Consider the following 72089-nt stretch of genomic DNA (forward strand, 5'->3'; position numbering starts at 1 on the left):
TTTTTAAAATCAATTCAGCATGTTCTTTAGCATCAAAATTAACCTTCTCCGAAGATTGAACAGGCAACAAATCAATAGGTGCACGAGGTAGAAAACCATACACAATTTCAAAAGGGCACATCTTAGTAGTAGAATGCAATGAACGATTATAAGCAAATTCAATATGAGGCAAGCATTCTTCCCACATTTTCTTCTTATTCTTCAAAACAGCTCTAAGCATAGTAGACAATGTTCTATTGACTACTTCAGTTTGTCCATCAGTTTGGGGGTGACAAGTAGTACTAAAAAGCAGCTTAGTCCCCAACTTAGCCCATAAACATCTCCAAAAGTGGCGAAGAAATTTAGTATCACGATCTGAAACAATAGTATTTGGCACACCATGCAAGCGAATAATTTCACGAAAGAACTAATCAGCAACATTAACAGCATCATCGCTTTTATGACATGATATAAAGTGTGCCATTTTCGAGAACCTATCCACGACAAAAAATATGCTATCCCTCCCCTTCTTTGTTTGAGGTAAACCTAAAACAAAGTCCTTAGATATATCCTCCCAAGGAACACTAGGTACATGCAAAGGCATATATAAATTATGAGGATTGAGTCGTGACTTAGCTTTTTGACAAGTAGTGCAGCGAGCAACAAAACGCTCAACATCCCGTCTCATCTTTGGCCAAAAGAAATGTGTAGCAAGTATATCCTCCGTCTTCTTGATGCCAAAGTGTCCCATTAATCCTCCTCCATGCGCCTCCTGGAACAACAAAAGACGAACGGAGCTAGCTGGAATGCATAGCTTGTTAGCACGAAACACAAATCCATCGTTAAAAACGAACTTGTTCCAAGTTCTCCCTTCCTTACAATTCTGCAAAACATCTTTAAATTCAGCATCATGCACATATTGATCTTTGATGGTCTCCAAACCAAATATTTCAAAGTCAAGTTGTGAAAGCATAGTATAATGACGAGACAATGCATCAACAATAACATTTTCTTTACCCTTCTTGTGTTTAATGACATAAGGGAAAGTCCCAATGAATTCAACCCATTTAGCATGTCTACAGTTCAATTTTGCTTGACTTTTAATGTGTTTCAACGATTCATGATCAGAATGTATAACAAATTCCTTGGGCCATAAATAATGTTGCCATGTTTCTAAGGTCTGAACAACAGCATATAATTCTTTATCATAAGTAGAATAGTTCAGACTAGGCCCACTCAATTTTTCAGAAAAGTATGCAACAGGTTTACCATCTTGTAATAACACACATCCTAATCCAATTCCACTAGCATCACATTCAAGCTCAAAAGTCTTATTAAAATAAAGAAGTTGGAGTAAAGGAGCATGTGTCAACTTATCTTTCAATACCGTGAAGTCTTCTTCCTGTGCGGTACCCCAAATAAAAGGCACATCTTTCTTTGTAAGCTCGTTGAGAGGTGCAGCAATGGTGCTGAAATCTCTCACAAAACTTCTATAGAAACCAGCGAGGCCAAGGAAACTCCTCACTTGTGTGACCGTTTTGGGCTACAGCCAACTCTCAATAGCTTCAATCTTGGCTTTATCAACTTCAATTCCCTGTGGAGTAACAAGATAGCCAAGAAAAGATACTCGGTCGGTGCAAAAGGTGCACTTTCCAAGGTTACGAAACAAACGTGCATCACATAGAGCAATAAAAACAACACATAAATGTTCCAAATGTTCCTCCAAAGATTTACTATAAATCAGTATATCATCAAAATAGACTACCACAAATTGTCCAATGAAAGCACGTAAAACTTCGTTCATTAACCTCATGAAAGTACTAGGTGCATTAGTTAACCCAAAAGGCATGACTAACCACTCATATAATCCAAACTTAGTTTTAAATGTTGTTTTCCATTCATCTGCCAATTTCATATGAATTTGATGGTATCCACTACGCAAATCAACTTTGGAGAATATTATAGAGCCACTCAATTCATCAAGCATGTCGTCTAGTCTAGGAATAGGATGACGATAACGAATAGTAATATTATTAATTCCAATACAATCAACACACATACGCGACGTACCATCCTTTTTCGGCACTAAAATGATAGGTACAACACAAGGACTAAGGGATTCACGTATATAACCTTTGTCGAGCAGCTCCTGTACTTGACGCATAATCTCCTTCGTCTCCTCTAGATTGGTACGGTATGGCGCACGGTTGGGTAATGATACACCGGGAATTAAGTCAATTTGATGCTCAATCCATCGAATAGGTGGTAATCCCGGTGGCACGTCTAGTGGAAAGACGTCAGCGAACTCCTGCAAAATGTTAGTGACAGCAGGAGGCAAAGAGGAAGGCACGTCCTCAAATGAAAATAATGCCTCTTTGCACACAAAAGCATAGCAAACAGATTTGCTAAAATCTAGATCATCAATATCTGATTTTGTGGCAAGTAAACATGCACTTTTCAATTTAATTTCAGAAGCAACACTAGATGGTTTATTATTAGGCTTCATTTGTTGCTCAAATTATTTTGCCACAATCTGATTTTCACTCTTATTTTTCTCCTGTTTTGCTTTATTAGCTCTATTAATATCATCTTCCAAAATGGATTCAGGAGTCATAGGAAGCAAAGTAATATTTTTATCCTTATGAACAAGAGTATACTGATTGTTTCTACCATGGTGTACAGAATTTTTATCAAATTGCCATGGTCTACCAAGTAATAAGGAACATGCCTGCATGGGTACCACATCACAATCAACATAATCAGCATATGTAGAGATACTAAAATGCAGACGAATAGTACGTGTTACCTTAACCTTGCCGTTGTTGTAAGGATGTGGATATGGTCTTGTGGTGAGAGATAGCTTCTCCACCATCTCCATGCTAGCCAAGTTGTTGCAGGTCCCTCTATCTATGATGACGTGAATAGAACGTTCCTTCACAACTCCCTTTGTATGGAACAAATTATGCCTCGGATTTTGCTCAGCTTGTGTGACCTGCACACTCAAAACAGGTTGAGCAACTAAACATTCATACCTGTCAGCATCTTCAGGAGCCATGTATTGCGTTTCATGATCAGAAGCATCTCCACTGTGTTCTTCACGTATAATAAGAGCCAAAGTCTCCTCATCATAGTCACTAGCGAACTCATACCCACCATGCTTATTAGCAATCATCACACGCTGAGATTTGCATTCTCTCGTAAAATGTCCTCTTCCCTTACAACGACGAAAAATAATATCACTTGTGTGCCCTGTTGATGCCATGGAAGAAGAAGAGCTCTGCGTAGGCCCGAGAGGTGTGCTCTTGGCAGATAGTGGTGGTTGTGCCTGCTTTCTTGTATCACGGCTGGAGGTGGCACCTGATGGAGGTGCTAGTGTAGTGGAAGTAGAGGATGCACGTGGTGTCCATGATGAAGATCGACCTGCAGAAAAGTTAGTTCGCGCCAATGCCTGTCGATCCTGCACTTCACGTTCAGCTTTACAAGCAAAATGGAATAAACGAGTGATATTAGTATACTCCTTATACTCTAGAATGGTCTGAATATCTCTATTCAATCCACCCATAAAACGTGCAAGCATAGCTTCATTCTCCTCAACAATACCACATCTAATCATGCCAGTTTGTAATTCCTGATAATATTCTTCTACAAAAAATTTTCCTTGTCTTAAATGCTGCAATTTTTGAAGTAATTCACGTTGATAATATGGTGGAACCCAACGAGTACACATAGCAGTTTTCAAAGCAGCCCAAGTAGTTGGAATAGGATATAATTGACAATGTTCAGACCACCAAACACATGCAAAGCTAGTGAAAGCACAAACAATAGCAGGAACACGTCTCTCCTCAGGATATTGTAAACATGTAAATCATTATTCAGTTTCTAACTCCCAAGTAAGATATATATCAGGAACATATCTACCCTCAAATGGTGAAATATTCAATTTTAGTTTAGGAAGATGGTCATGTACCTCAGGTGGTGGTGCAGCCCTACCGTTGCGATGATATGCATGAGGACGACCTGGTGGTGGTGGTGTTGGTGGTTGCACGTAGTTCTGATTTTGGTCAACCTCATCCTCGTAATGGTCTTCCACCTCTGCAGTAGCAGTAGGAGCGACAGAAGCACCAAAAGTAGGTACAACAGCACCAGAAGTTTGACTAGGCTCAATGGGAACGCGTTGTGCTCGTCCCACTTGATTTGGAAGACGTTGTTGTTGTTGTTGTAGAGGTGCGACAGGTGCAACGGGCGGTGGAAGACGCACGAGAAATTCATTAAACTTGTGATCGAGATTTGTTTCGAACGCCTTCTCAATGCCATCTATCTTCTCCATGGCCTCTTCAAATCTATTTAGCACATCTTCCACCTGTCCACTCATCATTTGCTGAAACTTATCATGTAACTCTTTGTTTGTCATGTTCTCCCAGTCAGTCTCATCGGCTTGTGATCCTGCCATGGTTAGCAGCAATAGAAACACACAAGAATATGACCCTACAGATTACTAGTAAGTGGTGGACAATCACAAATCCGTCAAACAAATCTCAAATTCTTACCAGTTCTTACCCAGCAGCATGCGGTGATCGGCAACCGTCGTAGTCAAAACTCTCAAAGCTTGGATACAGTGATTACCAGGGAGAGTCAAACGCACGACGTAGATGTATGTGGAGCTAGGAAGGCTTATAATATGGTAGCAAAAAGGGTCAGCACTAATCAATTCAGAGATGCAAAGTTGAATAAACGCTCAACGACGGTACTGTGCTGGTCCTAGGCTAGACCGTGCTAGAGACGCGAGCCTAGAACACTAACAAAATCACGACGCTACACGTAAACAAGGGAGGAGCACGCGCTGAATTTTTTTCTTTTTTTTCACTTTTTTTGCACTTTATTTTTCCTCTTTTTTTTTGTTTTTTGCTCCGCAACAATTTTTTTCGAAAAAGTCTACAAATGGTCTAAAAACTGCCTAGCCAGAATTTTCCAGACTTAGTTTTTTTTAGTTTGGAACTATTTTTCTTCTGCGGGTAGAACGGAATCTCCGGAGTCCTACTCTGTCATGACTCGAAGTATCTCGTGATCTGGAACTCGAAAACAAAGCAAGAAATACTGGACTCGGACTGGTAGTGGAGATAAATCTGGTAGAACTCGGACTGGCGGCGGCGATGAATCTGGTGGAACTCTGACTAGTGGTTGTATATGGCGATGGTATATGTGGACTCGGATTGGTGATTGTATATTGATGTTGGATAGAACCCTAGTGGCTTGATATTTCACGAAAGGAGCGGATCCCGCGAAGAATGCGAAGAACACGAGGAGGGAAACAAGGGGAAAATCACGAGGGGAACACAAGAGAACACTCAAACCAACAAGAATGATCACACATGCGCTAGATCCATGAACACAAAGGGAGATACAAGATCCAAAGTCAACAACGGACGATACAAAGGGTAGCCGGTTCTTCTCCATGAGGAGGTCTTGAATCCACAAGGGGATCTTCCCGTAAAGGGGTCTTGAATCCAAGGTGGATCTTCTCCGAAGAGGGGCCGCGGTCTCTCTCAAGGAGTAGATCCGATATGGATGAGCGAAGCTCTATCTCACAAATGAGCTACCACAACGCTGACCCTAGAAAGGAGGAGGGAGAGGTCTATTTATAGTCTTAGTGCAAATGGGGGGGGGGTGAAGTGAAGGGGTACATGGGCCTCAGCCCGCAACTGGACACAGCCAGGGGTCGGACGTCCGGTGGGCGTCGGACGTCCGGAGACTCACGGGAGGCCGGACATTCGGTAGACGTCGGACGTCCGCTCGATTTGGCTCGGACGCAGGAGTGCCTGATTTCCGGAGGGGGCCGGTCGTCCGGTCGTCGGTCGTCCGCTGGCGTCGTACGTCTGCTCATTTGGCTCGGGTGCGGGATCGCCGGTCGTCCGGTCCGGGCCAGTCGTCTGGTGGATCTTCAGGCGCCGGAAGTCCGGACCCGACCAGTCCTCCGGTGGCTGGAGCTTCTTTGACAGCTCTTCTTCTTGCGTCTTCGTTGCCACGCTTCCCTCGCGGATGGTGTAGTTGTTCCTTGGCGCTTGCACTCCTCCTCATCATCCGTAGTGTTCCGACAATACCTATGCATGCACACGAGTGGAGTGTCAAGTAGTATACCATCCTCGAAGGGGTCAAGTGAGCACGTGTAAAGGAGATGATTCACCTTTATGTATGTGAAGTAGATGTCGCACGTGTCACTTGCCAAACGGACTCTTGACATGGTGATGTCCATAGGATGCTCCGCATCATCTCCCCTCCCTTGGGAAAGATCCGACCTCAGATCGAAATCCAAATCACCATGGGAAAGAGATGGGCCCTGTAGGAGTGGTCGATCACCAAGTTCTCGTCATCTTGAAGCTCGAAATGGGCACTCTCCAATGTTGCACCGTCTTGTGATTCCTTCAAAATGTCGTTAGCGTTAGTGCAAAACCAAGCATTCAAGAGGTTATTCACCAAACAAGTGTCGTCATCATGCAAAGCATATGGTTTGACAAAGGATTGTGACATGGCATATAAGCATACAAAGTGAGCACAATCAATGATATCATGGGGACAAGTATGTAAATGTGAGGTAGTGATGCAAATATGTGTGGCAAGAGAAGAAGCATCTACCTCAAGTTCATGGCAAACATGGGCAAAGCGCTCAATGAAAGGTCTATGGTAGGCATTGGAATTATTCACAACACCAAAGGAAATGAAGTGTCTAAACACATGGGTCAAGTGCAAGACAATCTAAGCATACCGTGCATAGGGTGTAGTGACGATAGTGTGGCACTCAACACAATAGAAAGAGCAATTGTTCATCATGTGTGAGGCAATCAATGCAAGCATGTAGAAATCAATGGGACATGGCATATGTGAAGTGATGACATTGTTGCAACCAAACATATGAGAGGAGCAAGGAATCCAAGAATTGGATGCGACACACAAGGCATAGATATCATGATGCATGGAATAGTGAAAATGACAAGTCGAAGCAAGATCTCTAACAAGTGTGCAATCAAGTGGTCCAAGTCTCATGGTGCAAGCAACACAAGTAGTATGATCAACAATATTCATGCTCATGGTTTTGGGATTCTCACAAGAGAAGGATATCACCTTGAAAGCATGTCCTTGTGCGTCCTTCACAATGCCGAAGTACAAGCAAGTGCGATGTAGAATCATCGTAGTAGGAGGTGGTTCGCTCTCAAGAGCTCAGATTGTCAACTCACGTGACGTGGAAGTTGACACAAAGTCCAAGTATCCTACACATGAACAGAACAAAAGAAAGAACGTATGTGCATGGTAGATAAACACATCATCCATCATGATGGTTCTCTTCTCTTGCACATAACCATTAGAAGCACAGAGCGTGAAGAATATGATGCAAAAATGGCAATATTCATGGCACTAGGTATATGGTGCAAAGAGGTAAGACAAGCATGCTTCATAAGGAATATGTCAAAATCTCCAAATATATGTGAGAATGCTACGGGGGCAAACTCATTATCAAGACTAAATGCATAATTGCACTCAATACATGGCAAATCATCTATCATGAGAGAGGCAACATATGGAGATATATGACGGCAAGCAATAACAATCATGTGCAAAGCATGTAGATGGTTGTCATCAACCGCATGAAGCGAGAAAGTTTGAGTCATCGGCGATGCAACAAGGCAGGGAAACATAGTAATCAAGTCATGCAAGCTAGTAGTGCGAAGATGCAACATACTAGAGTAAATCATGGTAATCATGTTATGAGAGCAAATAATAGGCATAGACAATGCACATGACATATCGCGAACACGAACACAAAGCAAGATGAAAGTATCATCATATGCATGGGGCACAAAGCAAACATTGCAATAACAAGCAATATCTCCACCAAGCTTGCAAATACACATACAAGTATGAGAATCTATCATCATGTGTAATGCAAAGCATGAGTCATGAATGCATGGCAAAAGCATAGTAATGAGCATAGCATGCAAAGTGAACATGGAAAGATCGGCATAGAATATGTAATGGACTATAATCCATAACCATGTCAGGGACATGTAGAATAAATGCACGAAGACTTCGCGTGAAGAGACCGGTGGGAAAGTCAATCCATGGGATCCCAAGTCATCGTTGCTCTCTAGAGCTCGTTTTGTCAACTCATGGGATTGCGAGGTTGACAAGAATTCATGGGTACCTACACAAGAGAGACACAAACGAAAGAGATTGTGCGTGTGGTACATGTACACATCATCCATCATGATGTGTATTTGCACGTGGAAGTTAGCACAAGATATGCATCGCTCAAAGAAATTAGATGCATGGTATAAGAACATGTCATCCATCATGAAAGAATAGTTATTGTGTATGACACGATGGGGATGCAAATTTAGCATACAAGTATAAGGATCATGCAATGGATGGGATGAATCAAAATCTCCTAAAATGTATGAGGAAACTATGGGGGTCTCCTCATGAGCAATATTGTAAACATCACATGGAGAAAATGGACAACATCCAAAACAATGCATATCCGAAGCTAGGTGGTCATGGCATGGAATATGAGATAAAGGATGCAAAGGGAGCATATCAATATCATCACAAGAAAAACAAATGCCAATAACCATGGGCTTGTCATCTATGCCATAAGTGCAAATTGGGTTAATCTTAATGGCATATGCATAGTCACTATGAAGAGATTGCAAATATGACATGTGGTCGATCTCATGCATAGCATATGACAAGTCAAGCGGATTGGCAAACATGATGTGACCTAAGGAATTGTCACAAGAAATCCTATGCAACATGGCATCACAACTAATAGACTTCACATGAGAATCATCATTCTCATTGTAAATGGGTAAATCATCACATGGGGAAGCCACACTAGCATGAAGCATGGAAATAGGTTGATCAACATCATGCAAGCAATCAATGTCATGATAGTCCACTAGTGGGACAAGAGCATCACCTTCACCTATGTTACCTTTGTCATTCCACTCACGTGGTGTTGGTGAGGTGGGTAAGACCGAATGGTGGTCAAGATCATCATTGTGATGTAACCATGTGGGGGTGCATCATATTCCACCATGGCCATCGTCTTGTCCAAAGGTAGGACGTAGTCGTCGCGAATCGGCGCATCATCATATATGGGACCTAGCACCAAATGAGAAGACACAATAGAGGTAGAGGTCAAGTCGTTAGTGTTGAAAGTGGCCTCACATGACCTATCAACTATCTCACTTTCTCTATGTGGTGGTTCACTCACTCCCTCAAAGTAGGTGCACTCAATCTCACGTATGGTGGAGTCACTCATCTCACTCAAGTGGTGGGGGTTGTGGCTCTCCTCACATGGGAATTGGGGTAACACATCATATATGGGGCTAGTGGTGAAGTCATTCTCACTCTCAATATGGTGGCAAAGGTCACTCAAGTTATCATATGTTGTCGTGGTCGAAGGGAAAATCCATGCTCAACCATCTGATCGCCGTTGCCATGGATGAAGGCCGAAGATGGCACATCATCACTCTCGCCTCCTAAGATGGAAATATCATCCTTGCTCACCACCTTGTCGCTCGCCTCCAAAGCTTGGTTCTTGAGGGTCTCCGTAGTCGTACTCGTTGCCGCACCGTCTTGAAAAAGAGTCATGGAGGACTCGGCATCATCAATGCCACAAAGAGGGATGGCGGTGAAGTCGAACTTGGGAGCATCGTCTTGGAGCTCGTCGGGCTTGGACATCTTTGTGGTACTAGCCTCATGCTTGTTCTCATGGAGCTTGGTCATCGCGAAGTGAGCTTGGGGTGGAGAAGCTTTGTCCTTCATGAGTTCTTGTTCCGCCTTGAGAGCACCAATGTAGTTGTCGTCGAGGGACTTGTAGTTCTCGAGGAAGATTGTCTTGGAGATGTCGTTGTGTAATCCCATCATGAAGTGGAACTTCATCGAAATGGGGTCGTCCATGCCGGCTCGTCGCAAGGAAATCTTCATCTCCTTGAAGTACTCATCGATGGATTTGGATCTATGGATGGTGTTCTCCAATTGGTGTAAAAGTTGTTCCATGTAGGTTCGAGGCACAAACTCTCGCCGCAAAGCTCTGTTCGTCTTGGGCCAACTCATGTTGTAGGTCTCCGAAGGTGCATGAAGCCACCATGTGGACGCGTAGTCGTCGAAGTTCCTTGTGGCGCACTTCAATTGATCTTCTGGAGGAACTTGATGTAGCTTGAGGTAGTCGCCCATCAAACGCTCCCACTCGAGATACTCCTCGGGTTCTTGAGTCCCATAAAAAGGAATTGCATGGTCAATGTCGAGGTCGTAGTAGCTCGTGGAATACGCGGACTTGAGCTTGTGGAGCTTGATGTGGAGCATCCTACGGGCATCACCATGTCAAGAGTCCATTTGATAAGTGACACGTGCGACATCTACTTCTCATACCTAAAGGTGAATCTTCCCCTTTACACGTGTTCACTTGACCCCTTTGAGGATGGTATACTGCTTGACACCCCTCTCGTGTGCATGCATATGTATTGTCGGAACTTCACGGATGACGAGGAGGAGTGCAAGTGCCAAGGAACACCTACACCACCCGCGAGGGAAGCATAGAAGAGAAGATGGAAGAAGAAGGAGCTGCAGAGTCTTCAGCGACCGGACGACCGTAAGCCACCGGACGTCCGACCCTCTACAGCCGCCGGACGACCGACAACACCGGACGTCCGACAAGTCCCATGCACTGGACGTCCGACGGTTATCGGAAATCCGGTGCCACCTGTCCCGAGAAGAATCAGCGGACGTCCAACGCGCGCCGAACGTCCGGTCCATCCTGAGCCACTGGACGTCCGACCCCCACCGGTCGTCCGGTACCTCCCTGTGTGCAGCCGCGGGCCTTTGGCCTTGTACCCCTCTCCCACTTACCCCTTCGTGGCAAAGACTATACATAGACCACCTCAACCTCCTTTCTAAGGTCAGCGTTAGTTTAGCTCATTTGAGAGATAGAGCTACGCTCATCCATATCGGATCTACTCCACGAGAGAGACCGCGACCTCTACGGAGAAGATCCACCTTGGATTCAAGACCTCCTTGCGGAGAAGATCATCAAGACCCCCTCTTGGGCGGCCCCCTCAAGACCTCCTCACGGAGAAGACCGTTACCTCTTGTATCGTCCATTGTTGACTTTGGATCTTGTATCTATCTTTGTGTTTCGAGGATCTAGCACATGTGTGACTCTTTCTTGTTGGTTGAGTGATTCTCTCGTGTTCCCCCTTGTGATTTCCCTCGTTTTCCCCCTCGTGTTCTTCGCGGGATCCGCTCCTTTCGTGAAAGATCGAGCGATTAGGGCTCTACCCTACATCATCTTGGTATCATGAGCCACGTTGATCACGATTTCGGAGCCTCCCCCACCGTTTTCTAGCCTTCTTTTGCTTGATTTCGTCCTAAATTCGAAATTCCCACCAAAAATAGCCCCAAGTTTTTTGTGATTTGTTGGTTTGATGATGCTTTGTTGATTTTGATCCATGGTTTTGCTTGGTTTCGAGTGGATCTAGCATCTCCCCAAGTTTTCCCATCTTTCATCCACGAAATCTCATCAATTTTGACCCCAAAATCCCCAAATTCCGCCCAAAATCGCGTCCCGAATCTCGGATCTGGAGTTGACCCCGATACACCGGACGTCCGGAGCCGCAGGAACCACCGGACGCCCGACCTTACCGGCTGACCGGAACCCCCTAACCCGAGCAGAATCAGCGGATTTCCGACCCGACCGGACGTCCGGCGACTGGACGACCGTTTTTTCCGGAGGTCCCCTACCTGTAGATATCAACTTCGGCTGATTTTTGTATCGGCCATAACTAATTCATCCGGAGTCCGATTTTTGCATTCTTTAGCTCATTGGAAATCTCTTGACATCCCCCTTCCCAAAAAATACTACCATCACCATTTGACTCCATCAAATTTTGAAAATTTTGGCATCTTTGCCTAGAGCTTCCACCACATCATCCGCTACACCACCACCGACTTCCGCAACCTAACCCATATTGATCCCCAGCGCATATGTGGTTGCTTGAGGAGTGATTTGAGTCTCCTAAGGTGTCTATGATACTTAGGGACGGTTGCTTCTTCATCAACCACCACCACCACTTCCGCATAGGCTTGACAACTATACACTTTCGCCACCCCAACTTAACCCAAATTTGGTTGTGTTGTGAGTTGTGTCTCCTAAGGTGTTTCGGCTACTTAGGGACCGTGCTTTCAACTCCGACACCGTGTATAGTCCACCACCATAACCTCCACTTCCGCATTGCCTAGTGCAACACCACCACTTCCCGCTACCACCATTTGACTTTCGAGATTTTGAGTTCGCAGTTTTTCCATTTCCTAAGGTGTTTCGGCTACTTAGGGACGAGTCTCCATCATCTTGGTATCTACATCAAGAACACCGCTACTCATCACCACCAAGGACGGTAACCTCCATATCATACTGGGATCGTGGTACCCCTCCATTGTACATTCCCCTTGCAGTTGCATTGTTAACCCCTAGCCCATTTTGCGTTACTTACCTATCGAGACTAGCCATTTGAGTATTGCCGGCAATGTTACTTGTGCACATTAGTGATCCATCCTTCCATTGCATACATACCATATCATATTGGTATCATCATATCATCCCTTGTGCCTCAAGATTGTTCCCGCATATACACAATTGCTATCTTGGTTTGTGCATTTTGCAAAGTGGCCATACAAAAAAAGAGAATAAGCTTTTAAGAAAAAGAGAAAGAGCAAAGAAGCTTGTAAGCAATAGCCATAGCATCCTCATTGCATAAGCTTGTCATACCCGATCATCTTGGATCAAACACCGGGAACCATACATACATAGCATACTTGGGATAGAAAGTTATCCATTTTGCATCTTATAGGTTGTGCACAAGTGTCGTATCCGCCTATTGAGCAATCGTGCTAGCGTCTCTCTTAAGTTGTGCAACACGAGCGTTTTCCGTGGATTCCACATTTTGTGCTCATCCTTGGTTGCACGACCCCATTTATCTATCCGTGTGTGTGTTTCCGTGTGCCACATATTGCTATTGGTCTACTTGTTACACTTGCGAATTTGTGAATCTATTTCAACATTATTGACTCTTGCTAACATTTTACATCAAATATTTGTGCCACTATCCTCACCAAGCTCCACCATAAGCCTTATTTGTGTAGGTGTGAGAAACCAACAAGACTTGGTACCAATTATGCTATTTCCTTGTCCACATTGGAGTGATCATTGATCCACTTTCAACTTCGGTCAAGGTACATTTGGTATTCGTTCTTCTCTTTCTCCACTCATATTGGCTCGAATCTTGTGATGGATAGGCAAGGCATTTCATCTCTGGTCTTCCACAACAACGACGGCGTGTACAACTACATCAAGAACAAGCTTTTCACACAAAAGGAGGAGCAAGATGCAAGGATTGATAGAGGCAAAGGTGTCCCGATGTTTCGATGAGACAGATATCGTTTTCTATGGGAGTCGAACTTGACGATCCGACTACGAACGTGCGAGATGTCACACCTTAGCAATCGCTGAACCAACTTCCGAGGGGTTATTGACCACGCCGGAGCACGATGAACCTGACCACGAGTGTCTGTTTCCTACGAGCAAACGAAGAACAAGCAAGAAACTGAGATTGCAATCTGGATATTGCGAATATAAGACGAAAGCTTTATTGATCAAGGTGGGGTTCTGTGACGTCTTGGTCTGGTCGTTGGACACAAACGAAGTACGAGAAGTTGCAGTATGGCAAACTTTTAATCTAAACAAAAGCCAAAGTCTAAACGATGCCCTAAGGGATGTATATATGGAGGAGAGAGGGGGAATTTCGTGGCCCTTGGTGGAGGGGTCCGAAACCAACCCTAACTCTTGTTTCCCCACACATACAGACTCTTAAAACAGCATATACTTAAGTACTTCGAAAATACATGGGCCTGGCCCAATAATAAGGTGATGCATCACCTAGAATAGCCTCTGGAGGAAATTTATGAAGTGGCATCTTGTATATTTCGTCCCATGCTTCATGCACTCATTATGGTGGCTTCAAAGTCCTAAAATCATCACTTGTAACTCCGTTCTTGTTCCCCTTGCGCATGCCATCATCTCCATGCTTGAACTTGCTCCAAGGTTCATCTTTCTTGTCCAAGCTAGGCCCTTCATTTGTAAGCAAAACAAATGTATCCAATTTAGGCAGCATCATATTCTCATGAACATTAGAATCGTTGATAATTCAATTGGCGTGCGCGAGCTCTAGTAATTGGTCCAGTATGTATAGCAGCAGGGGTTGTGGGTGTAACAATGGTATTGATGTCCTCATCATCCTCCCCTTCTTGAAATGAAGTCGTCCTCGATGAAAGTTCATCGTCCTCACCCAAATAAGGGTTCAAATCTGCAATGTTAAAAGTGGGACTAACCCCAAAATCTGCAGGCAGCTCAAGTTTATATGCATTATCATTTATTTTCTCTAACACCTTAAAAGGACCATCATCACGTGGCATTAGCTTTGATTTGCGCAAATTAGGAAATCTATCCTTACACAAATGTAACCAAACAAGATCTCCAGGTGCAAACACAACATGTTTTCTACCCTTATCTCCAGCAAGTTTATATTTAGCATTCATACGCTCAATGTTTTCCTCAGTTAACTCATGCATTTTTCAAATCAATTCAGCATGTTCTTTAGCATCAAAATTAACCTTCTCCGAAGTTGGAAGAGGCAACAAATCAATAGGTGCACGAGGTAGGAAACCATAGACAATTTCAAAAGGGAACATCTTGGTAGTAGAATGCAATGAACGATTATAAGCAAATTCAATATGAGGCAAGAATTCTTCCCACATTTTCTTGTTATTCTTCAAAACAGCCCTAAGCATAGTACACAATGTTATATTGACTACTTTAGTTTGTCCATCTGTTTGGGGTGACAAGTAGTACTAGAAAGCAGTTTAGTCCCCAACTTAGCCCATGAACATCTCCAAAAGTGGCTAAGAAATTTAGTATCACGATCTGAAACAATAGTATTTGGCACACAATGCAAGCGAATAATTTCACGAAAGAACAAATGAGCAACATTAACACCATCATCGCTTTTATGACATGGTATAAAGTGTGCCATTTTCGAGAACGTATCCACGACAACAAATATGCTATCCCTCCCCTTCTTTGTTCGAGGTCAACCTAAAACAAGGTCCACAGATATATCCTCCCAAGGAACACTAGGTACAGGCAAAGGCATATATAAACCATGAGGATTGAGTCGTGACTTAGCTTTTTGACATGTAGTACAGCGAGCAACAAAACGCTCAACATCCCGTCTCATCTTTGGCCAAAAGAAATGTGTAGCAAGTATGTCCTGCATCTTCTTCATGCCAAAGTATCCCATTAGTGCTCCTCCATGCGCCTCTTGCAACAACAAAAGACAAATGGAGCTAGCTGGAATGCATAGCTTGTTAGCGAGAAACACATATCCATCGTTAAGAACGGACTTGTTCCAAGTTCTCCCTTCCTTACAATTCTGCAATACATCTTTAAATTCAGCATCATGCACATATTGATCTTTGATGGTCTCCAAACCAAATATTTTAAAGTCAAGTTGTGAAAGCATAGTATAACGACGAGACAATGCATCAGCAATAACATTTTATTTACCCTTCTTGTGTTTAATGACATAAGAGAAAGTCTCAATGAATTCAACCCATTTAGCATGTCTACGGTTCAGTTTTGCTTGACTTTTAATGTGTTTCAAAGATTCATGATCAGAATGTATAACAAATTCCTTCGGCCATAAATAATGTTGCCATGTTTCTAAGGTCATAACAAGAGCATATAATTCTTTATCATAAGTAGAATAGTTCAGACTAGGCCCACTCAATTTTTCAAAAAAGTATGCAACAGGTTTACCATCTTGTAATAACACACCTCCTAATCCAATTCCACTAGCATCACATTCCAGCTCAAAATTCTTATTAAAATCAGGAAGTTGGAGTAAAGGAGCATGTGTCAACTTATCTTTCAATACCGTGAAGTCTTCTTCCTATGCGGTACCCCAAATAAAAGGCACATCCTTCTTTGTAAGCTCGTTGAGAGGTGCAACAATTGTGCTGAAATCTCTCACAAAACTTCTATAGAAACCAGCGAGGCTAAGGAAACTCCTCACTTGTGTGACCGTTTTGGGCTGCGGCCAACTCTCAATAGCTTCAATCTTGGCTTTATCAACTTCAATTCCCTGTGGAGTAACAACATAGCCAAGAAAAGATACTCGGTCGGTGCAAAAGGTGCACTTTCCAAGGTTACCAAACAAACGTGCATCACGTAGAGCAATAAAAACAACACGTAAATGTTCCAAATGTTCCTCCAAAGATTTGCTATAAATCAGTATATCATCAAAATAGATTACCACAAATCGTCCAATGAAAGCACGTAAAACTTCGTTCATTAACCTCATGAAAGTACTAGGTGCATTAGTTAACCCAAAAGGCATGACTAACCACTCATATAAACCAAACTTAGTTTTAAATGCCGTTTTCCATTCATCTCCCAATTTCATACGAATTTGATGGTATCCACTACGCAAATCAACTTTGGAGAATATTGTAGAGCCACTCAATTCATCAAGCATGTCGTCTAGCCTAGGAATAGGATGACGATAACGAATAGTAATATTATTAATTCATGTACAATCAACACACATACGCGACGTACCATCCTTTTTCGGCACTAAAATGATAGGAACAACACAAGGACTAAGGGATTCATGTATATAACCTTTGTCGAGCAGTTCTTGTACTTGACGCATAATCTCCTTCGTCTCCTCTGAATTGGTACAGTGTGGTGCACGGTTGGGTAATGATGCACCAGGAATTAAGTCAATTTGATGCTCAATCCCTCGAATAGGTGGTAATCCCGGTGGCACGTCTTGTGGAAAGGCGTCAGCAAACTCCTGCAAAATGTTAGTGACGACAGGATGCAAAGAGGAAGGCACGTCCTCGAATGAAAATAATGCCTCTTTGCACACAAAAGCATAGCAAACAGATTTGCTAAAATCTAAATCATCAATATCAGATTTTGTGGCAAGTAAACATGCACTTTTCAATTTAATTTCAGAAGCAACACTAGATGGTTTATTATTAGGCTGCATTTGTTGCTCAAAGTCTTTTGCCACAATATGATTTTCACTTTTATTTTTCTCCTGTTTTGCTTTATTAGCTCTATTAATATTGTCTTTCAAAATGGAATCAGGAGTCATAGGAAGCAAAGTAATATTTTTATCCTTATGAACAAGAGTATACTGATTGTTTCTACCATGGTGTACATAATTTTTATCAAATTGCCATGGTTTACCAAGTAATAAGGAGCATGCTTGCATAGGTACCACATCACAATCAACATAATCAACATATGTAGAGATACAAAAATGCACACGAACAGTACATGTTACCTTAACCTTGCCGCTGTTGTTGAACCATTGGATGTAGTAAGGATGTGGATGTGGTCTTGTGGTGGGAGATAGCTTCTCCACCATCTCCATGCTAGCCAACTTATTGCAGCTCCCTCCATCTATGATGACGCGAACATAACGTTCCTTCACAACTCCCTTTGTATGGAACAGATTATGCCTCTGATTTTGCTCAGCTTGTGCAACCTGCACACTCAAAACACGTTGAGCAACTAAACATCATACCTGTCAGCATCTTCAACAGCCATGTATTGCGTTTCATTATCAGAATCCTCTCCACCGTGTTTTTCATGTGTAATAAGTGCCAAAGTCTCCTCATCATAGTCACTAGCGGACTCATACCCACCATCCTCAGTAGCAATCATCACACACTGAGATTGGCATTCTCTCGCAAAATGTCCTCTTCCCTTACAACGACGACAAATAATATCACTTGTGTGCCCTGTTGATGCCATGGAAGAAGAAGAGCTCTGCGCAGGTCCGGCAGGTGTGCTCTTGGCAGATAGTGGTGGTTGTGCCTGCTTTCTTGTATCACGGCTGGAGGTGGCACCTGATGGAGGTGCTGGTGGAGTGGAAGTAGAGGATGCACGTGGTGTCCATGATGAAGATCGACCTGCAGAAAAGTTAGTTCGCGCCAATGCCTGTCGATCCTGCACTTCACGTTCAGCTTTACAAGCAAGATGGAATAAACGAGTGATATTAGTATACTCCTTATACTCTAGAATGGTCTGAATCTCTCTATTTAATCCACCCATAAAACGTGCAAGCATAGCTTCATTCTCCTCATCAATACCACATCTAATCATGCCAGTTTGTAATTCCTGATAATATTCTTCTACAGAATTTTTTCCTTGTCTTAAACGCTGCAATTTTTGAAGTAATTCACGTTGATAATATGGTGGAACCCAACGAGTACGCATAGTAGTTTTCAAAGCAGCCCAAGTAGCTGGAATAGGATATAATCTACAATGTTCAGACCACCAAACACATGCAAAGCTAGTGAAAGCACAAACAGCAGCAGGAACACGTCTCTCCTCAGGATATTGTAAACATGTAAATCGTTGTTCAGTTTCTAACTCCCAAGTAAGATATATATATCAGGAACATATCTACCATCAAATGGTGAAATATTCAATTTTAGTTTAGGAAGATGGTCATGTACCTCATGTGGTGGTGCAGCCCTACTGTTGCGAGGATATGCATGAGGACAACCTGGTGGTGGTGGTGCTGGTGGTTGCATGTAGTTTTGATTTTGGTCAACCTCATCCTCGTAATGGGACTCCACCTTTGCAGTAGTAGCAGGAGCGGCGGAAGCATCAACATCGGCACCAGAATTTTGCCCAGGGTCAATGGGAATGCGCTGTGCTCGTCCCACTTGATTTGGAAAGCGACGTTGTTGTTGTAGAGGTGCGTTAGGGGCAGCCGGTGGTGGTGGTGGAAGACGCGCGAGCAATTCATTAAACCTGTTATCGAGCTTTGTTTCGAACGTCTTCTCCATGCCATCTATCTTCTCCATGGCCTCTTCAAATCTGTTTAGCACATCTTGCACCTGTCCACTCATCATTTACTGAAATTTATCATGCAACTCCTTATTCGTAGGTTCTCCCAGTCAGTCTCGTCGGCTTGTGATCCTACCATGGTTAGCAGCAGTAGAAACACACGAGAATATGATCCTACAGACTGCAAACAAGAGGTGGTGGTGGATGTCACAAATCTGTCAAGCAAATCTCAAATTATTACCAGTTCTGACCCAACAGCAGGCGGTGATCGGCAACCATCATAGTCAAAACTCTCAAAGCTTGGATAGAGCGATTACCAGGGAGAGTCAAGCGCACGAGTAGATGTATGTGGAGCTGGGAAGGCTTATAATATGGTAGCAAAAAGGGTCAGCAATAATCAATTCAGAGATGCAAAGTTGAATAAATGCTCAACGACGGTACTGTGCTGGTCCTAGGCTAGACCGTGCTAGAGACGCGAGCCTAGAACACTAACAAAATCACAGCGCTTCATGTAAACAAGGGAAAAGCACACTCTCAAACTTTTTTTCGCTCTTTTTTTTGCGCTCCTCTTTTTTTTTGCGCTCCTTTTTTTTGCAAAAAATCACTATAATGGCGACTGTCTCAAAACTCTTCCCTCGTCAAACTAATAGGATGGGCACGAATTTTTTTTGACTTTTTTCGGAAATCAGGGCAGCGATGACGAAAAAGTGCGACAAAAAATCACTATGATGGCACGTGGCTCAAAAGACTCAGAAAAGCCTAAAAATAGGATAGGGAAAAAATTGCTTGTGAAAATTCTGGCCTAAAAACTGCCCGGGGGTCTCCAGACTTTTTTTTTCCGAGACCTACTCAGGCAAGGAAACACGAATCGGAAATTAGACGGACCTCGAAAACAAACCTAATATGAGAGGAACTCGAATTGGTAGTGGATATATGATGGTAGGATATGGCAGCGGTGGTGGTATATGGATACGGATTGGTGGTGGTATATGGATACGGATTAGTGATGGTATATGGAGACGGATTGGTGGTGGTATATGGATACGGATCGATGGCGGATAAGCGGTGGTGGTAGATGGCAGGAGCGATGATGATGGTGCAGCGGTGGCGTGACAACTTATGACCAGAACTCGAAACACTAAAAGACTAGACTCTAAGACCATCAACTAGACACGACGATGCAACCGCAAATTCAACAAAGCAAAATACTGAAAAGACTATGCAAAGGCTCAGATTTGTTCGGATATGATGAACTAACCCTAATTTTTTTTGGTTTTTTTCGTGGACTGTAGGTATGAAGAACAGACTCGATCTAAACTATGAAAAACTGGAAAATCTCACCGAGCAACCTGAAAATCTGATACCACTTGATAGAGGCAAAGGTGTCCCGATGTTTCGATGAGATAGATATCGTTTTCTGTGGGAGTCGACCTTGACGATCCGACTATGAACGTGCGAGACGTCGCGCCTTAGCAATCGCTAAACCAACTTCCGAGGGGTTATTGACCACGCCGGAGCACGATCAACCTGACCACGAGGGTCTGTTTCCTGCGAGCAAACAAAGAACAAGCAAGAAACTGAGATTGCAATCTGGATCTTGCGAATATAAGATGAAAGCTTTATTGATCAAGGTGGGGTTCTGTGACGTCTTGGTCTGGTCGTTGGACACAAACGAAGTACGAGAAGTTGCGGCTATGGCGAACTTTTAATCTAAACAAAAGCCAAAGTCTAAACGATGCCCTAAGGGCTGTATATATGGAGGAAGAGGGGGGGGGGGAATTTCGTGGCCCTTGAGGGTGGGGTCCGAAACCAACCCTAACTCTTGTTTCCCCACACATACGGACTCTAAAAATAGCCTATACTTAAGTATTTCAAAATTACATGGGCCTGGCCCATTAATAAGGTGACGCAGCACCTAGAATAGCCTATGGACGAATATTATGAAGTGGCATCTTGTATATTTCGTCCAAGGCTTCATGCACTCCTTATGGCGCCTTCAAAGTCCTGAAATCATCACTTGTAACTCCGTTCTTGATCCCCTTGCGCATGCCATCAACTCCATGCATGTTCTTGCTCCAATGTTCATCTTTCTTGTCCAAGCTAGGCCCTTCATTTGTAAGCAAAACAAATGTATCCAATTTAGGCAGCATCATATTCTCATGAACATTAGAATCGTTACCAAGAAACGAAAGTACCTAATAATTCAATTGGCGTGCACGAGCTCTAGTGATTGGTCCAGTATGTATAGCAGCAGGGGCTGTGGGTGTAACAATGGTATTGATGTCCTCATCAAGGATGGAGGAGATTTAGACCTTGTTGATCAACCGTTCTTCCCCTTCATCATCCTCAAGGCGGCGACGTTTAAGTCACAAGTCTTCGGAGCGCAAAAATGATGCAAGCGCAAGTCGTCCTCGTCCACATCTCCATGGCGACCACCATCACGTTTGTGATCCACCTAGTCATGAAGGGCAAGTCACCTCCAAGCAACATGTGCACGACGACGACGAATGACATCTACATCAGGCTCAAGCATGACAACGACAACATCATCATGAAGATGCTCGAGATGCACCTACCTACAAGTCGAAACAAGCCCTACTTCATGCCAAGTCCAAGCTTCATGACCACAAGAGAAGACCGCGAGACAAGCACCACCAAGACGGAGCTACGGCTGCACCAACCACTTTGGCATCTTCGCCAAGCGACTTCAAGGCATCTTCGCCTTTGGATGTATGGCATCTTCGCCAACAAGCACCTCAAGACTACGCTCAAGAGAAGCTCCCCAAGCTCATGTCCGCGACTTCCACGAGCTACTACGACCTCGTCATTAACCACACGATTCCTTTCTATGGGAATCAAGAACCCGAGGAGTATCTCGAGTGGGAGCGTTTGATGGACGAATACCTCAAGCTACATCAAGTCCCTTCCGAGGATCAAGTGAAGTGCGCCACAAGGAACTTCCACGACTACGCGTCCACATGGTGGCTTCACACACCTTCAGAGAGCTACGAAATGAGTTGGCCCAAGATGAAGAGAGCTTTGCGGCGAGAGTTTGTGCCTCCAACCTACACAGAACAACTTCAACGCCAATTGGAGAACACCATCCAAGGATCCAAGTCCATCGACGAGTACTTCAAGGAGATGAAGATTGCCTTGCGACGAGCCGACATAGACGACCCCATTTCGATGAAGTTCCACTTAATGATGGGTGTCGGTGTCAAAACCGGCGGATCTCGGGTAGGGGGTCCCGAACTGTGCGTCTAGGCGGATGGTAACAGGAGACAAGGGACACAATGTTTTACCCAGGTTCGGGCCCTCTTGATGGAGGTAAAACCCTACGTCCTGCTCGATTAATATTGATGATATGGGTAGTACAAGAGTATATCTACCACGAGATCAAGGAGGCCAAACCCTAGAAGCTAGCCTATGGTATGATTGTTGTATATGAAGTTGTCCTACAGACTAAAATCCCCCGGTTTATATAGACACCAGAGAGGGTTAGGGTTACACAAAGTCGGTTACAACGGTAGGAGATCTTGAATATCCGCATCGCCAAGCTTGCCTTCCACGCCAAGGAAAGTCCCATCCGGACACGGGACGAAGTCTTCAATCTTGTATCTTCATAGTCCTGGAGTCCGGCTGAAGGTATAGTACGGCTACCCAAACACCCCCTAATCCAGGACTCCCTCAGTAGCCCCTGAACTAGGCTTCAATGACGACGAGTCCGGCACGCAGATTGTCTTCGGCATTGCAAGGCGGGTTCCTCCTCCAAATTCTTCATAAAAGTTTGTAAACACCAAGAGTAGTGTCCGGCTCTGCAAAATAAGTTTCCACGTATTGCCACAGAGAGAATAATATTAACACAAATCTTAATCCGCTGACGTACTCTGCAGCGTGACATCACACTACGGCCAAGCCTTTATTCGAATCATTTTCACTTTTCCACCTCAGCGTGTTTTGTGAGGCCGTTTCCTTGGCATGTCTTGTCAAAGCAGAGATCGTGTCCCCTTTATTTATGGGATTCTCATCAATACGGACATGGGTAACCCAATCGTGCCCGTTAGCATGTCTTCTCGATTAAAAGCGAGTCCCAAACGGTTACGGGGAGGGCTCCTGGTATTCAACCTCTTATAAAGAGACCAGGGCCTTACTCCTTTTCCCCAATCTCAAAACAAGTTCGCCCGTCGCCTCGAGTTCCAACACCCTAGGCTCCAAATTCCAGGCGCTTCGGACCTTCAACAATGTCCGGTTCCGACCTTCAAGGCCGATGGATGCCTCCCTTCGTCGCGGAGGAGGACGTGCTAAAGTTGAGAGAGGCTAAGTTCTTGACCGCCGAAATTTCGCATAGGTTGCCTGCTCAAAGGTAGGCTATCCCCAGTCCCAAGCCCGGTGAGAGCGTAGTGTTCATGTCTCACTTCCTTCAGGGGTTAGGCTTCCCGATTGATCCCTTCGTGAGGGGGCTGATGTTCTATTATGGGTTGGAATTTCATGACATAGCTCCGGAGTCCATCCTCCACATTTCCTCATTCATCATTGTGTGTGAAGCGTTCCTCCGTGTTACTCCTCACTTCGGATTATGGCTCAAGACTTTTGGAGTGGAGCCGAAGATGATCGAGGGACGGCACGCAGAGTGCGGAGGCGCTGTCATAAGTAAGAATGTTGATGCTTCATGGCCCGAGGGCTCCTTTCAAGAGGAGCTCGGCTTGTGGCAACGAGAGTGGTTCTATATCACCGCTCCCAAGAGCGCCAAGTGGGCGGCGCCTCCTGCCTTTCGCTCGGGTCCCCCACCACGGCTAGCGTCATGGGTCAACAAAGGATTAGATTGGGGGTTATCCAAAGACGTGCCCTTGTTGCAGGGCCGCATCAGGGATCTCTTAGAAAGAGACCTCAACCTGGTCAAGGTGACGCAGGTCATGTTGATTCGCCGAACACTGCCCGGCAAACGTCGCTCCCTTCGTCTGTGGGAGTTTAATCCAGAGGGACCACGAGCTCTCCAGCATTTTATGGGTGCAACGCCCGCGGAGATGTATAAAATGTTCTTCGGATCACAAGCAATGTGTTCGGATTTGACCGAGGACGCAGGTTTAAGCTGCAATCGCCCGAATACTCAAGTAAGTAACCTTGTGCCCGGACTCGCTATCCGTAAAATTGTCATAAATTCGCCCCTAAAAGAGCTGTCCTTTTAAACAGGAGTGGATAGCGAAGGCAAAGCTGATCAGGTGTCCGGCTCCCCTTCCTGAGACCAGGCTGGATCCCGTGCTAGTCAGGATGTTGAAGATCGTGCCTTTGGAGGGAAGTGAGGGGGAGGACAAAGAATCCATGGCCTCCTTGAAGGAGGCTGCTCCGAAGGGAGGAACTGTCAATTCCTCTCCTAAGGGGAAGAAGAGGGCCGCCTCTGATGACCCGGAGACCACGGCCTCAAAGCGGGGGAAAAAGTCCTTGTCAGAGGGTCCGACGCCGGGGAGATCCTCGGCCGAGCTACGCCCTGAAAGGGATCATCCCTCCAGTGAGCCGTAAGTAGAGAAAGATTTTCCTTTAGAGGGATGAGAGAAATCCTTGCTTTTTATCTGAGAAGATTAACCGAAATTTCACTTTGTAGCTCGGACCTCAGCCCTTCTCAACAGAGCTCGTCTTCGGGGGGATCTTCTTCCGGAGATGATGGAGAGTGGAACGCCTCCCCCTGCCGTACCGCCTGGCGAGGCGGGCGACCCTGAGGTGTCGTCACAGAGGGTTTCTCCGAATCCGGCAGGGGTGGAAGGTAGCCATGTGCCCCCCAAGGTTCTCCACGTCCGGCCTTCGATGGAGGTCATAGGACGAGTCCGGCACCGTCCGGTGCGCGGTCGGAGGAGCTGATGATTCAGCTGGGGCGAGCTTCTATCTCAGAGGAGCACCGTGCATTGATGGGTTCGGTGATTGGAAGGATTTCGTCCGCGGGAAGCGGATTGCATGAGGTCGTCAGAAGTTTGCTGACGGGTTTTGAAGTACGTTTGATAATGTACTTCTTTGTCAGTTGCGCATAAACAAGATGCGCCCTGTGTAGATAATAGCCCCTGAGACTCTGTGCATTGTCAAAATTGACGGCGCGCAGAGGATCATAATCCCAGGTCTAAAATGTCTCCTTTGTATATAGGTGGCGAAGCGTCCGGAATCGAGCCGAACTGATGATTTTGCCGAACTAAAGCAGCAACTTGACGTGGCAGATGCCGACATCGCGCTCGTCAACGAGTGGCTTGATGAGGCTCAAGCTATGCAATTCCTCGGGCTGCATCTGGTAAGAGGAGCGTTATACCAGTATCTTACAATGTGTGTGCTTGACGCAGATGGTGCGGACGCCGTGGAGAGTCTCCGGGTGGAACTTGCCCGAGCTAAGCAACAAGCCAGGAAAAGTGATGCGGCTGCCGAGAAGGCCCTTGAAGAGCTGAGAGCCAAACAGGCTGCTCACTGCCGGAGTAGGAAGGAGGTGGCCGAGATGGCCGTGAAGTTAAAAAGTGCTGCTGACCATTGCAAGTTTCTTGAGAAAGAAGACCGGGCGAGACAAACGGACTTAGAGAAGGCCGTTGCTGATGCCAAGGATGCTCGGTCTGCGATGAGAGCTGCGAAGGAGGAGCTGTGTCAGGCCAGACAGATTGCGGCTGGAAAGCCCTTTATGCTGTGGAGGAAGTTTTGTAATCCGAAGTTTGCTCCGTTGGACCGGATGTGGAGTTCGGAGGACACCTATCTGGATTTGGCAGCGAGCGCTGCTGATGCGACCGAACACTTTTGAGATCAAGAAGATCGCGAAGTGGAAAGGCTTTTCTGGTCGCAGTTTCACAATCCAGAGCGTCCACTGGCAGTGGACGATCGTCTGGCTCAATGGGCCGAACTGAATAGATTGTCCGGACTCGCCATGAAGTACGTCATGGGTCATCTGTGGCCGGGCAGATCAGAGCCGAAGAGTTATTTCAGCTTGGTGCAGCAATTCCTTGGCGCGGTGCCACGTATCAATGCGATGAAGAGGTCAGCATGCATAGAGGGCGCACGGATGGCTCTTGCCCGTGTCAAAACATACTGGGCAGAGATGGAGACCACCGCTGTTGCATCCCGAGATTCAGACAAAAGCTGAGTACCCTCTGAGCACTATTTTCAGGAAGTCCTTAAAGGCGCTCGTGTAATAGAGGCGCAGTGCTCGAAGGATGCTATGTGCTGATAGCATATGTAATTATAAAGCAATATTTTGAAGAATTATAGTAGCCTTTTATACTTGTGCCTGCAAGTATTTGGGACACCTCCTGTGTGGCCGTTTTAAGATATATATACAAAATCTGAAAGATTGCAGTCGTTGGCTTCAGCCCCCACGCACATAGTGCAGGGGTGCTCGCAGAAGGCGCATTTTCACACTTAAAGCAACGTCTTGGTCCTACAAAGGAGGTGATAACGCAGCGAGCTAGGCAACCGGACTATAATGCTTTAACAATTTCACTTAGCCATAGGAGCTTGACAATGGGACTATTTAGGTAGCCCCTGGTGGCGACTGCGCTCGCCCGAATTCGGGGCGCATGTGTGCCTGGCTGGGAAATGGCCCTTCGTTAATGCGGAGGAATCCTACAGATTCCGGAGAGTCATCGAGTGGTTGACCAGTCTCACGCTATATCATGACAGTCGGTTTTCGACTTTCTCTACTGAGGTGCTCGCCTGGCCGAACCAGGGCACAATCGCAGTAGTTCTCCTGGTGCCGCCTTAGCCGATAGAGCGGAACGTAAGGCGGCCGAACACAGGAGCCGGGCAACCCAACATTTGACCAAAATCATGACTCGGAGCTGATGCATATAAGGCCAAACTCGCGACGCCGAACACTCCCTAAGGTATTCGGTCTTTATGAGAGCGGGCGAGGTAACGCCCTGAGGTATAAGCCCCTAGTGTCCAGGTACGCCAGCCTCCTCCTTGGTCATAGAACCAGGGGATGTGTATCAACAAGAGACAGTAAAAAAGGTTTACACAGGGTCTTAATCTGAAAAGAATCCTTGTAACGGGTCCCTACTGCACGTCTGTGCCTGTGTCTCCGTTGTGCCGTATCCTGGACGGGCGCGGCACGGCGTTCATCTGTAAAAAGAGAGCAACTAAGTTGAAAAAGGGGCGTGCCGAACAAAAAGTTATATGAAATAAACAAAGTGTAAAGTAAAATATGAAAAATTGAGCTTTATTGTCTCTTATTTTATACGTGTGAAGCCCCTAGTACAGGGGTATATGGCCACTAAGCCTTTATCAATGATACGTTTGTGCCGGACTCGTCTATCCGTGTCCGTGGTCTTAATGACCTGTTCCGATGTTCTGGCTGGTGAAGCCGTTGTGTTGTGGGGCCGTTAAAGCGGCCGTACAATCCTCCGCTTGGGGGAGGTGTTCTCACTGCTTCCCCTTTAAGGAGATGATGCCGCGTGGACCGGGCATCTTAAGCGTAAGAGATGCATAATGCGGTATTTCATTAAAGCGGGCGAAAGCTTCGCGTCCTAGTAGTGCTTGGTATCGACTTGAGAATGGGACGATGTGGAAAGTCAGCTTTTCGCGACGGAAGTTATCGGCAGAGCCGAAAATAACCTCGAGCCGGAGAAAGCCCATGCAATGGGTGTCCGGACCTGGCGTTACTCCTTGAAAGGAGGTTTTACTGTGGCAAATTCTTTTTGGGTCGATCCCCATGTGGCGGATTGAGTCCTGATATATCAGGTTGAGTCTGCTGCCACCGTCCATAAGGACATTTGAAAACTGGAGTCCGCCAATTATTGGATCGAGTACTAGGGCAGTCCAGCCTGGGTTCCTGATACTTCTAGAATAATCCAGATGATCGAAGATGATTGGATTTCACAACCAGTGGCGGGATTCCTTTGGGATAGGCCGTGGGGCGCGTACCTTTATGGCCGCCGCGTGTTTTGTTATGTGGAGTAAGTTTACTATTTTTACTTCTTGTGGAAAATTCTTTTGTTTCCTGGTACTTTGCTTTTGGGGTTCGTCCTCGTCTTCGCTTGGTGTGTCGAGCCCCTTGTGTTCGGTGTTGAGTCTGCCGGATTGTTTGAAAACCCAACAATCTCTGTGGGTATGGTTAGCAGGCTTTCCGAGGGTGCTGTGTATTTGACATATCCTATCCAAGATTTTGTTTAGGTTGGATAGGTCGTCCCTGTTATCTTGGAGGGGCGTCTTTTTCTGATTCTATCGCGAGCTTTTGAATCCGGCGTTGACTGTCGTGCTCTTCGGACTTTTTTCCTTGGTCCGGTGACGGTCCTTATTGCATCGCGGTTTTCCGTTTCCATCCCTAGTTTTGGATGTACTTGGGTCACTGGTGCTGCATCTTGCCAACCAGCTGTTCTCTCCTGCGCAAAAGCGGGTCATGAGGCTTGTTAGTGCGGCCATTGTTCTTGGCTTTTCTTGGCCGAGGTGTCTGGCAAGCCATTCGTCTCGGACATTATGCCTGAAAGCCGCTAAGGCTTCAGCGTCCGGACAGTCGACTATCTGATTCTTTTTAGTAAGAAATCTATTCCAGAATTGCCGAGCTGACTCTTCGGGCTGTTGAGTTATGTGACTAAGATCGTCTGCATCCGGAGGGCGGACATAGGTTCCTTGAAAATTTGCTTGGAAAGCGTCCTCGAGCTCTTCCCAGCTTCCGATTGTGTTTTAAGGAAGGCTTTTGAGCCAGTGCCGGGCTGGCCCTTTAAGCTTGACGGGTAAGTATTTTATGGCGTGGAGGTCGTCTCCTCTAGCCATATGTATGTGGAAGATATAATCCTCGATCCAGACTCCGGGGTCTGTTGTTCCATCATATGCCTCTATGTTTACGGGTTTGAATCATGCTGGAAATTCATAATCTAGGACCTCATCAGTGAAACATTGGGGGTGTGCGGCACCCCTGTATTTGGGTGTGCCGGATTCTGATAATTGCTTTATTGCATTGCTTACGAGAGCTTGCTTTCTTGGCCCGTAAATGGACCTGGCTGGGCCATGATGCGAATCTTTAAGCGGGTCGCATGCCGGCTTAAGTGTGGCGCTACTTGCCGCTTTATGCTAGCCATGGGGTCGTCTATCCGACCGTGTGGCTTTCTTACTTTTGGAATGCGAGGGCTCCGAGGCCTCCTCGTCGAATTCAGGCAGTAGCTTTCTCTTCGGATAGCTTTTAGTGTAGCGACTGTCGCCGTATTTGTCTGTGGTGTTGATTACTTTACTCCATCTGATCCTGAGTGCATCTTCCGCAGTTTTTAGCTTCCGCTTCTGCTCTTTCAGGCTGCATGCTGTTGCAACGAGCCGTTTGTGGAGGTTCTTCTACTTCGTGGGCTTGTCCGGCGTAGGGTCGTCCGGAATGCCATTTTCGCCGGGGGAGGGATGTTCGGTTTCTCTATCCGGGTTGTCCTGTTGGGACGGTTGCTCTAAGGCATGCTCGTTGTCTACCGGCTCTTCCTGCTCTATGGCTGGGTCTTTATCGAGGCGGGGCTTGGGTCGGCGTTTACGCCGACGCTTTGATTGTTTTTCGAGAGATCGATCCCTCTTTCCATACCCGTTTTCCTCGTTGTTGCTTCCTTTAGGGGTATCCACCATGTACACATCGTGAGATGAGGTGGTTGTCCGATGCCCTATAGGCGTTGGTTCTTGGTTGTCTCCTGCATCGTCGTCCATACCATCAATGTCTTCGGAGTCAAAGTCGAGCATGTTGGTTAAGTCGTCGACAGTGGCTACGAAGTGGGTGGTGGGTGGGTTTTGAACTTCTTCATCATTCGAATCCCATCCTTGCTGACCGTAGTCCGGCCGGGGCTCTCCTGATAAAGAGAGAGACTTTAGCGAATTCAGGATGTCGTCGAAGGGCGAGTTCTGAAAGATGTCCGCGGCGGTGAACTCCATTATCGGCGCCCAATCGGATTCGATCGGCAGGGGTGCGGGGGGCTCGGAGTTCGGAGAGGAATCCGGCTCCTCGGAGTCACGGGCCATGCGGAGTGCGGGGCTGGAGTTCGGCTCGATCGCCTCTGAGATCGCAGCCCCTGAGGCAGCGTTCAACCGCTGATCCTCGATCGGCGCGGTAGGTTCTGAATCAATGGTCGGAACTGATGCATGTGCGGCCTCCAAGGCGCTGTTCGGTAGCAGAGCTATATCATGCCCATCGAGACAGTGCGGCGCGCTTGGCTGTGGCTCGAATCCGTCGAAGATCAAGTCCCCACAGATGTCGGCCGTGTAGTTTAGGCTTCCAAACCTGACCTGATGGCCAGGGGCATAGCTATCGGTCTGCTCAAGGTGGCCAAGCGAATTGGCCCGCAGTGCGAAGCCGCTGAAGACGAAGATCTGTCCGGAGAGAAGGGTCTCACCCTGGACTGCATCGTTGTTGATGATCGAAGGAGCCATCGGGCCTAAAAGCGAAGACACAGAGGAACTCTCAATGAAAGCACCAATGTCGGTGTCAAAACCGGCGGATCTCGGGTAGGGGGTCCCGAACTGTGCGTCTAGGCGGATGGTAACAGGAGACAAGGGACACAATGTTTTACCCAGGTTTGGGCCCTCTTGATGGAGGTAAAACCCTACGTCCTGCTCGATTAATATTGATGATATGGGTAGTACAAGAGTAGATCTACCACGAGATAAAGGAGGCTAAACCCTAGAAGCTAGCCTATGGTATGATTGTTGTATATGAAGTTGTCCTATGGACTAAAATCCCCCGGTTTATATAGACACCGGAGAGGGTTAGGGTTACACAAAGTCGGTTACAACGGTAGGAGATCTTGAATATCCGCATCGCCAAGCTTGCCTTCCACGCCAAGGAAAGTCCCATCCGGACACGGGACGAAGTCTTCAATCTTGTATCTTCATAGTCCTGGAGTCCGGCTGAAGGTATAGTCCGGCTACCCGAACACCCCCTAATCCAGGACTCCCTCAATGGGATTGCACAACGACATCTCCAAGATGATCTTCCTCGAGAACTACAAGTCCCTCGACGACAACTACATTGGTGCTCTCAAGGCGGAACAAGAACTCATGAAGGCCAAACTTTCTCCACCCCAAGCTCACTTCGCAACGACCAAGCTCCATGAGAACGAGCATGAGGCTACTACCACCACGATGTCCAAGCCCGACGAGCTCCAAGACGATACTCCCAAGTTCGACGCCATCCCTCTTTGTGGCATTGACGATGCCGAGTCCTCCATGACTCTTTTTCAAGACGGGGCGACGACAAGTACGACTACGGAGACCCTCAAGGACCAAGCTTTGGAGGCGAGGGACATGGTGGCGATCAAGGATGATGCTTCCATCTTAGGAGGCGAGAGTGATGATGTGCCATCTTCGGCCTTCAACCATGGCGAGAGTGATGTTGTGCCATCTTCGGCCTTCATCCACGACGACGACTACAAGACGGTTGAGCATGGGATTTCACCACTAGCCCCATATATGATGTGTTTCCACTATTCCCATGTGAGGAGAGCCACAACCCCCACCTCTAGAGTGAGATGAGTGTCTCCACCATATGTGAGTTTGAGTGCACCTATTTTGAGGGAGTGAGTGAACCACCACATAAAGAGAGTGAGATAGTTGATAGGTCATGTGAGGCCACTTTTAACAGTAATGACTTGACCTCCACCTCTATTGTGTCTTCTCATTTGGTGCTAGGTCCCTTATATGATGATGCGCTGCTTCTCGATGACTTCGTCCTACCTTTGGACAAGACGATGGCCATGGTGGAATATGATGCACCCCCCACATGGTTCCATCACAATGATGATCTTGACCACCATTTGGTCTTTCCCACCTCACCTACACCACTTGAGTGGAATGAACAATGTAACATAGGTGAAGGTGATGCTCTAGTCCCACTAGTGGACATTCATGACATTGATTGCTTGCATGATGTTGATCCCCCTATTGACATGCTTCATGCTAGTATGATTTCCCCATGCGATGATTTACCCATTTATGATGAGTATGATGATTGGCATGTGGAGTCTTTTAGTTGTGATGCCATGTTACATAGGATTTCTTGTGCTAATTCTCTCGGTCACATCATGCTTGCCAATCCACTTGACTTGTCATATGCTATGCATGAGATCAATCATATGTCATATTTGCAATCTCTTCATATTGACTATGCATATGCTATTAAAATGAACCCAATTTGCACATATGGCATAGATGACAAGCCTATGGTTATTCGCATTTGTTTCTCTTGTGATGATATTGACATGCTACCTTTGCATCATTTATCTCATATGCCATGCCATAACCACCTAGCTTCGGATATGCATTGTTTTGGATGTTGTCCATTTTCTCCATATGATGTTCCCATTATTGCTCATGAGGAGACCCCCATAGTTTCCTCATACATGTTTGGAGATTTTGATCACTCCAATCCATTGCATGATCCCAATACTTATGTGCATAATATGCTTCCCATGAATAAACATGCTATTGATGTGCCATTTACTTGTATGCTCAATTTGCATCCCCATCATGTTATGCACAATAACTATTCTATCATGATGGATGACATGTTCTTATACCATGCATCAAATTTCTTTGACCGATGCTTATCTTGTGCTAACTCACACGTGCACATACACATCATGATGGATGATGTGTACATTTACCACACGCACAATTTCTTTGGTTTGTGCCTCTTTTGTGTAGGTACCCATGAATTCTTGTCAACCTCGCAATCCCACGAGTTGACAAAATGAGCTCTAGAGAGCAACGATGAGTTGTGATCCCATGGATTGCATTTTCCGCCGCTCTCTTCACGCGAAGTCTTCGTGCATTTATTCTACATGTCCCTCACATGGTTATGGATTATTGTCCATTACATATTCTATGCCCATCTTGCCATGTTCACTTTGCATGATATGCTCATTCCCATGACTTTGCCATGCATTTGTGAGCCATGCTTTGCATTACACATGATGATTGATTCTCATACTTGTATGTGTATTTGCAAGCTTGGTGGAGATATCACTTGTTATTGCCATATTTGCTTTGTGCCCCATGCCTATGATTACACTATGATCTTGCTTTGTGTTCGTGCTTGCGATATGTCATGTGCATTGTCTATGTCTATTATTTGCTCACATGACATGATTGCCATGATTTCCTCTAGTATGTTGCATCTTCGCACTACTAGCTTGCATGACTCGGTTACTATGCTTGACTTGATTGCCTCACACATGATGAACAATTGCTCTTTCTATTGTGTTGAGTGCCACACGATATTCACTACACCCAATTCACAATATGCTTGGATTGTCTTGCACTTGACACATGTGTTTAGACACTTCATTTTATTTTGTGTTGTGAATGATTCCTATGCCTACCATAGACCTTTCATTGAGCAATTTGTGAATGCTTGCTATGAACTTGAGGTAGATGCTTCTTCAGTTGTCCAACATATTTGCATCAATACCTCACATTTACATGCTTGTCCCCATGATATCCTTGATTATGCTCAATTTATGTGCTTACATGCCATGTCACAATCCTTTGTCACACCATATGCTATGCTTGATGACAACACTTGTTGGGTGAATCACCTCTTGAATGCTTGGTTTTGCACTAACGCTAACCGCATTTGTTTTTCCAAGTGTTTGTTCTCCTTGCTCCTTTTGAAGGAATCACGAGACGGTGCGACATTGGAGAGTGCCCACTTCGAGCTTCAAGATGACAAGAACTTGGTGATCGACCACTCCTACACGGCGACGCCATCTCTTTCCCATGGTGATTTGGATTTCGATTCGAGGTTTGATCTTTCCCAGGGGAGGGGAGATGATGCAGAGCATCCTACGGGCATCACCATGTCAAGAGTACATTTGGCAAGTGACACATGCGACATCTACTTCTCATACCTAAAGGTGAATCTTCCCCTTTGCACGTGTTCACTTGACCCCTTTGTGGATGGTATACTACTTGACACCCCTATCGTGTGCATGCGTATGTATTGTCGGAACTTAACAGATGACGAGGAGGAGTGCAAGCGCCAAGGAATACCTACACCACCCGCGAGGTAAGCCTAGAAGAGAAGACGGAAGAAGAAGGAGCTGCAGAGTCTTCAGCGACCGGACGACCGGAAGCCACCGGACGTCCGACCCTCTACAGCCGCCGGACGACCGACAACACCGGACGTCCGACAAGTCCCAGGCACCGGACGTGCGACGCTTACTGGAAATCCGGTGCCACCTGTCTCGAGAAGAATCAGCGGACGTCCGACGCGCGCCGAACGTCCGGTCCGTCCTGAGCCACCAGACGTCCGACCCCCACCGGTCGTCCGGTACCTGCCTGTGTGTAGCCGCGGGCCTTTGGCCTTGTACCTCGCTCCCACTTACCCCTTCGTGGCTAAGACTATACATAGACCAGCTCCACCTCCTTTCTAAGGACAACGTTAGTTTAGCTCATTTGAGAGATAGAGCTACGCTCATCCATATTGGATCTACTCCACGAGAGAGACCGCGGCCTCTACGGAGAAGATCCACCTTGGACTCAAGACCTCCTTGCGGAGAAGATAATCAAGACCCCGTCTTGGGCGGCCCCCTCAAGACCTCCTCACGAAGAAGACCGTTACCTCTTGTATCGTCCGTCGTTGACTTTGGATCTTGTATCTTTTTTTGTGTTTCGAGGATCTAGCACATGTGTGACTATTTCTTGTTGGTTGAGTGATTCTCTCGTGTTCCCCATCGTGATTTCCCTCGTTTTCCCCTTCGTGTTCCTCATGATCTTCGCGGGATCCGCTCCTTTCGTCAAAGATCGGGCGATTAGGGTTCTACCCTACATCAGAGCTTCTGTTGAGCATAGTCTTGAGGTGCTTGTTGGCGAAGATGCCGTATGTCCATAGGAAAAGATGCCTTGAAGTCGCTTGGCAAAGATGCCAAAGGAGGTGGTGAAGTCATTGAGCGGTTGTTGGTGTTGAGCTCTTGACCTTCACGTCCTTGTTGGTGATGGTGTCGATGCCGATGTGATCTTGCCGGAGATGGTAGCTCGGAGGCATGTGCTCTTGAGCATCTTCTCGAAGATGAGGAAGACCGCTTGTAGGAGTTGATGAGGGCCTTGATCTCCTCAATTTGAGCTTGCATCTTGGCATCGATGGAGTTGTTCACGGCATCGAACTCGTCGTTGTTGTTGTAAACCGAAGATGAAATGCCTTGCCTAACCATCACTCCAAGAGAAAAATGTGAGTGGTAGAAAGAGAAGAACGAATACCAAATGTACGTTGACCGAAGTTGAAAGTGGATCAATGATCACTCCAATGTGGACAAGGAAATAGCACAATTGGTACCAATTCTTATCGGTTTCTCACACCTACACAAGTAAGGCTTATGGTGGAGCTCGGTGAGGATAGTGGCACAAAAATTTGATGTAAAATGTTAGCAAGAGTCAATAATGTTGAAAGAGATTCACAAATTCGCAAGTGTAACAAGTAGACCAATAGCAATGTGTGGCACACGGAAGCACACACACGGATAGAGAAATGGGGTCGTGCAACCAAGGATGAGCACAAAATGTGGAATCCACGGAAAACACTCGTGTTGCACAACTCAAGAGAGACGCTTGCATGATTGCTCTATAGGCGGATACGGCACTTGTGCACAACCTATAAGATGCAAAATGGATAAACTTTCTATCCCAAGTATGCTATGTATGTATGGTTCCCGGTGTTTGATCCAACATGATCAGATATGAAAATCTTATGCAATGTGGTGGATGCTATGGCTATTGCTTACAACCTTCTTTGCTCTTTCTCTTTTGCTTAAAAGCCTATATTTTTTTATATATCCACTTTGCGAAATGCACAAACCAAGATAGTAATTGTGTATATTCGGAAACAAACTTGAGGCACACGAGATGATATGACACCAATATGATATGGTATGTATGCAATGTATGGTGTAGATCACTAACGTGCACAAGTAACGTTGCCGGCAATACTCGAATGGCTAGTCTCGATAGGCAAGTAACGCAAAATGGGCTAGGGGTTAACAATGCAATTGCAAGGGGAATGTACAATGGAGGGGTACCACATTACCAAGATGATATGGAGGTTACCGTCCTTGGCAATGATGAGTAGCGGTGTTCTTGATGTAGATACCAAGATGATGGAGACTCGTCCCTAAGTAGCCGAAACACCTTAGGAAATGGAAAAACCGCGAACTCAAAATCTCAAATGTCAAATGTCAAAATGGTGGCAGCGGGATGTGGTGGTGGTTGCGGAAGCTCAAAGGGATTATGGAAATGCAATGATGGGTTGTGGAGTACGCAATGCGGAAGTGGAGGTTATGGTGGTGTACTATACACAGTGTCGGAGTTGGAAGCATGGTCCCTAAGTAGCCGAAACACCTTAGGAGACACAACTCACAACACAAACAAAATTGGGTTAAGTTGAGGTGGCGGAAGTGTATGGTGGGCAAGGTTATGCGGAGGTGGTGGTGGTGGTTGATGAAGAAGCAACCATCCCTAAGTAGCCTAGACACCTTAGGAGACTCAAATCACTTCTCAAGCAACCACTAATGCGATGGGGAACAAAATTGGTTAGGTTGCGGAAGGCTATGGTGGTGTAGCGGATGATATGGTGGAGGGCCTAGGCAAACTTGCCAAATTCAGAAAATTTGATGGAGTCAAATGATGTTGGTGGTATTTTTGTGGTAAGGGGGATGTCAAGAGCTTCAAAACGAGCTAAAGAACGTCAAAAACGGAGTTCGGATGAATTAGTTATGGCCGAAACAAAAATCAGCCGAAGTTGATATCTACAGGTAGCGGATGTCCGGAAAAAACGGTCGTCCGGTCGCCGGACGTCCGGTCAGGTCGGAAATCCGCTGATTCTTCTCGGGTTAGGGGGTTCCGGTAAGGTCGGACGTCCGGTGGTTCCTGCGGCTCCGGACGTCCGGTAAGGTGACGGTCGTCCGGTGTATCGGGGTCAACTCCAGATCCGAGATTCGGGACGCGATTTTGGGCGGAATTTGGGGATTTTGGGGTCAAAATTGATGTGATTTCGTGGATGAAAGATGGAGAAACTTGGGGAGATGCTATATCCACTCGAAACCAAGCAAATCCATGGATCAAAATCAACAAAACATCATCAAACCAACAAATCACAAAAAAAAATTGGGGCTATTTTTGGTGGGGATTTTCGAATTTAGTACGAAATCAAGCAAAAGAAGGCTAGAAAACGGTGGGGGAGGCTCCGAATCGTGATCAACGTGGCTCATGATACCAAGATGGTGTAGGGTAGAACCCTAGTGGCCCGATCTTTCACGAAAGGAGCAGATCCCGCAAAGAACGCGAAGAACATGAGGAGGGAAACGAGGGGAAAATCACGAGGGGAACACAAGAGAACACTCAAACCAACAAGAATGATCACACATGCGCTAGATCCATGAACACAAAGGGAGATACAAGATCCAAAGTCAACAACGGACGATACAAAGGGTAGCCGGTTATTCTCCGTGAGGAGGTCTTGAATCCACAAGGGGATCTTCCCGTAAAGGGGTCTTGAATAGAAGGTGGATCTTCTCCGAAGAGGGGCCACGGTCTCTCTCAAGGAGTAGATCCAATATGGATGAGCGAAGCTCTATCTCACAAATGAGCTACCACAACGCTGACCCTAGAAAGGCGGAGGGAGAGGTCTATTTATAGTCTTAGTGTAAATACATGGGCCTCAGCCCGCAACTGGACACAGTCAGGGGTCAGACGTCCGGTGGGCATCGGACGTCCGGAGACTCACGGGCGGCCAGACGTCCGGTAGACGTCGGACGTCCGCTCGATTTGGCTCGGACGTAGGAGTGCCGGATTTCTGGAGGGGGCCGGTCGTCCGGTCGTCGGTCGTCCGCTGGCGTCGGACGTCCGCTCATTTGGCTCGGGTGCGGGATCGCCGGTTGTCCGGTCTGGGCTGGTCGTCCGGTCCGGGCCGGTCGTCCGGTGGATCTTTAGGCGCCGGACGTCCGGACCCGACCGGTCCTCCGGTGGCCGGAGCTTCTTCGACAACTCTTCTTCTTTCATCTTCGTTTCCACGCTTCCCTCGCGGATGGTGTAGTTGTTCCTTGGCGTTTGCACTCCTCCTCATCATCCGTAGTGTTCCGACAATACCTATGCATGCACACGAGTGGAGTGTCAAGTAGTATACCATCCTCGAAGGGGTCAAGTGAGCACGTGTAAAGGAGACAATTCACCTTTATGTATGTGAAGTAGATGTCGCACGTGTCACTTGCCAAACAGACTCTTAACATGGTGATGTCCATAGGATGCTCCGCATCATCTCCCCTCCCTTGGGAAAGATCCAACCCCGAATCAAAATCCAAATCACCATGAGAAAGAGATGGCGTCGCCGTGTAGGAGTGGTCGATCACCATGTTCTCATCATCTTGAATCTCGAAATGGGCACTCTCCAATGTCGCGCCGTCTAGTGATTCCTTCAAAATGAGCAAGGACAACAAACACTTAGAAAAACAAATGTCGTTACCGTTAGTGCAAAACCAAGCATTCAAGAGGTTATTCACCAAACAAGTGTCATCATCATGCAAAGCATATGGTTTGACAAAGGATTGTGACATGGCATATAAGCATATAAAGTGAGCACAATCAATGATATCATGGGGACAAGAATGTAAATGTGAGGTAGTGATGCAAATATGTGTGGCAAGAGAAGAAGCATCTACCTCAAGTTCATAGCAAACATGGGTAAAGCGCTCAATGAGAGGTCTATGGTAGGCATAGGAATTATTGACAACACCAAAAGAAATGAAGTGTCTAAACACATGGCTCAAGTGCAAGACAATCCAAGCATAACGTGCATAGGGTGTAGTGAAGATAGTGTGGCACTCAACACAATAGAAATAGCAATTTTTCATCATGTGTGAGGCAATCAAGGCAAGCATGTAGCAATTAATGGGACATGGCATATGTGAAGTGATGACATTGTTGCAACCAAACATATGAGAGGAGCAAGTAATCCAAGAATTGGATGCAACACACAAGGCATAGATATCATGATGCATGGAATAGTGAAAATGACAAGTCGAAGCAAGATCTCTAACAAGTGTGCAATCAAGTGGTCCAAGTCTCATGGTGCAAGCAACACAAGTAGTATGATCAACAATATTCATGCTCATGGTTTTGGGATTCTCAAAAGAGAAGGATATCACCTTGAAAGCATGTCCTTGTGCGTCCTTCACAATGCCGAAGTACAAGCAAGTGCGATGTAGAATCATCATAGTAGGAGGTGGTTCGCTCTCAAGAGCTCGGATTGTCAATTCACGTAACATGGAAGTTGACACGAAGTCCAAGTATCCTACACATGCACACAACAGAAGAAAGAACGTATGTGCATGGTTGATAAACACATCATCCATCATGATTGTTCTCTTCTCTAGCACATAACCATTAGAAGCACAAGTGCGTGAAGAATATGATGCAAAAATGGCAATATTCATGGCACTAGGTATATGGTGCAAAGAGGTAAGACAAGCATGCTTCATAAGGAATATGTCAAAATCTCCAAATATATGTGAGAATGCTATGGGGGCAAACTCATTATCAAGACTAAATGCATAATTGCACTCAATACATGGTAAATCATCTAGCATGAGAGAGGCAACATATGGAGATATATGACGGCAAGCAATAACAATCATGTGCAAAGCATGTAGATGGTTGTCATCAACCGCATGAAGCGAGAAAGTTTAAGTCATCGGTGATGCAACAAGGCAGGGAAACATAATAATCAAGTCGTGCAAGCTAGTAGTGCGAAGATGCAACATACTAGAGTAAATCATGGCAATCATGTCATGAGAGCAAATAATAGGCATAGACAATGCACATGACATATCGCAAACACGAACACAAAGCAAGATGAAAGTATCATCATATGCATGGGGCACAAAGCAAACATTGCAATAACAAGCAATATCTCCACCAAGCTTGCAAATACACATACAAGTATGAGAATCTATCATCATGTGTAATGCAAAGCAAGAGTCACAAATGCATGGCAAAAGCATAGTAATGAGGATAGCATGCAAAGTGAACATGGAAAGATCGGCATAGAATATGTAATGGACTATAATCCATAACCATGTGAGGGACATGTAGAATAAATGCACGAAGACTTCGCGTGAAGAGAGCGGTGGGAAAGTCAATCCATGGGATCCCAAATCATCGTTGCTCTCTAGAGCTCGTTTTGTCAACTCGTGGGATTGCGAGGTTGACAAGAATTCATGGGTACCTACACAAGAGAGACACAAACGAAAGAGATTATGCGTGTGGTGAATGTACACATCATCCATCATGATGTGTATTTGCACGTGGAAGTTAGAACAAGATAAGCATCGCTCAAAGAAATTAGATGCATGGTATAAAAACATGTCATCCATCATGAAAGAATAGTTATTGTGTATGACACGATGGGGATGCAAATTTAGCATACAAGTATAAGGATCATGCAATGGATGGGATGAATCAAAATCTCCTAAAATGTATGAGGAAACTATGGGGGTCTCCCCATGAGCAATGTTGTAAACATCACATGGAGAAAATGGACAACATCCAAAACAATGCATATCCGAAGCTAGGTGGTCATGGCATGGAATATGAGATAAAGGATGCAAAGGGAGCATATCAATATCATCACAAGAAAAACAAATGCCAATAACCACGGGCTTGTCATCTATGCCATAAGTGCAAATTGGGTTAATCTTAATGGCATATGCATGGTCACTATGAAGAGATTGCAAATATGACATGTGGTCGATCTCATGCATAGCATATGACAAGTCAAGCGGATTGGCAAACATGAGTGACCTAAGGAATTGTCACAAGAAATCCTATGCAACATGGCATCACAACTAATAGACTTCACATGAGAATCATCATACTCATCGTAAATGGGTAAATCATCGCATGGGGAAGTCACACTAGCATGAAGCATGGAAATAGGTTGATCAACATCATGCAAGCAATCAATGTCATGATAGTCCACTAGTGGGACAAGAGCATCACCTTCACCTATGTTACCTTTGTCATTCCACTCACGTGGGGTAGGTGAGGTGGGTAAGACCGAATGGTGGTCAAGATCATCATTTGATGGAACCATGTGGGGGGGTGCATCATATTCCACCATGGCCATCGTCTTGTCCAAAGGTAGGACGTAGTCGTCGCGAATCGGCGCATCATCACATATGGGACCTAGCACCAAATGAGAAGACACAATTGAGGTAGAGGTCAAGTCGTTAGTGTTGAAAGTGGCCTCACATGACCTATCAACTATCTCACTCTCTCTATGTGGTGGTTCACTCATTCCCTCAAAGTAGGTGCACTCAATCTCATGTATGGTGGAGTCACTCATCTCACTCAAGTGGTAGGGGTTGTGGCTCTCCTCACATGGGAATTGGGGTAACACATCATATATGGGGCTAGTGGTGAAGTCACTCTCACTCTCAATATGGTGGCAAAGGTCACTCAAGTTATCATACGTCGCCGTGGTCGAAGGGAAAATCCCATGCTCAACCATCTCATCGCCGTTGCCATGGATGAAGGCCGAAGATGGCACATCATCACTCTCGCCTCCTAAGATGGAAGCATCATCCTTGCTCGTCACCTTGTTGCTCGCCTCCAATGTTCATCTTTCTTGTCCAAGATAGGCCCTTCATTTGTAAGCAAAACAAATGTATCCAATTTAGGCAGCATCATATTCTCATGAACATTAGAATTGTTACCAAGAAACGAAAGTACCTGATAATTCAACTGGCGTGCGCGAGCTCTAGTAATTGGTCCAGTATGTATAGCAGTAGGGGCTATGGGTGTAACAATGGTATTGATGTCCTCATCAGCTGTTGAATCTCTAGGTTCTCATCAACTTAACTCATTTGCAGTGTTCCTTGAAGACAAATTGCATACCTCGTCAAAAAATTTGATTGTTCAAAATCCTCACATGAAGAATATGGCTGATGGTAAAAGACCTCAGAAGGGAGGAAAGACACGAGAAGTGAATACTACTTTGGAAATCCCTAATGATATCTATGCAGGGTACTGCACTCCTGATGAAGCAACTCATGGCAAAGAGACGAAGAATGAGCGCAAAGTGCGCATTCAGAGGATAGAGAGGAGATGGGCCAGAGAATGGAGGGAGTACAAATATGTGACTCCAAAGTACAAGAAGAAATTCATCGTACACCCTCCACGCCCAAGACCTCCATTGGCACCAGGCCAAGTTGCTGATCTCACCAGCATCAAAAGTGGTGAGGATTTCCCCAAGGAGTGGGCCAAGCGGCAAGCTAAGTTGGCCAAAGTGGCCAAAGAAGCAGTGAAGAAATTCAATGAAGATCCTACTGTTGCCGCTGCTGAGGCCTCTGCTAGCAAGCCTAAGAAGGCAATGCTGAAGATACCTGCTGCCAAGCTAAGTTCCTCAGTTGCTTCGTCATTCCAGATGAAAGTGATGATGAAAATCCTTCTGCTGCTTCATCAGAGAAGTTGGATGAAGAAATTTAAGTGGATAATACCCCTTCTACTCCGCTGGCATCATCGCCCATGCCTCAATTCACAGCTGAAGAGGTCGGCCTTGAAGAAATTGATGAAGAAGATGAGGATGTGGACATTGGGTCAACAACTCCTATTCTGAATGATGACTACTAGGAAAGTCATCACCCCAATTGACCTCTGACAACTCCTCTGCATCAACTTCCTCAGTCCCCGATCCAAACAGAAGAAGTTCATATGGGCTCTGAAGGACATCAAGCTTCACCTCTATCTATTCTAGAAGAAGTTCTAGTCGCTAGTGCTGAAGAAATGGAGGCCAATGCTACTGTTTATGAAACTGCTACTGAAATTCCTCATCCTGTGGCTCCACAGGTTGTGCATCAAGAGGTTGTGAAAACTTCAACTAACAATCTTAAGCCCAAGCCACATAATCCTCACACCAAGAAGCAAAAATTCAAAGATGATGACCTCTTTACTGAGTATCATTTCTTCTCTGACTACAATCCTTATGACTCTGCCCAACTTCGTCGCAAGCGTTTCAGGACGGACAGTCAAATGAATTTCAATTCCTTGCTGTTGTTTGATAAGGACAAGATTTTTGACCATGAGCAAATTCCTCATGTGGATATGCAGTCTCTTCCATGCTTCACGCCAGTCCTCAATGTTCTTCATGATGCTGGGCTGCTCAACTTCTGCACCAACATCTGTGACTGGAATGAAGAACTCATTCTTCAGTTCTATCCCATGTTGCACATCACTGGCAATGTTGAAGATGTGAATTCATGGGTTCTTTACTGGATGACCGAAAACACTCATTACAAAGCTACGACCTCTGAATTGCTTCACTCGTCCCAGTAAGTCCTCCCACTGAAGGTGCGAGGCTCATTAATGCAGAACCAGAACTTTCAAATCATCTGATGCAAGTGCTGATGAAGCCAATGAAGCCTGGCAAAGCTCCAAGGACCACATTCCTCATCAAGGAATTTCTTTATGTGCCAAGGACTGTCTATCACATATTGACCAAAACCCTTAGTCCGATCAAGGGCCACAACTCTGACGAAGAAGAGGTTGTTGGCACAATGAAGAATCTGCTATTCAATATCATACATGGTATTCCTATCAACTACCATGATTTCTTCATGACTTTGACCAATGCTGCTCTATCACCTTTTGAGTTGAAGCCTTACGCTCCCTAGATTATGAAATTTATCAAATCAAGGTCTTTAACTCATTACAAGGCTGATTGTCAAAATCATCTTAGCTACTTGCCACCCATTAAAGTCCTCAAAAGGATTATTTCCTCAGCTGATGAGAAGGGTAAGGCTGCTGTCATTGATGAAGGCACTCGTCCATTGGATGGAAAGTTTCGCAAAGCTACATCATATTCCACCAATGAAGACTCTGCAACGCATGATACTGCCGCAAATGCTTCAAAGCAATATCCTCAAGCCACTGCTCCGCGTGTGATGACTGGTCGTGAGCTTCTCCTCACTCTACATCAAAAAGTTGATAGAAATCACAAGTGGGTCAAGCGTCAGTTTGGTGCAATTCTTCAGAACATGACAGTCACTCAGAATATTGTGAAGAAGAACCACTACTACTTGCATGAAGTATTTGACCACACTTGAGCTATTCTGTCTAACCTCTATAGTGCCGAAGATCTCAAGGAGATGAACTTCCAACAGGACTTTGACTGGGCACAACCACCTTCGAAGAAATTCAAGAGAGTCAAAGTTCCTCACTTGGTCGCCAGCTCATATTCCTCATCATGCGAGATGGATGAAGCTGAAGATTTGACCAACACCACGACAAGCGCTACTCCAACGGACGACCCCAACAATGTTGGCACTCCTCCATCGACATCTTGATGATATTCTTCAGGGGCGTTAGTCCTCATTTTTAGTCCCTTTTGGTCATTCGATGACAAACGGGGAGAAATGTGAGTTAGTCTTCAAGCGGGTCTCTATATATGGGCATTTTTTTGTTAAGTTACAACTCCATGTGGTATGTACTATTTTGTTCGCATGCCATTCAGATTAAAGAGTGCCGGGTCCACTTTTACAAGGGCAGTCCAGATTGGTTTTGAGCCACGGCTGCACAGAAACATAGAAGCCTATATGGATGATATTGTGGTCAGGACCAAGGATAGGGCCACCCTTATTCATGATTTGGAAGAGACATTTGCTAATCTGCGCAAGATCAATTTTAAGCTCAACCCAGAGAAGTGTGTATTTGGTGTTCCCTCTAGCAAGTTGCTTGGGTTCATTGTGTCACATCGCGGGATCAAAGCCAGCCCTGACAAGAACAAAGTTATCGAGCAGATCCAAGCACCAAGGATAGTTAAGGATGTAAGGCGTCTAACAGGATGCGTTGCCTATATGGATGATATTGTGGTCAGGACCAAGCATAGGGCCACCCTTATTCATGATTTGGAGGCGACATTTGCTAATCTGTGCAAGATCAATTTGAAGCTCAACCCATAGAAGTGTGTATTTGGTGTTCCCTCCGGCTAGTTGCTTGGGTTCTTTGTGTCCCATTGCGGGATCGAAGCCAACCCTGACAAGATCAAAGCTATCGAGCAGATCCAAGCACAAAGGACAGTTAAGGATGTAAGGCGTTTGACAGGATGCGTTGCCTCGCTAAGCAGATTCATCTCCAAGTCTGCTGAGCGCGCCCTGTCGTTCTTCAAAATTCTGAAGAAGGCACCCCGGAAGCAGATGCACCTTTGTAAGAGTTGAAGGCCTACTTATCCTTTGTGCCTACCCTGATTTCTCCCAAACCCCAGAATCGTTGCTGTTGTACATTGCGGCAACCAACCAAGTGGCCAGTGTAGCCTTAGTAGCGCAGCGAGAAGTGGATGAGCCACAGAGTTAGCAAGGACCGGCGGAGTCAGAGAAGGATCAGGACAGCAATGAGCACGACAACGAGAGCAACCCCAAGGACGTGGTAAGGAAGAAAGTGGTGCAACGCCCAGTGTACTTCGTCAGATCCTTGTTACAGGGGGCTAGATTGATGTAGTGTGGCATGCAAAAGTTGATCTTTGGTCCCATCATGGCCTCAAGGAAAACTGCGCCACTACTTCCAAGCCCATGAGATCACGGTTGTCACTCGTTTCCCGTCGCAGAGGATACTCCGAAACCCTGAGGCTACCGGCAAAATAGTGGAGTGTGCTTTGGAGTTGTCCAGTTTTGGTTTGAAGTTTGAGAGCACATCAACTATTCAAAGCAAGGCACTGGCAGAGTTTATTGCAGAGTAGACGCCAGCCACTGATGAGGAAGTGATAGACACAGTTATCCCCGGCAAGGATCGCCCCAAGAATGGATTTTGTATTTTGATGGTGCTTTTCCCCTACAAGGTACATGAGATGGCGTGCTTCTTGTCGCCCCCTCGGGGGAGAACTTGAAGTATGTCGTTCAAATGCATTTTGCCCGAGAAGAAGCGACCAACAACACAACAAAGTATGAAGGGCTCCTTGCCGGGCTTAGGATTGCAGCTGAATTGGGGATTAAGAAGCTGATCATTCGAGGAGATTCACAACTTGTGGTGAGACAAGTCAACAAGGATGACCAAAGTCCATTGATGGAGGCATACATCAAGGAAGTGAGGAGATTAGAGGAGCGCTTTGACGAATTGCAAACAGAGCACGTGCCACGTGTGAAAATTAGAATAGTTGATCATCTGTCAAAGTGTGTTGCTCAGAAGCTTCCTGTGGAACCAAGGACTTTTGTTCTCCATCTCACTCAGCCCTCCGTATCCCCAGCAACAATGGCCCGTAAAAGGAGAAAGTTCGACTCCGGTATGCCTCTCCCGCTAGAGTCGTCCGCTCCTGGTAGAGCCCCTGCCAGAAACAACTCCTCACAGCCTACCGGACCGCACCCTCCATCCGGGCCCATGGACCCCATGAATGAGGCATGTGCTCCCGCAGCAAAGGAGGTGCCGCTAGTCCTTGTTGCTGAGCCCAGGCTCCAACTTGGGCAAGCACATTGTTCACTTCCTCCAAACCGGAGAGCTTCCCCGCGGGCCAGTATGTATCAGTTCATTGATGACACTCTGTACAGAAGAAGGCCCAACGGTGTGAAATTGAAGTGTGTCTCCCGAGAAGAAGGAAAGGAAATGCTGGCTGAGATACACAAAGGCATGTGAAGCTCCCACTTTGGATCAAGGGCATTAGTTGGAAAGCATTCCGGCAAGGATACTATTCGCCCACAGCCCTCCAAGATGCGGTCAAGCTAGTCACCAAATGTGAAGCCTGCCAGTTCCATTCCAAGAAAACCCACCTGCCTGCCCAAGCTCTTCAAACAATCCCTCTATCATGGCCATTTTCGGTCTGGGGGCTCGATATTCTCGGCCCCTTCCCTTGAGCAATCAGGGGCTTTGAATTCTTGTTTGTTGCTATCGACAAGTTTACAAAGTGGCCGAAGTGGCTGCCGTGAGAAAGTTGACTGCTCAATTAGCCATCAAGTTCTTAAAAGAATTGGTGTGTCATTTTGGGGTTCCGGCAAGGATCATTACCGACAACGGCACCCAGTTCATGAGCCACGCCTTCATGTAATATGTTCAGGCCCTCAGATGCAAGATCTCACTTTCCTCTATGGCACACCCCCGGAGCAATGGACAAGATGAGAGGGTGAACGCTGAAGTGCTGCGTGGACTCAAGACGAGAACCTTTGATACGCTGTAGAAGCACGACAGACGATGGATCGAGGAGCTGTCGGTGGTTCTCTGGTCCCTCAAAACGACACCTAACTGAGCTATCGGGCAGACTCCCTTCTCCCTGGTCTACGGGGCAGAAGTAGTTATCTCCACTGAACTCATTTATGAGTCTTCTCGAGTGCTTGTCTATGATGAAGTAATGCAAGATCAGCATCGACGTGACGACGTTGTGCTACTCGAGGTGAACCGTCTCCGGGCTACTACGTGTGCTGCACGCTATAAGCAAGCCTTGCGTCGCTATCATAGCCACAGGGTTCACACCTGGTGTTTTGAGAAAGGTGACCTTGTCCTTAGGCACGTTCAGTCCGCCAAGGGTACAAACAAGTTGTCACCGAAGTGGGAAGGCCCTTACCGGGTACTACAAGTCACCAGACCTGGAGCAGTTCGTTTGGAGACCAGAGATGGCATTCAGTTGCAAAAGTCATGGAATATTGAGCATCTCGACAAGTTCTAACCGTAAGGCGTGGCTGTCAGGCCCTGCCCAGCAGCCACCCATTTGTACAAGCCTTGGCTCTCCTGCATGTAACCCCTTGTACAAAGCCAGGGCGATGACCCTGTGCAACAGAAAATAAACAAGCGTTATGGGGGCCCCTGACCAAGATTGCATGCATGCATGAGCATTCCAAAGATCACTGCATAAGCATTTCATAAGCATTTTCACATGCATATAGATAGGATCGCATCCTACATTCATTCTCATCTGCATGAAGCTGCAGGTTCCTGCCGTGAACTTGGCTTTGACAAGGAGTTGAGAAGATTGCCCGGCACTGCGATCACCGACAAGCCAAACAAGATAAGTTCTAACTCATGTCCGTTAGTGTTCTGTAAGCTATAACTTGTGCATAAGAAAACCTTGCCACTCTTTTGAGACTTAGGTGCACCCATCCCTGACTCGAACATTGCTTTGGTCAGGATGGTCGCAGTGGCCTTTGGTAAAAAGAAGTTGGCAGGGGCTGGTCCCTTTGTCTTTTGCCCAGTAGACACAGCTCTTCAGTGGACAAAAAGGGTGCCAGCAGGATAGCCTACCGGGGAAAACTCGTTTATGTACACTAAAGAGGCATCTCACCTCTACATGGACATACACATGTACTGGTTCCCGGCAAGGTTCATCTTTTTCATTAATATGCTGATACAAGTACAAGCATTACAGAACACAAACATGGACTCGAGAGATTAGATTATTTGAACTAAAATTCGGCAAGTGCCTATAGGTTTAAGATTGAAAAAAGATAAGTGCCCCGTAATCCCCTCTTTTCGTTTTCCCTCCATCAGGCACTGCAGCGGAAGGAGGAAAAGACGAGAATAGGGCACCCAAGCAGGAACCCATCCTGGTCTCGTTGAGACCCACTTGGCACGGCCGGACAAGACCGGGAGTGGCGAGGCTGCGAAGGAGGAGTACGGAGGATGGGGTGGAGACTAGAGAGCCAGCAAGAAGCCCTGGCTTGAGCACTGGTGGAGTCATCCACCAAAGCTCAATCAGAAGACTGCTGGAGGGGAGGCGAAGGCGCCAAGAGATTATCCCACCCCGGCTATCACCCTAGGATGCTGGTGATGATGATGCCAGGGGGGAGGGGAAGACCGGAAAGATGAGGTGGCAGGTTGCTGGTTAGAGGCGAAGGCATCCATGACATCGTACTCCGACCTGACCCCCTACCACCCGCAATCTCCGTCTTCCCTCGTTTTCTCCTCAACACCACTGCTCCCGACAAGCACCAAGACTCCAGTCCGGCACCTTTCCAGGGGAAACGGCGAGTGGCCAAGATGGCTAGGGGGCTTGAGGCGCACCGCTCCCCACCTTGGCGGGCAGGAAGGCGCGCCTGTCGTCGACATCAGCCCCAAGAATTCAGGGAGGGGTAGTGCTGGGATTACCAATGATCTCTAGCCCCGCCTCCTGGCTGAGCCTGGAACAAACCAAGAGATTCGCCACAGCAAGGACCATGCTCACTCCCCGAGCGCCAACACCAGCATTTGGCAACACTAGCCCCAACCAAGAGCCTGGGGGCTGGCCCAGGCTTCAGCATAGCTAACAAGAAGCAGAAGACAGAAGACGAAGAATGCGAGGGTGGATGACTACGACCTCCTTTTGTCCCTCCTTTTATAGGCGGGCTGGGGGGAGAGCCGCTCCCTCAACGGACGGCCACCGTCCTCCTCCACCAATTCAAGATGACCGGGCCCTCGCCTTGATTCTCTCCAATGCCACGTGCCTCCGTTACCTACCCCGTGTGATGCATGCAGCATACGTGGCAAAGGATAAGGGCATGGTGGGAAGAGTGAATTGGCGGTTTCTACCCCGTGCGTTAAAGTCATTCATGGGCCATTACTGGAGCGACCCCACCACTATTGGCTTTCCACGAAGCACAGAGAAACCGGAAACTGGCCCAGAATCAAGGCTAATGAAGAAGCAAAGAAGACCTCAAGAGACCAACCTCTTCAGCAACCCTGCATGTGCACTTATTAGGCCCTACCCCGATGATGCTCGGCAACGCTTTTGGGGAAGGCCCGGGGGCTTCTGTCGATGCAATAAACCCTGCGTCTGTTGCCCATACTATGCACAGGCACGGGGACGAGATTGGAGCACCAACCCAAGTCAGAGTACAAGGGACCAATGGATTCGAAGAACCAACATGCAGATCAGAGGGACCAAGATCAAGCCAGAGAAGCAAGATACCATCAGGAAGGGCCTCCTTTGCTGGGCAAGCGAGCTCGGCAAGGGGTGAGGCCACCCCTGGAAGAAGACGTCCAAGACGTCCCGGCAGGGCCTACCGGGACACACGGAGGCAAAACCACCTCACCAACCACAACGTCACGACCCACATCATCAATTAGTGCAGTGTCAAGCCGCAAAGTGACTAAGTGGCAGCCATTCACCACACGGCAGCCTCTCCCTACAGGAAATACCTGCAGATGACACCCGTCCTGCAACGTGTCAAGTGAACAGGCGTAGAGCTGACGAGATATCCCGGCAAGCCTTGCTGGGCAACCAATGATGTGACATTGAGTGGTGCATTTAATGCACCCTGTCAGCCTTTAGAGTCAGGTATGATAGCACCGTTCGCTATCTTATCAGTGCATAATGACTACTTTGCCATTGTGGTAACCCCTTGATCTATAAAAGGAGGCCCATCGAAACCGTAGAAAGGGCTAGAAGGTTGGATAACTCACACCCCCGTACGTGCGTAGCCACGACCGCCATGAGGCGACCCCTGTCGGGAAAGTGTACTACGCTCCACCACCACCTTTCCACCATCAATCCACCAAAGCAGGAGTAGGGTTTTACGCCTCACGGTGGCCCAAACATGGGTAAATATGCCTGCATGATATCTGCCATGCTGCCCCACGCTCGTCTGCTCTTTGTGCAATGCAACTCCCCCCTGCCGAACCAGCAAGGGGCCTTCTGGTCCCATAGGTGGCCGTGATTTCCCGTGACAATGGAGAACAAAAGTCCCTAGTTCCATAGGAATCTTCTGTGCAGTGCACTTTGACAGATGATCAGCTATGTTATTTTCCACATGGGGTATGTGCTCTGTTTGCAATCCGTCAGAGCGCTCCTCCAATCTTCTCACTTCCTCAATGTATGCCTCCATCAATGCACGTTGGTAGTCCTTGTTGACTTGTCTCACCACGAGCTATGAATCTCCTTAGAGGATCAACTTCCTAATTCTCAATTCTGCGGCAATCCTTAGCCCAGCAAGGAGCCCTTCATACTCTCCTGTATTGTTAGTCGCCTCTTCTCGGGCAAAGTGCATCTAGACAACTTACTTCAAGTGCTTGCCAGAGGGGACAACAAGAAGTACGCCAGCCCCTGCAACTTATAGGGAAAAAGCACCATCGAAATACATGATTCATTCTTGGGGCGCTTCCTTGTCGGGGATAACGGTATCCAACACTTCCTCATCAGGGGTGGCGTCCATTCTACAATAAACTGTACCAATGCCCTGCTCTGGATTGTTGATGTGCTCTCAAACTTTAGGCCAGAACTGGATAACTCCAAAGCCCACTCCACTATCCTGCCGGTAGCCTCAAGGTTTTGGAGTATCCTTTGCAATGGGAAGCGAGTGACAACCGTGATCTCATGGGCTTGGAAGAAGTGGCACAGTTTCCTTGAGGCCATGATCAGACCAAAGATCAATTTTTTCACGCCAGAGTACCTCTTTCGAGCTCCTTGTAGCAGCGAACTAACAAAGTACACTGGGCGTTGCACCACTTTCTTCCTTTCCGTGTCCTCGGGATCGCCCTCGCTGTCGTGCTCATTTCTGTCCTGATCCTTATCTGGGTCTACCGGGCCTTGCTCACTTGTTGCATCATCCACTTCCCACTGTGCCACCAAGGCTGCGCTAACCACTTGATTGGTTGCCGCCAAGTATAGCAACAGTTTCGGGGGTGGTGTGTTTCTGTGTGAGCGGTGGTTTTGGGGAGTGTGTGGTGTGTGTGGAGGAGGGGGCAAGGTGGTGTTTGAGGAAATACTGCGGCAATTGAAAAAATTCCTAGGCGGGAGTAACAAGGTGGGCTACTGAAAATTTGGATCAAGGGCGAGCAGATATTTTTGAGATTGCGAGGGATGCAGAGGCGGGAGTAAAATGTCGGGGCTACTAAAAATTTGAATCAAGGGACTGAAGCAGAGCCGGAGTAACACACATCGCACACGGTCCGCACATACTAATCGTGGGCTATCAAACATTAAAACCTTCCAGGCGGTAGATATTTTCGAGATTACGAGGCAGCAATAATTTCGAGATTGTGAGGGATGCAAAGGAAGGAATATTTGGGGAGCGAGGTAGTGTGCTTGACACACCGGCTGTGGACTGTAGCCGACGCACTTTCTCGCGTAAGCCATAGGCATACTATACACCAAGAGTGCTCCAGGATATTTTGTACTGCATCTCACACGGTTGGTGATAATAAACTGTGTGGGATCTACTTGATTTTTCATCTTGATTTGAATTACATAATGGGGTCATAGAGGCAATAGACGGTGTTTGAATTGCTAGACCTTTTATCTGCAGTGAACATGCAACTATATGTGTGTCGTAAAAGAATTGGAATTATTCAGGATTCGTTTGGACATTCTATACATTAAATTGGTTTCTAGCCATTTTAGGTGCACAATTCAAAATTAAACTACATGTACATGCTCCTGTGCACCAACATGGGTGGTAAAATCATATATGTGTCCATGGGTTTATGCTTATGTCCCATGCAAGAAATGGGGATGAATTACGAACACCACGGCACCGTGGCTCTCCAGCAAACGTCGACTTACTTGCTTTTGTACTTCTAGTAAATCCAAAATGTGTCCGAAATTCATGAAACTTGGCATGCTATCATGGAGCGGCATCAACATGCCGTGGTAATTTTTTTTGTCACAGGTAGATTATACCAAATAGAAGTATCTTGCTAAATTTGGGAATTATTGCGGGTTCGTTTGGCCTTTTTATACATTAATTGAATTTTTGGGAATTTAATGTGCATAATTCAAATTTGAACTACAAGCACATGCTCCGGTGCACCAAACATGGTTGAAAAATCACATGTGTGTCCTTGGGTGAATTTCTAGGTCCCATGCAAGAAATGGGAATGAAATTCAAACATCTATGCGTCGTGGCTTGGCCGGAAAGATCGAGAAACTTGGTTTTTTAATTCATGTAAATCCAAAACACGCATGAAAATCATGAAACTTGGCATGGTGTCATGACATGGTACCAACATGCTGTGGTAAATTTTTTGGCCGAATTGGGACAAGCTTTGCTATAAGCTGCTTGCAAACTGGAGCTTCTCTCAAGAAAGCTCGTGGTTCCGAGAGAGAACGTGTCACCTCCGTGTGCGAAACGACATACGTACACTGCCTTCTCCCACCATAATTTTTTACACAGGCAGATTAGACCAAATAGAAGAATCATGGTAAATTTTGGAATTATTCTGGGTTTATTTGGCCTTTCTTATACATTAATTGAATTTCTGGGCATTTAATGTGCATAATTCAAATTTCAACTACAAGCACATGCTCCATTGCACCAAAGTTGGTTCAAAAATCACATGTGTGTCCTTGGGTGAATTTCTATGTCCCATGCAAGAAATGGGAATGAAAGCCAAACGTATAGGCGTCGTGGCTCGGCCGGAAAGATTGAGAAACTTGGTTTTTTAATTCCTGTAAATCCAAAACACGCTTGAAAATCATGAAACTTGGCATGGTGTCATGACATGGCACCAACATGGTGTGGTAATTTTTTTGTCCTATTTGTGAAGGGGCACACATTAACAATCAACAAAGTCATTTTGGAACAAGAGTTATCACGTTACAAATCAGAAACATAACTATTATTGAAAACCGTGGGCGTTCTACTTACCAATTACGTGCCGCCACGCGTTCCATTTTTTATTGGCTAGGAGGTGCCATGTGGGGTAGCTATTTGAGTGCGGGAGGCGTGCGATCGGACCCCTGCGTGTGCTCATCGGGAGGAGAGCCATTTGACCTCTATCCGCCGCGCACCTCCCTCCCAATGTCTCCATTAATGGCACCCAAGCCCATGTTTCACGGCATGGCTATGTCTCACTGGACTAAGATTCAAGAGAGAAAAATGAAAATCTGAGAAGATAGTTTTGCATGGATCTTGATGTAAGATCCGACGGACCTGTATAGCATGGACTGCGACTTATAGCAAGCATGATGAATATAAGGACGACAGTGGATAATAATTGTCTTACATATTTAGGAACATAATTAAAAAAAGCCACATGCGGCAACACTCGAAATACACAAGGGCAAAAGAAGAAGGAAGACAATGATCTGGCTCGCTGATCTCTACTTTCTTGATGTGTTGCTGCAGGCCGCGGGAACTAGTCTCCGCAACGATCGGCGATGAGCTCTTTCCTGTCCTCAATATGCTGCTTGAGAGCATCCACTGATTCCTCCACCAGCCTTTTGTGCTTCATGTGCAGCACGGCATTCTCGTCCATAAGTTTCTCGATGATGACGCTGGTCCTCTTTGATAGAGGCTAAGGTGTCCCGATGTTTCGATGAGATGGTGGCTATCGTTTTCTGTGGGAGTCGACCTTGACGATCCGACTACGAACGTGCGAGACGTCGTGCCTTAGCAATCGCTAAACCAACTTCCGAGGGTTATTGACCACGCCGGAGCACGAACAACCTGACCACGAGGGTCTGTTTCCTGCGAGCAAACGAAGAACAAGCAAGAAACTGAGATTGCAATCAGGATATTGCGAATATAAGATGAAAGCTTTATTGATCAAGGTGGGGTTTTGTGACATCTTGGTCTGGTCGTTGGACACAAACGAAGTACGCGAAGTTGCAGCTATGGCGAACTTTTAATCTAAACAAAACCCAAAGTCTAAATGACGCCCTAAGGGCTGTATATATGGAGGAAGAGGAGGGAATTTCGTGGCCCTTGAGGGTGGGGTCCGAAACCAACCCTAACTCTTGTTTCCCCACACATACGGACTCTAAAAATAGCCTATACTTAAGTATTTCGAAACTACATGGGCCTGGGCCATTAATAAGGTGACGCAGCACCTAGAATAGCCTATGGACGAATATTATGAAGTGGCATCTTGTATATTTCGTCCAAGGCTTCATGCACTCCTTATGGCGGCTTCAAAGTCCCGAAATCATCACTTGCAACTCCGTTCTTGATCCCCTTGCGCATGCCATCAACTCCATGCGTGTTCTTGCTCCAATGTTCATCCTTCTCCAAGCTAGGCCCTTCATTTGTAAGCAAAACAAATGTATCCAATTTAGGCAGCATCATAATCTCATGAACATTAGAATCATTACCAAGAAACGGAAGTACCTGGTAATTTAATTGGCGTGCGCGAGCTCTAGTAATTGGTCCAGTATATGTAACAGTAGGGGCTGTGGGTGTAACAATGGTATTGATGTCCTCATCCTCCTCCCCTTCTTGAAATGAAGTCGTCCTCGACAGAAGCGGATCTTCCTCACCCAAATAAGGCTTCAAATCTGCAATATTAAAAGTGGGACTAACCCCAAAATCTACAGGTAGCTCAAGTTTATATGCATTATCATTTATTTTCTCTAACACCTTAAAAGGACCATCAACACGTGGCATTAGCTTTGATTTGCGCAGATTAGGAAATCTATCTTTACGCAAATGTAACCAAACAAGATCTCCAGGCGCAAACACAACATGTTTTCTACCCTTATCTCCAGCAAGTTTATATTTAGCATTCATACGCTCAATGTTTTCCTGAGTTAACTCATGCATTTTTAAAATCAATTCAGAACATTCTTTAGCATCAAAATTAACCTTCTCTGAAGATGGAAGAGGCAACAAATCAATAGGTGCACGAGGTAGGAAACCATACACAATTTCAAAAGGGCACATCTTAGTAGTAGAATGCAATGAACGATTATAAGCAAATTCAATATGAGGCAAGCATTCTTCCCACATTTTCTTGTTACTCTTCAAAACAGCCCTAAGCATAGTAGACAATGTTCTATTGACTACTTCAGTTTGTCCATCAGTTTGGGGGTGACAAGTAGTACTAAAAAGCAGCTTAGTCCCCAACTTAGCTCATAAACATCTCCAAAAGTGGCTAAGAAATTTAGTATCACGATCTGAAACAATAGTATTTGGCACACCATGTAAGCGAATAATTTCCCCAAAGAACAAATCAGCAACATTAACAGCATCATCGCTTTTATGACATGGTATAAAGTGTGCCATTTTCGAGAACCTATCCACGACAACAAATATGCTATCCCTCCCCTTCTTTGTTCGAGGAAAACCTAAAACAAAGTCCATAGATATATCCTCCCAAGGAACACTAGGTATAGGCAAAGGCATATATAAACCATGAGGATTGAGTCGTGACTTAGCTCTTTGACATGTAGTGCAGCGAGCAACAAAACGCTCAACATCCCGTCTCATCTTTGGCCAAAAGAAATGTGTAGCAAGTATATCCTCCGTCTTCTTGACGCCAAAGTGTCCCATTAATCCTCCTCCATGCGCCTCCTGCAACAACAAAAGACGAACGGAGCTAGCTGGAATCCATAGCTTGTTAGCACGAAACACAAATCCATCGTTAAGAACGAACTTGTTCCAAGTTCTCCCTTCCTTACAATTCTGCAATACATCTTTAAATTCAGCATCATGAACATATTGATCATTGATGGTCTCCAAACCAAATATTTTAAAGTCAAGTTGTGAAAGCATAGTATAACAACGAGACAAGGCATCAGCAATAACATTTTCTTTACCCTTCTTGTGTTTAATGACATAAGGGAAAGTCTCAATGAATTCAACCCATTTAGCATGTCTACGGTTCAGTTTTGCTTGACTTTTAATGTGTTTCAAAGATTCATGATCAGAATGTATAACAAGTTCCTTGGGCCATAAATAATGTTGCCATGTTTCTAAGGTCCGAACAAGAGCATATAATTCTTTATCATAAGTAGAATAGTTCAGACTAGGTTTTCCATCTTGTAATAACACACCTCCTAATCCAATTCCACTAGCATCACATTCAAGCTCAAAAGTCTTATTGAAATTAGGAAGTTGGTGTAAAGGAGCATGTGTCAACTTATCTTTCAATACCGTAAAGGCTTCTTCCTGTGCGGTACCCCAAACAAAAGGCACATCCTTCTTTGTAAGCTCGATGAGAGGTGCAGCAATGGTGCTGAAATCTCTCACAAAACGCCTATAGAAACCAGCGAGGCCAAGGAAACTCCTCACTTGTGTGACCGTTTTGGGCTGCGGCCAACTCTCAATAGCTTCAATCTTGGCTTTATCAACTTCAATTCCCTGTGGGGTAACAACATAGCCAAGAAAAGATACTCGGTCGGTGAAAAAGGTGCACTTTCCAAGGTTTCCAAACAAACGTGCATCACGTAGAGCAATAAAAACAGCACGTAAATGTTCCAAATGTTCCTCCAAAGATTTGCTATAAATCAATATGTCATCAAAGTAAACTACCACAAATCGTCCAATGAAAGCACGTAAAACTTCGTTCATTAACCTCATGAAAGTACTAGGTGCATTAGTTAACCCAAAAGGCATGACTAACCACTCATATAATCCAAACTTAGTTTTAAATGTTGTTTTCCATTCATCGCCCAATTTCATACGAATTTAATGGTATCCACTACGCAAATCAACTTTGGAGAATATTGTAGAGCCAATCAATTCATCAAGCATATCATCTAGCCTAGGAATAGGATGACGATAACGAATAGTAATATTATTAATGCCTCTACAATCAACGCACATACGCGATGTACCATCCTTTTTCGGCACTAAAATGATAGGAACAGCACAAGGACTAAGGGATTCGCGTATATAACCTTTGTCGAAAAGTTCTTGTACTTGACGCATAATCTCCTTCGTCTCCTCTGGATTGGTACGGTATGGTGCACGGTTGGGTAGCAAAGCACCGGGAATTAAGTCAATTTGATGCTCAATCCCTCGAATAGGTGGTAATCCCGGTGGCACGTCTTGTGGAAAAACGTCAGCGAACTCCTGCAAAATGTTAGTGACAGCAGGGGGCAAAGAGGAAGGCACGTCCTCAAATGAAAATAATGCCTCTTTGCACACAAAAGCATAGCAAACAGATTTGCTAAAATCTAGCTCATCAATATCAGATTTGGTGGCAAGTAAACATGCACTTTTCAATTTAATTTCAGAAACAACAGTAGATGGTTTATTATTAGGCTTCATTTGGTGCTCAAATTCTTTTGCCACAATCTGATTTTCACTCTTATTTGTCTCCTGTTTTGCTTTATTAGCTATATTAATATCATCTTTCAAAATGGAATCAGGAGTCATAGGAAGCAAAGTAATATTTTTATCGTTATGAACAAGAGTATACTGATTGTTTCTACCATGGTGTACAGAATTTTTATCAAATTGCCATGGTCTACCAAGTAATAAGGAACATGCTTGCATAGGTACCACATCACAATCAACATAATCAGCATATGTAGAGATACTAAAATGCACACGAACAGTACGTGTTACCTTAACCTTGCCGCTATTGTTGAACCATTGGATGTAGTAAGGATGTGGATGTGGTCTTGTGGTGAGAGATAGCTTCTCCACCACCTCCATGCTAGCCAAGTTATTGCAGCTCCCTCCATCTATGATCACGCGAACAGAACGTTCCTTCACAACTCCCTTTGTATGGAACAAATTATGCCTCTGATTTTGCTCAGCTTGTGTAACCTGCACACTTAAAACACGTTGAGCAACTAAACATTCATACCTGTCAGCATCTTCAGGAGCCATGTATTGCGTCTCATGATCAGAATCGTCTCCACCGTGTTCTTCACATGTAATAAGAGCCAAAGTCTCCTCATCATAGTCACTAGCGGACTCATACCCACCATCCTCAGTAACAATCATCACATGCTTAGATGGGCATTCTCTCGCACAATGACCTCCACCCTTGCAACATCGACAAATAATATCATGTGTTTGCCCTGTTGATGCCATGGATGAAGAAGAGCTCTTTGCAGGCCCAGAAGGTGTGCTCTTGGCAGATAGTGGTGATTGTGCCTGCTTTATTGTATCACGGTTGGAGGTGGCAGCCGACGGAGGCGCCGGTGTAGCAGAACGTGTGGAAGTAGATGATGCACGTGGTGTCCATGATGAAGGTCGACCTGCAGAAAAGTTAGTCCGCGCCAATGCCTGTCGATCCTGCACTTCACGTTCAGCTTTACAAGCAAGATGGAATAAACGAGTGATATTAGTATTAGAATCGTCTGAATCTCTCTATTTAATCCACCCATAAAACGTGCAAGCATAGCTTCATTCTCCTCAACAATACCACATCTAATCATGCCAGTTTGTAATTCCTGATAATATTCTTCTACAGAATTTTTTCCCTGTCTTAAGCGCTGCAATTTTTGAAGTAATTCACGTTGATAATATGGTGGAACCCAACAAGTACGCATAGCAGTTTTCAAAGCAGCCCAAGTAGCCGGAATAGGATATAATCTACAATGCTCAGACCACCAAACACATGCAAAACTAGTGAATGCACAAACAGCAGCAGGAACACGTCTCTCCTCGGGATATTGTAAACATGTAAATCATTGTTCAGTTTCTAACTCCCAAGTAAGATATATATCAGGAACATATCTACCCTCAAATGGTGGAATATTCAATTTTAGTTTACGGAGATGGTCATGATCTCGTACCTGAGGGTGAGCCCTACCATTGCCATTATTTGCATGTGGACGACCTGGTGGTTGCTGTGCTGGTGGTGGCACGTAGTTCTGATTTTGATCAACCTCATCCTCATAATCTCCCACATAATCATCCTCCTCCACATCAGCAGTTGATGAGGACATCAATACAATTGTTACACCCACAGCCCCTGCTGCTATACATACTGGACCAATTACTAGAGCTCGTGCACGCCAACTAAATTACCAGGTACTTTCGTTTCTTCGTAATGATTCTAATGTTCATGAGAATATGACGCTGCCTAAATTGGATACATTTGTTTTGCTTACAAATGAAGGGCCTAGCTTGGAGAAGGATGAACATTGGAGCAAGAACAAGCATGGAGATGATGGCATGCGCAAGGGGAACAAGAACGGAGTTACAAGTGATGATTTCAGGACTTTGAAGCCACCATAATGGGTGCATGAAGCCTTGGACGAAATATACAAGATGCCACTTCATAAATTTCGTCCCGAGGCTATTTTAGGTGTTGCGTCACCTTATTATTGGGCCAGGCCCATGTAATTTCGAGTCCGTATGTGTGGGGAAACAAGAGATAGGGTTGATTTCGGACCCCTCCACCAAGGGCCACGAAATTCCCCCCTCTTCCTCCATATATACAGCCCTTAGGGCATCGTTTAGACTTTGGGTTTTGTTTAGATTAAAAGTTCGCCATAGCTGCAACTTCGTGTACTTCGTTTGTGTTCAACGACCAGACAAAGGCGTCATAGAACCCCACCTTGATCAATAAAGCTTTCATCTTATATTCGCAATATCCAGATTGCAATCTCAGTTTCTTGCTTGTTCTTCGTTTGCTCGTAGGAAACAGACCCTCGTGGTCAGGTTGATCATGCTTCGGCGTGGTCAATAACCTCTCGGAGTTGGTTTAGCGATTGCTAAGGCGCGACGTCCTCGCACGTTCGTAGTCGGATCGTCAAAGTCGACTTCCACCAGAGCGATATCCATCATCTCATCGAAAGACGGGACACCTTTGCCTCTATCAAGTGGTATCAGATTTCCAGGTTGCTCGGTGAGATTTTATAGTTTTTCGTAGTTTAGATCGAGTCTGTTCTTCATACCTACGGTCCATGAAAAAGCCACAAAAAAATTAGGGTTAGTTCATCATATCCGAACCAATCTGAGCCTTTGCATAATCTTTTTAGGGTTTTGCTTTGTTGAATTTGCGGTTGCATCGTCGTGTCTAGTTGCTGGTCTTAGAGTCTAGTCTTTTAGAGTTTCGAGTTCTGGTCATAAGTTGTCACGCCGCTGCCACACCATCATCATCGCCCCTGCCATCTACCACCACCGCTCCGAATCCGTATCCATATACCACCACCAATCCGTGTCCATATACCACCACCGATCCATATCCATATACTACCACCGCTACCACCACCGCTGCTATATACCACCACCATATATCCACCACCAATCCGAGTTCCTTGCATATTAGGTTTGTTTTCGAGATCCATCTAGTTTCCGATTCGTGTTTCCTTGCCGGAGTAGGTTTCCGATTCCTGTTTCCTTGCCGGAGTCGGGAAACCACGCTCCGTTTAGGCCCAAAATTTTTCGAAAACGCATTTTTTGAAAAAATTTCTGGCTATCCTATTTTTAGGTGTTTCTGAGTGTTTTGAGACAGGTGCCATTATAGGAAGTTTTTTTTGACCCGTTTCCAGTTTTTGGGTCCGGGCAGTCGAAAAAAAAATATTTGGTCGAAAAAAAAAATTTCGTGCCCATCCTATCAGTTTGACCTAGGAAGAGTTTTGAGACACTTGCCATTATAGTGATTTTTCGCAAAAAAAAGGAGCGCAAAAAAAAGAGCGCAAAAAAGAGAGCGAAAAAAAACAGAGTGTGCTTTTCCCTTGTTTACGTGTCGCGTCGTGATTTTGTTGGTGTTCTAGGCTCGCGTCTCTAGCACAATCTAGCCTAGGACCAGCACAGTACCGTCGTTGAGCGTTTATTCAACTTTGCATCTCTGAATTGATTATTGCTGACCTTTTTTGCTACCATACTATAAGCCTTCCCAGCTCCACATACATCTACGTCGTGTGTTTGACTCTCCCTGGTAATCGCTCTATCCAAGCTTTGAGAGTTTTTGACTACAACGGTTGCCGATCACCGCCTGCTGCTGGGTAAGAACTGGTAAGAATTTGAGATTTGCTTCACGGATTTGTGATACACCACCATCACTTCTTAGTAGTCTGTAGGATCATATTCTTGTGTGTTTCTATTGCTGCTAACCATGCCAGGATCACAAGCCGACGAGATTGACTGGGAGAACTTATCGAACAAGGAGCTTCATGATAAGTTTCAGCAAATGATGACTGAACAGGTACAAGATGTGCTGAACAATTTTGAAGAGGCCATGGAGAAGATCACTGGCCTTGAGAAGACGTTCGAAACAAAGCTCGATAACAGATTTAATGAACTGCTTGCGCGTCTTCCACCACCGGCTGCACCTGTCGCACCTCTGCAACAACAACAACTACGCCCCCTTCCGAATCAGTATGGACGAGCACAGCGTGTTCCTATTGAGCCAGGACAAAATTCTAGTGCCGCTGCTACTGCTGTTGGTGCTTCTTTGGCTCCTGCTACTGCTGCTGCTGGTACCCAGGAGGATGATGATTATGTGGGAGATTATGAGGATGAGGTTCATCAAAATCCGAACTACGTGCAGCCACCAGCACCACCACCACCAGGTCGACCTCAGGTATATATTCGTAATGGTAGGCCTGCACCACCACCTCAGGTACGAGATGATGTCCATATTCCTAAACTGAAATTGAATATTCCACCATTTGAGGGTAGATATGTTCCTGATATATATCTTACTTGGGAGTTAGAAACTGAACAACGATTTACATGTTTACAATATCCTGAGGAGAGACGAGTTGCTGCTGTTGTTTGTGCTTTCACTAGTTTTGCATGTGTATGGTGGTCTGAACATTGTAGATTATATCCTATTCCAACTACTTGGGCTGCTTTGAAAACTGCTATGCGTACGCGTTGGGTTCCACCATATTATCAACGTGAATTGCTTCAAAAATTGCAGCGTTTAAGACAAGGGAAAAATTCTGTAGAAGAATATTATCAGGAATTACAAACTGGCATGATTAGATGTGGCATTGTTGAGGAGAATGAAGCTATGCTTGCACGTTTTTTGGGTGGATTAAATAGAGAGATTCAGACCATTCTAGACTATAAGGAGTATACTAATATCACTCGTTTATTCCATCTTGCTTGTAAAGCTGAACGTGAAGTGCAGGATCGACAAGCATTGGGGCGAACTAACTTTTCTGCAGGCCGACCTTCATCATGGACACCACGTGCATCTTCTACTTCAACTGCACCAGCACCTCCATCCGGTGCCACCTCCAGCCGTGATACAAGAAAACAGGCACAACCACCATTATCTGCCAAGAGCGCACCTGCGGGGCCTGCACAGCGTTCTTCTTCTTCCATGGCATCAACAGGGCACACAAGTGATATTATTTGTCGTCGTTGTAAGGGAGGAGGTCATTATGCGAGGGAATGCAAATCTCCGTGTGTGATGATTGCTACCGCGGATGGTGGATATGAGTCTGCTAGTGACTATGATGAGGAGACTTTGGCTCTTATTACACGTGAAGAACATGGTGGAGATGATTCTGATCATGAGACGCAATACATGGCTCCTGAAGACGCTGACAGGTATGAATGTTTAGTTGCTCAACGTGTTTTGAGTGTGCAGGTCACACAAGCTGAGCAAAATCAGAGGCACAATTTGTTCCATACCAAGGGAGTTGTGAAGGAACGTTCTGTGCGCGTCATAATAGACGGAGGGAGCTGCAACAACTTGGCTAGCATGGAGATGGTGGAGAAGCTTTCTCTCACCACAAGACCGCATCCACATCCTTACTACATCCAATGGTTCAACAACAGCGGCAAGGTTAAGGTAACACGTACTGTTCGTGTGCATTTTAGTATCTCTACATATGCTGATTATGTTGATTGTGATGTGGTACCTATGCAAGCATGTTCCTTATTACTTGGTAGACCATGGCAATTTGATAAAAATTATGTACACCATGGTAGAAACAATCACTATACTCTTGTTCATAAGGATAAAAATATTACTTTGCTTCCTATGACTCCTGATTCCATTTTGAAAGATGATATTAATAGAGCTAATAAAGCACAACAGGAGAAGAATAAGAGTGAAAATCAGATTGTGGCAAAAGAATTTGAGCAACAAATGAAGCCTAATAATAAACCATCTAGTGTTGCTTCTGAAATTAAATTGAAAAGTGCATGTTTATTGGCCACCAAATCTGATATTGATGAGCTAGATTTTAGCAAACTGTTTGCTATGCTTTTGTGTGCAAAGAGGCATTATTTTCATTCGAGGACGTGCCTTCCTCTTTGCCTCCTGCTGTCACTAACATTTTGCAGGAGTTCGCTGACGTTTTTCCACAAGACGTGCCACCGGGATTACCGCCTATTCGAGGGATTGAGCATCAGATTGACTTAATTCCCGGTGCTTCACTGCCAAACCGTGCACCATACCGTACCAATCCAGAGGAGACGAAGGAGATTATGCGTCAAGTACAAGAGTTTCTCGACAAAGGTTATATACGCGAATCCCTTAGTCCTTGTGCTGTTCCTATTATTCTAGTGCCGAAAAAGGATGGTACATCACGTATGTGTGTTGATTGTAGAGGCATTAATAATATTACTATTCATTATCGTCATCCTATTCCTAGGCTAGATGATATGCTTGATGAATTGAGTGGCTCTACAATATTCTCCAAAGTTGATTTGCGTAGTGGCTACCATCAAATTCGTATGAAATTGGGAGATGAATGGAAAACAACATTTAAAACTAAGTTTGGATTATATGAGTGGTTAGTCATGCCTTTTGGGTTAACTAATGCACCTAGTACTTTCATGAGATTAATGAACGAAGTTTTACGTGCTTTCATTGGACGATTTGTTGTAGTTTACTTTGATGACATATTGATTTATAGCAGATCTTTGGAAGAACATTTGGAACATTTACGTGCTGTTTTTATTGCTCTACGTGATGCACGTTTGTTTGGTAACCTTGGGAAGTGCACCTTTTGCACCGACCGAGTATCTTTTCTTGGCTATTTTGTTACTCCACAGGGAATTGAAGTTGATAAAGCCAAGATTGAAGCTATTGAGAGTTGGCCGCAGCCCAAAACGGTCACACAAGTGAGGAGTTTTCTTGGCCTCGCTGGATTCTATAGGCGTTTTGTGAGAGATTTCAGCACCATTGCTGCACCTCTCAATGCGCTTACAAAGAAAGATGTGCCTTTTCTTTGGGGTACCGCACAGGAAGAAGCCTTCACGGTATTGAAAGATAAGTTGACACATGCTCCTTTACTCCAACTTCCTGATTTTAATAAGACTTTTGAGCATGAATGTGATGCTAGTGGAATTGGATTAGGAGGTGTGTTATTACAAGATGGCAAGCCTGTTGCATACTTTTCTGAAAAATTGAGTGGGCCTAGTCTGAATTATTCTACTTATGTTAAAGAATTATATGCTCTTGTTCGGACTTTAGAAACATGGCAACATTATTTATGGCCCACAGAATTTGTTATACATTCTGATCATGAATCTTTGAAACATATTAAAAGTCAAGCTAAACTGAATCGTAGACATGCTAAATGGGTTGAATTCATTGAGACTTTCCCTTATGTCATTAAACACAAGAAGGGAAAAGAAAATGTTATTGCTGATGCATTGTCTCGTCGCTATACTATGCTTTCACAACTTGACTTCAAAATATTTGGTTTGGAGACCATCAAAGATCAATATGTGCATGATGCTGATTTTAAAGATGTAATGCAGAATTGTAAAGAAGGAAGAATGTGGAACAAGTTTGTTGTTAACGATGGATTTGTGTTTCATGCTAACAAGCTATGCATTCCAGCTAGCTCCGTTCGTCTTTTGTTGTTGCAGGAGGCGCATGGAGGAGGATTAATGGGACACTTTGGCGTGAAGAAGACGGAGGACGTACTTGCTACACATTTCTTTTGGCCAAAGATGAGATGGGATGTTGAGCGTTTTATTGCTCGCTGCACTACATGTCAAAAATCTAAGTCACGACTCAATCCTCATGGTTTATATATGCCTTTGCCTGTACCTAGTGTTCCTTGGGAGGATATATCTATGGACTTTGTTTTAGGTTTACCTCGAACAAAGAAGGGGAGGGATAGCATATTTGTTGTCGTGGATAGATTCTCGAAAATGGCACACTTTATACCATGTCATAAAAGTGATGATGCTGTTAATGTTGCTGATTTGTTCTTTCGTGAAATTATTCGCTTGCATGGTGTGCCAAATACTATTGTTTCAGATCGTGATACTAAATTTCTTAGCCACTTTTGGAGATGTTTATGGGCTAAGTTGGGGACTAAACTGCTTTTTAGTACTACTTGTCACCCCCAAACTGATGGACAAACTGAAGTAGTCAATAGAACGTTGTCTACTATGCTTAGGGCTGTTTTGAAGAATAATAAGAAAATGTGGGAGGAATGCTTGCCTCATATTGAATTTGCTTATAATCGTTCATTGCATTCTACTACTAAGATGTGCCCTTTTGAAGTTGTGTATGGTTTCCTACCTCGTGCACCTATTGATTTGTTGCCTCTTCCATCTTCGGAGAAGATTAATTTTGATGCTAAACAACGTGCTGAATTGATTTTAAAAGTGCATGAGTTAACTAAGGAAAACATTGAGCGCATGAATGCTAAATATAAACTTGCTGGAGATAAGGGTAGAAAACATGTTGTGTTTGCACCTGGAGATCTTGTTTGGTTACATTTGCGTAAGGATAGATTTCCTGATTTACGCAAATCAAAGTTAATGCCACGTGCTGATGGTCCCTTTAAGGTGTTAGAGAAAATAAATGATAATGCATATAAACTTGAGCTGCCTGCAGATTTTGGGGTTAGTCCCACTTTTAACATTGCAGATTTGAAGCCTTATTTGGGTGAGGAAGATGAACTTCCGTCGAGGACGACTTCATTTCAAGAAGGGGAGGATGATGAGGACATCAATACAATTGTTACACCCACAGCCCCTGCTGCTATACATACTGGACCAATTACTAGAGCTCGTGCACGCCAACTAAATTATCAGGTACTTTCATTTCTTGGTAATGATTCTAATGTTCATGAGAATATGATGCTGCCTAAATTGGATACATTTGTTTTGCTTACAAATGAAGGGCCTAGCTTGGAGAAGGATGAACATTGGAGCAAGAACAAGCATGGAGATGATGGCATGCGCAAGGGGAACAAGAACGGAGTTACAAGTGATGATTTCAGGACTTTGAAGCCACCATAATGTGTGCATGAAGCCTTGGACGAAATATACAAGATGCCACTTCATAAATTTCGTCCCGAGGCTATTTTAGGTGCTGCGTCACCTTATTATTGGGCCAGGCCCATGTAAATACATAAGTATAGGCTATTTTTAGAGTCCGTATGTGTGGGGAAACCAGAGATAGGGTTGATTTCGGACCCCTCCACCAAGGGCCACGAAATCCACCCCCTCTTCCTCCATATATACAGCCCTTAGGGCATCGTTTAGACCTTGGGTTTTGTTTAGATTAAAAGTTCGCCATAGCTGCAACTTCGCGTACTTCGTTTGTGTTCAACGACCAGACAAAGGCGTCACAGAACCCCACCTTGATCAATAAAGCTTTCATCTTATATTCGCAATATCCAGATTGCAATCTTAGTTTCTTGCTTGTTCTTCGTTTGCTCGCAGGAAACAGACCCTCGTGGTCAGGTTGATCGTGCTCCGGCGTGGTCAATAACCTCTCGGAGTTGGTTTAGCGATTGCTAAGGCGCGACGTCCTCGCACGTTCGTAGTCGGATCGTCAAAGTCGACTTCCACCAAAGCGAAATCCACCATCTCATCGAAAGACGGGACACCTTTGCCTCTATCAAAATGTTATTGCTGATGCATTGTCTCGTCGCTATACTATGCTTTCACAACTTGACTTCAAAATATTTGGTTTGGAGACCATCAAAGATCAATATGTGCATGATGCTGATTTTAAAGATGTAATGCAGAACTGTAAAGAAGGAAGAATGTGGAACAAGTTTGTCGTTAACGATGGATTTGTGTTTCGTGCTAACAAGCTATGCATTCCAGCTAGCTCCGTTCGTCTTTTGTTGTTGCAGGAAGCGCATGGAGGAGGATTAATGGGACATTTTGGCGTGAAGAAGACGGAGGACGTACTTGCTACACATTTCTTTTGGCCAAAGATGAGACGGGATGTTGAGCGTTTTATTGCTCGATGCACTACATGTCAAAAAGCTAAGTCACGACTCAATCCTCATGGTTTATATATGCCTTTGCCTGTACCTAGTGTTCCTTGGGAGGATATATCTATGGACTTTGTTTTAGGTTTACCTCGAACAAAGAAGGGGAGGGATAGCATATTTGTTGTCGTGGATAGATTCTCGAAAATGGCACACTTTATACCATGTCATAAAAGCGATGATGCTGTTAATGTCGCTGATTTGTTCTTTCGTGAAATTATTCGCTTGCATGGTGTGCCAAATACTATTGTTTCAGATCGTGATACTAAATTTCTTAGCCACTTTTGGAGATGTTTATGGGCTAAGTTGGGGACTAAACTGCTTTTTAGTACTACTTGTCACCCCCAAACTGATGGACAAACTGAAGTAGTCAATAGAACGTTGTCTACTATGCTTAGGGCTGTTTTGAAGAATAATAAGAAAATGTGGGAGGAATGCTTGCCTCATATTGAATTTGCTTATAATCGTTCATTGCATTCTACTACTAAGATGTGCCCTTTTGAAGTTGTGTATGGTTTCCTACCTCGTGCACCTATTGATTTGTTGCCTCTTCCATCTTCGGAGAAGATTAATTTTGATGCTAAACAACGTGCTGAATTGATTTTAAAAGTGCATGAGTTAACTAAGGAAAACATTGAGCGCATGAATGCTAAATATAAACTTGCTGGAGATAAGGGTAGAAAACATGTTGTGTTTGCACCTGGAGATCTTGTTTGGTTACATTTGCGTAAGGATAGATTTCCTGATTTACGCAAATCAAAGTTAATGCCACGTGCTGATGGTCCCTTTAAGGTGTTAGAGAAAATAAATGATAATGCATATAAACTTGAGCTGCCTGCAGATTTTGGGGTTAGTCCCACTTTTAACATTGCAGATTTGAAGCCTTATTTGGGTGAGGAAGATGAACTTCCGTCGAGGACGACTTCATTTCAAGAAGGGGAGGATGATGAGGACATCAATACAATTGTTACACCCACAGCCCCTGCTGCTATACATACTGGACCAATTACTAGAGCTCGTGCACGCCAACTAAATTACCAGGTACTTTCGTTTCTTGGTAATGATTCTAATGTTCATGAGAATATGATGCTGCCTAAATTGGATACATTTGTTTTGCTTACAAATGAAGGGCTAGCTTGGAGAAGGATGAACATTGGAGCAAGAACAAGCATGGAGATGATGGCATGCGCAAGGGGAACAAAAACGGAGTTACAAGTGATGATTTCAGGACTTTGAAGCCACCATAATGGGTGCATGAAGCCTTGGACGAAATATACAAGATGCCACTTCATAAATTTCGTCCCGAGGCTATTTTAGGTGCTGCGTCACCTTATTATTGGGCCAGGCCCATGTAATTTCGAAATACATAAGTATAGGCTATTTTTAGAGTCCGTATGTGTGGGGAAACAAGAGATAGGGTTGATTTCGGACCCCTCCACCAAGGGCCACGAAATTCCCCCCTCTTCCTCCATATATACAGCCCTTAGGGCATCGTTTAGACTTTGGGTTTTGTTTAGATTAAAAGTTCGCCATAGCTGCAACTTCGCGTACTTCGTTTGTGTTCAACGACCAGACAAAGGCGTCACAAAACCCCACCTTGATCAATAAAGCTTTCATCTTATATTCGCAATATCCAGATTGCAATCTCAGTTTCTTGCTTGTTCTTCATTTGCTCGCAGGAAACAGACCCTCGTGGTCAGGTTGATCGTGCTCCGGCGTGGTCAATAACCTCTCGGAGTTGGTTTAGCGATTGCTAAGGCGCGACGTCCTCGCACGTTCGTAGTCGGATCGTCAAAGTCGACTTCCACCAGAGCGATATCCATCATCTCATCGAAAGACGGGACACCTTTGCCTCTATCAGCAGTAGGAGCCACAAAAGTATCAACAGCAGCACCAGCAGTTTGGCCCGACTGAAGAGGGACACGGCTCGCTCGGCGGAGGGCTGTTTCCCGACGTGGAGGTAGTCGATGTTGTTGCTGTTGTTGAAGAGGTGCGGCAGGAGCAGCCGGTGGTGGTGGTGGAAAACACGAAAGCAATTCAGCAAACTTGTTATCGAGCTTTGTTTCAAACGTCTTCTCCATGCCATCTATCTTCTCCCTGGCCTCTTCAAATCTGTTTATCACATCTTGCACCTGGCCACTCATCATTTGCTGAAACGTATCATGAAGCTCCTTGTTCGTCAAGTTCTCCCAGTCAGTCTCGTCGGCTTGTGATCCTGGCATGGTTAGCAGCAATAGAAACACACAAGAATATGATCCTACAGACTACTAACAAGTGGTGGTGGTGGCGGGTGTCACAAATCCGTCAAGCAAATCTCAAATTCTTACTAGTTCTTACCCAGCAGCAGGCGGTGATCGGCAACCGTTGTAGTCAAAACTTCTCAAAAGCTTGGATAGAGCGATTGCCAGGGAGAGTCAAATGCACGACGTAGATGTATGTGGAGCTGGGAAGGCTTATAGTATGGTAGCAAAAAGGGTCAGCAATAATCAATTCAGAGATGCAAAGTTGAATAAACACTCAACGACGGTACTGTGCTGGTCCTAGGCTAGACCGTGCTAGAGACGCGAGCCTAGAACACTAACAAAATCACGGCGCTGCACGTTAAGGGAAAAGCACACTCTGGAACTCTCTTTTTTCGCTCTTTTTTTTGCGCTCCTCTTTTTTTTGCGAAAAATCACTATAATGGCGAGTGTCTCAAAACTCTTCCCTCGTCAAACTGATAGGATGGGCACGAAATCTTTTTTTTTTATTTTTTTTCGGAAATCAGGGCAGCGACGACGAAAAAGTGCGACAAAAAATCACTATGATGACACGTGGCTCAAAAGACTCAGAAAAGCCTAAAAATAGGATAGGGAAAAAAAATTTGCCCGTGAAAATTTTGGCCTAAAAACTGCCCGGGGGTCTCCAGACTCTTTTTTTTTTCGAGACCTACGCAGGCAAGGAAACACGAATCAGAATTTAGATTGATCTCAAGAACAAACCTAATATGAGATGAACTCGGATTGGTGGTGGATATATGGTTGTGGTATATGGCAGCGGTGGTGGTATATGGTAGCGGTGGTGGTATATGGATATAGATTGGTGGTGGTATATGGATACGGATTGGTGGTGGTATATGGATACGGATTCAGAGCAGTGGCGGAGAAGCAATGGTGGTAGATGGCAAGGCGATGATGATGGTGCGGCGGCGGCGTGACAACTTATGACCAGAACTCGAAACTCTAAAAGACTAGACTCTAAGACCAGCAACTTGATACGACGATGCAAGCGCAAATTCAACAAAGCAAAAACCCTAAAAAGATTATGCAAAGGCTCAGATTGGTTCGGATATGATGAACTAACCCTAATATTTTTTTTCTAGCTTTTTCGTGGACTGTAGGTATGAAGAACAGACTCGATCTAATCTACGAAAAACTGTAAAATCTCACCGAGCAACCTGGAAATCTGATACCACTTGATAGAGGCTAAGGTGTCCCGATGTTTCGATGAGATGGTGGCTATCGTTTTCTATGGGAGTCGACCTTGACGATCCTACTACGAACGTGCGAGACGTCGCGCCTTAGCAATCGCTAAACCAACTTCCGAGGGTTATTGACCATGCCGGAGCACGATCAACCTGACCACGAGGGTCTGTTTCCTGCGAGCAAACGAAGAACAAGCAAGAAACTGAGATTGCAATCGGGATATTGCGAATATAAGATGAAAGCTTTATTGATCAAGGTGGGGTTCTGTGACGTCTTGGTCTGGTCATTGGACACAAACGAAGTACGCGAAGTTGCAGCTATGGCGAACTTTTAATCTAAACAAAACCCAAAGTCTAAACGACGCCCTAAGGGCTGTATATATGGAGGAAGAGGGGGGAATTTCGTGGCCCTTGAGGGTGGGGTCCGAAACCAACCCTAACTCCTGTTTCCCCACACATACGGACTCTAAAAATAGCCTATACTTAAGTATTTCGAAACTACATGGGCCAGGGCCATTAATAAGGTGACGCAGCACCTAGAATAGCCTATGGACGAATATTATGAAGTGGCATCTTGTATATTTCGTCCAAGGCTTCATGCACTCCTTATGGCGGCTTCAAAGTCCTGAAATCATCACTTGTAACTCCGTTCTTGATCCCCTTGCGCATGCCATCAACTCCATGCGTGTTCTTGCTCCAATGTTCATCCTTCTCCAAGCTAGGACCTTCATTTGTAAGCAAAACAAATGTATCCAATTTAGGCAGCATCATAATCTCATGAACATTAGAATCATTACCAAGAAACGAAAGTACCTGGTAATTTAATTGGCGTGCGCGAGCTCTAGTAATTGGTCCAGTATATGTAACAGTAGGGGCTGTGGGTGTAACAATGGTATTGATGTCCTCATCACTCTTCAACAAGGCAGTGGTCTCCTCCTGCTGCTCCGCACTTCTGACGATCTTTGCCCTCAGCGGGTCATGCT

This window comes from Triticum dicoccoides, chromosome 2A, assembly GCF_002162155.2.
Source record: "Triticum dicoccoides isolate Atlit2015 ecotype Zavitan chromosome 2A, WEW_v2.0, whole genome shotgun sequence".
Classification (NCBI taxonomy): Eukaryota; Viridiplantae; Streptophyta; class Magnoliopsida; order Poales; family Poaceae; genus Triticum; species Triticum dicoccoides.